The following is a 71,393-nucleotide window of genomic DNA, read 5'->3' as shown; positions in this document are numbered from 1 at the left end:
TCCTACAGCTGTGACTGCTTTGAAGGATTCACTCTGAATCCAGATAAGAAGACTTGCTCAGGTAGGACCTGGTCAAGGAAATACAGTGTTCAGCTAACATCAAATAACTCTTCGAAGTCGGGTCTATTTATGTTACTTTTCTAATAAGTTATGCAAGAGTTTGTAAGACTCCTGAAAGCACAGTGCAACTTCAGGTTTTCTTCACGTTTCCAGTAATAATTTGAGACTTGTGACTCTTCAACAGCTGTGTGAAGCGTGTAATTGCTGTAATTAAAATGCCACTTGGCATTTCCCTGGGGACTTCGCAATATTTTCACTCTCAAGGGGCACGAATTGCCTTATCCACCTGAGAGAGGAGAAGGATAATATATTTGGTGGGGATATGTCACATGCACTACCTGTCTCAGGAAGCTCTTCAGCAAATAAGCATAACGAAGATGTGGGAATGAGAGGAAGAAGAGCAGGGGCTGTACTGGAGGACAGACTACAACCTGTGTAATCACACCATGAGTGTAATCACTCTTCCTGATGGATGTGTTTGGAACTTAAAAAATACTCCGGCTTTACAGCTCTAGAGGCTGGAGAGAAATGTTCTTTCCCAGTGCTGGTCTCTTGTGGAGAAACAGAAGCATTGACATGGTTGGTACATAAGGATGTATATATAAATATATGGTACATATGGCTTAATATGTATTCTGTATCATTTTCACTTGATTAGCATTTGAAGTTCACCCTTCATTTCCTTGTATGTCTCACTGATGATTTATTTATATAAAACCCTTTTTTCCACTTTCATCATAATCCCTTTCCTTACTATATTTTGCGTGACAAACCCAGGCTTCCAATTCCAGGAAATTCCTACGCAAATCCCTCCAATTAATTCACAGTTCTTGCATCTCAAAGAGGCAAAAACGTTTTCTTGATATTTCTTCCTGCCTAGTTTTGGAGCTGATTTTGTAAATCAGTTCCTAAGATTAACTCTCAGTTGGTATTACATAGAGACTGTAAACATCTGTGAAGGAATGTGAATTCAGTGAGGCATCCCTTTTGTGAGTCCAGTCCTCAATCTCCTTTCATAGCAATGATCATCCCCCTGCATACTCAAATTTCAGATTATGTCTCCAATATGCTTTTTTTTTTTTTTTTCTGTCGACTCTCATTTTGCACTAGGCTGCTTGTGATTTCTCAACTACCTCCAGGTCTCTGTGATATAACAAAAATAGCATAAATCCAAGAGGGGCTCTTTTCTTTCTTGTTTACTTGCTTCTTTCTTCCTTTTTCTATTTCTTTATTTCTCTCCTTTCTTTCTTCAGTTGTTTTTGCCTTACAGGACCTCCTTACTGCATAAATATCCTAATATAGGAACTCCTCAACTTGCTTTTTTGGAGTTGATGTGTTAAATTTGGCAGAAAACCTCTGCCTCACACATAAAGTGCCCACTTTGTAACTGGCAGTGGGTGCCACCTCTTTCTTTTTTTTTTTTAGCAGCTATGTATACTCTTCTGTTTATGGTCTTTTCACTCCATAAAACAGTGTCTTATCCAACTCCATCAGAGCTGAAAAAATGCCAAATGCTCTCTTAAAACCCAGATATTTGTTCTCTGAAATTCCTTTGGATAATTATTTTGTAACTGGGTCACTGCTAGTTCAGTTCCTTCTGCAATCTGTTACAACACAAAAAAAGCGTTGCTGCAGTTCCAAAAAATCATACGAACTTCGTGATGTTGACAGACAGATAAGAACACACTCTGTATACCTTACTGCAGCTAATAGCGTGCTGATGTGCAATGAGAACGTCCTGGTTTGAATCCAGATGGGAACTACTGATGCCAAATAAACAGTCTGAAGTGTGGGTATTGGTTAATATTCTTCTCCAATGCCTTTCTTAGCTGCCGACATGTGTGCACCTGGCAGGCATGACTGTGAGCAGGTCTGTGTTAGAGATGATCTCTTCTATACCTGTGACTGCTACCAGGGCTACACCCTGAACCCAGACAAGAAGACATGCTCAAGTAAGTCCAGATTGCTGCCCCCTGTTCCCCCATGCCCCCCCCCACCCTCCCCAACCAAGCAGATGTATTGAAATCACTCTCATTATCAGGTTAATGTACTTGTATCTATTTAAGAAACTTATATGTGCATTTAAGCATTATAAGACAGTTTTGTGTCACTCTGCCTTTTCCTCTTCGAGCATCATTGTAGAGCTTACAGATATGGTTTAGTGAGGACTGTTAGTGTTAGGTCAGAGGTTGGACTCGATGATCTTGAGGTCTCTTCCAACCTAGAAATTCTGTGATTCTGTGATCATGTAGGTACATCAGGTACTTCATGTGCACCAGTGCCATTAACTATCTAGCATTTGCTCCTTCCTAATCACCCTGTCGTGAAGGCCTTCACTGTATTTCACTAAGTGCAATTATGCAACACTCAGCAAACCCAGAACCGAGAAATAATTGAAGAGACAAGAGCTGGGGTTAGTCACACAGTCACACACTTTGCAGTGCTGTGGAAACTGCATGCCATCATGCAGGAGACAGCCTGAGGCAATGTCCTCCCTCCAGGCTGAATTTCGTTTCGCTGTTTGTTTCTTTAGCTTCTCAGTTGCCTTACCTTATGCTAAAAATGCTATTATTTTAAAAGCCTTCCTTTCCTGCCCAGCATCCTCAATGTAAAGCTACCGTGTACTGGAAGCCTTTCCTAGCATATCTTTGGAGGTGAGCTGGTGCTTCACAACTGGTTAGGTTAGAGAGCTGTGGTCAGCATCACAGGCTGTAAAAGTAAGGACCGAGAGAGACCCCAGTAAAACAACTGGTTTTAGGTCACTGCCCCAAGGCAACATCAGTTACACATCTCAGCAGCAGCTGGTGAGAGTTCCTGCAGTATAAGTTCCCAGCATGGAAAAGTACTGCCATTGGGAAACATTTTAAAAGGTTTTAATGTTTTTGGATAACTGCTTCGCCAAAATGCATTTTGTAGGAATCGATGTGTGCGCACCAGGAACCCATGACTGTGAGCAGGTCTGTGTGAGTAACGAGGGATCGTACACCTGTGACTGCTACGAAGGCTTTACCTTAAACCCAGACGAGAAAACATGCTCAAGTAATGGTTTAATATTTTTATTCTGAACATGTTTATTGAAGTACTTCTCTTTAATGTGTTAAATCCTTTCAATCTCCATGAGAAACTTTTTGTCAACTCACTAACTCCCTAAAAGTATAATCCCTTTTCATTCTTTTCTATTTCCAATAATGTTTTGAGCTAGTTTGATCCTTCTTTAGTTATAGCACTTACTGTATTTAAAACTGCACTTGACTCTTACCTATCACCACACATTTAAGGACTTCATTGTATTTTTTTTTTTAATCTGTTATAATCTGCATTTCCTTATGACACATGAGTAACTAGGAGTACTGGCAAGGTTGGGTTTTGGGGCATCTGTCTCTGAGGCATAGGACTCAATTGTGTACCAACATAAAGAGGAGAGTGGGGGCTGGAAGGGAACACAACTGGTGTCAGAAGAACTGCAATGCTAGAGCCCATGCTCTTTTCCACTCCTCCAATTGCATGGGCTATAATGGTATTGTCGTGGTTCTGCTTGAGTGGGCAGCCGAGCTCCACCACAGCCGCTCTCTCACTCCCCCTCCTCAAAGAGGAATGGGGAGAAAATATGTGAAAAGAGCTCAAGGGTTGAGATAAGGACGAGAAAATCACGCAATAATTATTGTAACGGGCAAAACAGACTCAGCATAAGAAGATAGTAAGATTTATTGCTCATTACTAACAAGCTAGAGAAGTGAGAAACAAAGGAAAGAAACCAAAAGCACCTTCCCCCCCATCCACCCTCTTCCACCTCCTCCCCCCGAGCGGCGCAGGGGAACGGGGGAATGGGGGTTATGGTCAGTCTACAGCACTTCTCTGCCACTCCTTCTCAATCACTCTTGTCTCCTGTGCTGTGGGGTCCCACCCACAGGATGCAGTCCTTGATGAACTGATCCGGAGTGGGCTTCCCACAGGCAGCAGCTCTTCCAGAACTGCTCCAGATATGGGTCCGTACCACGGGGTCCATCCCTCGGGAGAAAACTGCTCCAACCTGGCTCCCCTACAGGCAGCAGCTCCTGCCAGGTCACCTGCTCCTGCGTGGGCTCCTCTCCACGGGCTACAGGTCCGGCCCGGAACCTGCTCCGGCAGGGGTCTTCCACAGGCGGCAGCCTCTGTCGGTGCAGGGCCACCTGCTCCACCGTGGTCTCCTCCACGGGCTGCATCGTGGAACCCTGCTCCACCGTGGTACTCCATGGGCTGCAGGGGGACATCCTGCTTCACCATGGTCCTCACCACAGGCCGCAGGGGACTTCTGCTCCGGCGCCTGGAGCACCTCTCCCCCTCGTTCTACACTGACCTTGGCACCTGCAAGGCCGTTTCTCACTCCCTTCACTCTCCCGGCTGCTGTGTGGCGCAGCGTTTTTTTCCCTGTCTTAAATATGCTCTCAGAGAGGTGCAAAACAACATCGCTTATTGGCTCAGCTCTGGAAAACAATGGAGTCCTTCCCAAACATGGGGCAGCTTCTAGATCTTTCTCACAGAAACCACCCCTACAGCCCCCTGCTACCAAAACGTTGCCACGTAAACCCACTACAGGTATAAACTATTTGCAGAGCCTCTGCAGCACTTGATACTTAAGGTAGGTTGGAAAGGACATAAGAGGTATCTTGTCTGATCTACTACTGCTTGGAGCAGGAATGATCTGACATTACATGAAGTTGCCCTGTGTAAAAACAATGTGTAAAAAGAGACATTTTATATAATGTCTATTATATAGCTAATAAGGATGTAGCTAAACACCATCTACCAAAACAGTAATTTGTGTAGGTCTGGACTTAAACATAAATACAGTGTAAAAAAACAACTAGCATGTTTTGTGTGACTCGTTGGGCATCCCAGTAGCAGTGGAATTGCCCAAGATTTTGCATATCAAATACTGGAAGACTCTAAATTTCACAGAAGCTCTGCAGAAGACTTCAGGATACCCTTGGACAGTTGCCGTATGTAAAAGTAATTCGGTTAACGCAGACATAATTCAAGGAGGATCAGTATCTGTCACTGGAGAATTTAAATGCAAACATGCAAACTTCACTGGCAGTCAGTTGGAAACCAACCACGTTGGTGTGATATTTTGAACTGGCCTTCCTCCAGCTGAATCTTGAACAGCTCTTCTTTGTACATCGGCCATAAAGCCGGCAGGATGTTTCAAAATAGGGAGCTGAACAAATACAGGTTCAGTGGAATCAAGAAGACACCAGTTTCTGTGGTGAAATTTGCAAATGAATTTTTGCACTGCTTGAAATGAATCTGTTCATAGATTATTTTTTTTTCAGTGAAACACTGAATGGACAAACTTTCAGTCATTTTCTGAAGCAGTCATCAGTTTCCATGCAAAATGGAAATATCAGTGGCATGATAAATAAAGAGAGAAACAAAAATAATTAAGAAAAAAAATATAAACTATCTCCAGGTATAGTATTTCTATTGTTTTACTGTTAAAATGGTCTCATAATTTGTTTAGTGATTGAAAAAAAAAAATGAAAAAATTACAATTCAATAATCTTCTGCCAGTGCCCTTGCAAGCAATGTTAAAAACGTGTATAAGGAAACAGCAATTACATGCAAATTATCTCTTTTTGAAAGGGTATTTCATAATTGTAGATCTTTTAAAGAGGTGCTGCCTTTGGAAGCTTAGTATTCTGGCCTCAGATGTACATGGTAATCTCACTATTAGCAGTGCTTCAGTAGTTGTTGGTATTATTTGTTCTTAACCTGAAGCAACTGGTGCAGCTTATATATTTCCTTTATGGAGTAGGTGAAGTTAACTTGCCTTTCACAGAGATAAGAATTCACAGTCATTAGCTGATGCTTGACGTGTCATTATGCCACTATCAAATTTTCACATCTCTGAGCCCTTTGTTTATGAACATCCCTGTTTTTGTGGTGGATTATGGAGAAAAAAGAATTCTTGAGGACAGCTGAGGCCCTGGTCCTTGGTAAACCTGCAAGTCTGAGGGCAAGAAGCAGAAACAGATTAATTGGAATCACTGCAAAGGATAGCAATGTTTGCTTCCTCTTCCCTAAGAGGCTGATTACTTCTCTTCCATACTGACTCCTCCATTAATATCGCTGTGCTTTCCTACTAGATTTTAAATTCATTTGAACCCCTTTGACCATTGTTGTTCCCTCCATATATATTGATGTGACATTGGATGGACTCATGTCCACACCTCCTGATGAATGAGGAACGATACTCCCTGTGCATGTATATTGCCACTGTTATAAACCAAGAGTACTTGGGAGGTGAAACACATTGATGACACAGCTGAAACTCTACTGTTTACTATTTAAAATGAATGTTTGTTTTAAAATGAATGTACGTGTTCCTGTTATTTTGCATTATTTACAAAGTGGTAAAAGTGCTTGTCCTCCTCCTGGAGATAGGACACATATGCCTCCAGCTACATGCTGGTCCCCATCTCTGCCACCTTTCCCTCCCAACTGCCCTGGGCTGCAGTCCCACAGCCTGGTTTCAGCTCCCCTTGCAGAATCTTGCATTTTCTTGGCTTTTAAATATTTTCCTAAGTATTCTAAATGCTGTTTTCTCTCTTAGGAGCCTCAACAAGCAGTCTTGTAACAACTGAGGAGGCCTGTAAGTGTGAAGCCATAGCGGCACTGCAGGACTCGGTCACTTCACGCCTCCAAGCTCTGTCCACAAAACATATCCTTTTTCTTATGTGTTCAGCTCTTCACTGGAGGTAGCTGCTTTGATACAAGCTGGGGGGGGGGGGGGAACACGCTTCTCAACAGAAAGTATTTTCTTGGTGATTTTATTAACATCAGGGAGTGAAATTTTGCATGTTGCCAATACTGTTACGTTTTCATATTTCCTTTTCATATCAAGGTACAGATAAGATGCACATCCTCACGTCACCAGGATAATATGTGTTACATCGAAAATCAAACATTGCTCTATTTGTAATTCTTTCAGAGGACGTTTACAGCACATGCTCACTTCTGAGCTCTGCTATTAGTAGTCTGTGTATGTCCCCAAATTTTCGGACACCTTCACAAGCAGCAATGACAGTCATCTGACCAGCTGTGGTCGGGGTTCCAACTCCACAGGCAGGCAGGGTCCCAAATAGTTTTCATGCAAGTTCTCTTGTGCGAAAAACTGCTAGCCTATTACTACCCAGCTGCTGGGATATATCAGGCAGATATCAGGCAGAGTGGGAGGGCTGCGGGGCAGGGTGCTGAATGTGGGGTACTGGGCGAGCATCCAGGCTGGAGCGCATCCCAGGCGTGGGCTGCAGGGTTCACTGGCTTCATTCATTGCACAGCGGCAGCACGGAGAAATGTAGCTGGCCCCCGGATTAGACATTTCACAAACATGTGGGAGGAAAAATAAAAGTGGTGAATTCTGTGGTGTGGTAGCAAACCTGAATGCTGCAATAAATGTCCTCAGCTGGAATGAGAAGAACTAATAACTGGATGTTGGACAAGCTGTGATTCAGCATCAGGCACAATTTTTAAAAGTGATAGTGGTTGATCACGGTGACCGTTTACCAAGGGTTGGGGTAGGTTTTCGGTGCTGGAAATTTTTGAGACTACATGCTTTTCTTCTGTGAAAGGTGCTCTTGTTCAAATAGGAATTAATGTAGGGGAGTATTAGGTCTGTGGTTGTCATCCTGATCCCTGGGGCTACAAAATCAAGGAAGGGGGCTATTTCAGATTAATCAAAGCGGGAGACTACTAAGTTTTGTATATTAACTCATCATTTATACAGATAAACGGCTTCTTCAGTTCACCAAGTTTTCTGAAAGCCATATGAAGTCTTCTACCAAATACACAACTTTCCCAGTTCTTGAACAAATTCAAAGTTATTTTTATATGTCTAAGTGTAAATCCCTCTCTTTGTAGGGTCCCTTGAATTCACTTTATCTGCCTGGGAAGGGTGAAGGCGAGAATCTAATTTTCCTTGGATCATACATCATTCCAGGGAGTCTAAGTAATTAAAACTGAGTGCCAAGTTAATTAACCCTGTAATGTCATCTTGGTAATAGCACAATATCTATCTCAAAAGAACAGACTATCTCTCTGCCCCAAAGCACTAATGTTAAATGAGATGGTGGTAGTTTCAAGTTAGCAATACAATCATTACAAAAAATTGATGCTTTCTTTCAAAGTCCTTCTTTGCTGAGCAATTTGTATCCCTAGCTTCCTTTTGAACCAAACTGGAAAAAGCAGCATCACTCGCTACTCCTTAGCTCTGAATGTCACTCGCTCTAACTTCTTATAAGAAATTGGGGTTGTAGAGAAAATTTGGGAAGTTAACAAACCCTAACCTCTCTCTAAAATGTTTTGAAAGTTCTAGTTCAAGCATGCATTGATCTCATTTAGAATCTGATTTTCTGTGTAAAATGCAGTAATGAGAAACATAAATAAACCAAACCTCATAGCCACCTATTGTGTTGCCCTTAACTAGATGACCACTAGACGAAGTGTCTGAGAAGCTGCAAGCATATCAAGAGAGACAGCAGGTTGTCTGAGCTACCATTCTACTTAGATAGATCCCCAAATGATCTTCCAGAAGCAATTATTTTTTATTGTGTTCAGCAAGCTTTAATTTGTTGCACAGCTTACAGAACAGCATTTGGTTTGTTATTATTGACAAGTGTCAAGAAGACTTCGGGAAGACAACCGTCTTGAAAATATGCCCTGAGGATCTTCATGTACGGTCACTTTGTAACCATAAAGCTACCTATACCTGCTGTGCTTCAGTCTGTACTGCCAGTAGTACAGCAGGTACCGTCATTCTGCAGTAACTGCATTTTTATTCTCTGATTTAAAAGTAAATACAGGAAAGAAAGGAATGGAAAAGTATTCACATCATATAAAACTGTGAAATGGCTAGGCAGAGTAAAAATTGTGCCTCTGGCATTTGTCCATTAAAATGGAAAGTACTTCGTGGTCTTGTAACTTATTTTAATAAAATAAAGTATGATCAGCAGACTGATGTTCTTTTTTTAAAAAAATATATACAACTTAAAGTATGTGTGTTATGAAATAAACAGTTTAACAAAGGCAAGGAAACAAAACCTCAAAGATAGAAGAGGCACAAATGGAAGAAATCTGCATAATTAAACAGGACACTGTTCTTGAGTCACACAGTTGGAAAAAGAACAGTTTGATTTTGAAACCTACAACTCCTTGTTATTGTTGATAAGAGGGTTAATAGTTATTTCAAAGTTGTTCTACACTTGGAAGGATGAAATACACGCTGCAGTTTAAGGTTTTTATCCTGCAAGATTTACTTACGTTAGCAATCAGTCATTCCTCTTGTCATTCCACAGACTTTCCTGGTGCCAGCTGGGCTTGCAGAAGCTGACAATTTACAAGTTTCACTGTTAAATGAAATCCATTTATTTAGCACACTTGCATGTGTAATCATGCAACTAAATCACAATCACAATTTTGTACGTAATCATACAAAATAAATTACATGAAATATTAAATCAGTAGATGGTATGCCAAGGACATATTGTAACAACATTTGCGCTTGTGTCATACCCTGCAGGTTGTACATACAAACTATTTCAAGGAAAATCAGGCAGGAATTCACTTAGAGAGCACATACAATTATGAATGAATTATGCTGACATGGAGGTTCTCCTAGTTAATGCCTATTTTGTGGTATGTCTCCACTGATACTCATTTGTTGCCGTTCAATTACAGTCAGCATGGGACAACCTAGCTGTGCTATAGATGCTTCCTCAAAGAGCTGTACATGCATATTTTTTTCTGTAACTTGTGGAGTTTTATATCCAGCACTTTACTTTGCTTATTTTCATGTCCTCGGCTGGAACACGGGTATTATATAAGGATTTATAAGACCAGAAGTATGCCTTGGCCTCCGTAATTGGTAAGTATAAACAAGTTATAAATCTAATGCAAGACTTTTCCACTTCTTGGCAACTGGGATTGTATTACATTAGTCCCATTTACACTAGGGCTGGTTGTCAAATGAGATGTATAATTTTACATGATTGTGGAAAATTGTCCTGGGGGCCAGATCTGCCTTAAAAGAGCTGGACAGGCTTTGTTTCACGTGCTAGTATTCATAATGTCATTCTACCTTGCAGATGATAGTATTTAACATTCAATTCCTCTGAGCAAGTATCTTGTCTTACTTTGTGAGCACCAGACAAAATTCCAAGGTGATACAAGCATATTTTTTTAAGAACATAAGAGCACGTCCTATTAAGTGAATTTGTAATACTATTTTATTTTAAATATAGATGTATTCATTTTATGGATGAGTATTTATACTGTTTCACTTACTGAGGCAATAGAACTTGACTAATGCAAAGAACTGTTATAAACAAGGACTAAACATCTTTTGGATGATATTTTAAAATTATTTTTATTCTGCTTAAAACATTTTTGAACTTAACTCTAGCCATCATATTCAGCTTTAAGATACTTTTAGGAGCTCAGCCTGATTTGTTTCATAGTTCTCTTACTTATATGCCTCTAAATTGGCAGTAGTTAAAAAATTGGACGGTCAGTGCCTGAAGGTATATAAACATGTAAAAATGTACCTTCAATAAAATTATTTGATGATACCCAATGGATGGTTCTATTTCTTTACATTTTCAGATAGCCTCTCAGATGATGGGTATGGCAGCAAACTTGACAATATGCACGTGTGTGAACCTGGCTTCATCAAGATCCTCCTTTATGGATGGCATTGAACATTGCTTATATTTCAGTGTTTGCATTGTGGATAATTGCAATGTGAAGTACTTAGCCACTGTGAAACAGGGTGATACCCTGGAGATGTGGCATTTGTACTGCATGAAGCTGGTGAGTGTTTAGAGCGGGATGCCGAAGAGGTTGCCTGGGCTCACCTTTTCTGTCCATCACAAGACAGCTTCAGCATGAAAATGTTTCATTTCACAGACAGGTCCCATCTAACTTGCCTTCTGGCCGCACTGCTGAGGAGCCTGGAACCCTGGAGCAGCATGGGCCTGGGCCTGATCCCACACCCTCTGCACTGCTCCGTGTTGTGTATGGGCCCAGCACAACAAAGGGTCTCCTTTACCCCCTCTAACCCACTGAGTACATGTACTAGCCCATGGAACTGCCCATTACAATAAATTAAGTGGTAAATTCAGTTGTGGGTGCATGGCAGTGACTGCGAGGGAGCAAAATGTCATGCAACATGCACTGCCAGCCATCGTTTACTTCAACCAGTGGTGAAGCTTGGGCTAATTCTGGGGTTGGGGTAATCCTCAGCATGTACTGCTGTAAATTATGGCTTTAAACTTTTAAAATAAAATCATGGCTTTAAAAATAATGGTTTTAAACTAGAAGAGGGTAGGTTTAGATTAGATATAAGGAATAGAAATGAGGGTGGTGAGGCATTGGAACAGGTTGCCCAGAGAGGCTGTGGATGACCCATCCCTGGAGGTGTTCAAGGCCAGGCTGGATGGGGCTTTTAGCAACCTTTGGTGGGAGGTGTCCCTGCCCATGGCAGGGGCTGGAGTTTGATGGGCTCTAAGGTCCCGCACAACCCAAACCATTCTGTGATTTTAGGGCCCCTTGCTACAAGAAGAACATTGAGGTGCTCGAGCGAGCCCATAGAAGGGCAACAAAGCTGGTGAGGGGCCTGGAGAACAAGTCCTACGAGGAGCGGCTGGGGGAGCTGGGCTTGTTCAGCCTGGAGAAGAGGAGGCTCAGGGGCAACCTTATCACACTCTACAGGTACCTTTAAAGGAGGCTGTAGCGAGGTGGGGGTTGGTCTGTTCTCCCATGTGCCTGGTGACAGAACAAGGGGGAATGGGCTAAAGTTGCGCCAGGGGAGTTTCAGGTTGGATATTAGGAAGAACTTCTTTACTGAAATGGTTGTTAGACATTGGAATGGGCTGCCCAGGGAAGCGGTGGAGTCACCATCCCTGGAGGTCTTTAAAAGACGTTTAGATGTAGAGCTTAGTGATATGGTTTAGTGGAGGACTGTTAGCATTAGGTCAGAGGTTGGGCTCGGTTATCTTTGGGGTCTATTCCAACCCAGATGATTCTGTGATTCTGTCAAACAATACCAAAACACGACACACAAGTAATTCACAAACACTTTTATTTTCCTTTATTTAAAAGCAGCACGCCCTTTACCAACTGCTTACCGCCAACTCCTCCCCGAAGCAGACCACCCCAACTCCTCCCCCTTCTTCCCACCCCCTTCGCCCCCCCGCCATGCCAGGGGCGGGCCGCCCTCCCGGAAGTAGGGCAGCATCTCTCCCGCGGCGCGCTTCCGGCGGCGGTTGCCAGGGCGACGGCGGCGCCGAGTGCGGGCAGGCCCCGGGAACGCCGCCGGTCGGGGCGGGGCGCTCGGAGCCCCTCGGCCGCCGCTCCCCCCTCACGATGTTCATCTACCTGTGCAAGAAGGTGCTGCCGGGGCTGGGTTATAAGCCTGACTGACTGCTATTGTCGTTCCGGGTGTGCTAATGTGTCCGTAGTTCGCTGCTGCGTTCTCATAGGTGCCTCTGTTGAGGTGCTCTCGGGGGAGTTTAAACTAAAAGTTGGTTCTTAACAAGGTGCAGACGCAAAATATTTCTTTTTCAGATTGCGGTTCCTGGTAATGTTCAGTTAAGATGTATTTCCTGGAATAAGAATGAAGGGTTCATAGCCTGTGGCGGAGAGGATGGATTACTGAAAGTTTTAAAGTTAGAAACACAGACAGGTAACTGAGTTTTTTTTTTTTCTTTTTTTCTTAAGAATAAAATCCACCACACTTCAGTATTCTGAAAACACAACTCCTTCCAATTCTCTAACTTAACAGCATGGCATACATCTGAAGCCTGTACGCAGATGTTTATAGATTTGTATAAGTGTCAAAGGTGTTGCTGCTTTCTTCTGAACATTGTTTTCCTTTAGCTTGTTTCACATGATATGCCTGTCATTTATCTAGCTTTTATAGGTACTACTTATCTAGCTGATAAGTAGTTTTATATCTACTGAACTCTTCAGTGCTTCTTCTTTCAGGGCATACGCTTCATTTTTGTTATTGCTATGTGGACTTCCTGTTTATTTTCATAATCATTTCACTATTTTTTTTTTAATGTTCTCTACCATTAATCTAAGGAAAAAGTTGTATATTCCCTTGAAATAGGATGAGTATGCTCTGAGAAAAGTGAACTTCAATTAATTTTCTAGTTCTTTTAAAACTCTTTCTAAAAGTAAATAAGTTGTGATAGCCATATGTTTTCTTTGCTGTTTTTGGTTTGTTTCTGAAAAGTTGCTCAGGCTTAGTGAGCATCCGAATTTGGATGACAGATATGGGTAGCAAATACCTTGAACTGAGGAATGGAAAAATCCATCCTATAGATACACTTTCTGTCTATTTTTAGGGGAATTATTTTAACAATTAAAACCAGTAATTAGAGCTGAAGCGTTATTACAGTAATAGGTATGCTTTATTAGGTTTATTTTATAATTGTTTTTGTTATTTTTAGATGAAGCAAAAATAAAGGGACTTGCAGCTCCTAGTAATCTTTCTATGAATCAAACTCTTGAAGGTCATAGTGGTAAGTCTCCTTGAGCATTTAATGTATTTTGATTAGAATGAAAAATACAGGATTTGGGGAAGTTGATAGAGTAATTTTTCTCCAATTTTTAATTAAAAGACTAAAATAAAGGATATCAGCGTGAAGATCGCGTATGTAACAGGTTGAATATCTACTTTTACTAAGTTAGCTGATGAAAGACCTGTAGTTAATCTTTCATGATTTGTGAATGAATTACGGGTTTGACTGATGTAACCTCACCTCAATTCTTCTGGCTGGTGTGGTATGCATGATGCACAAGGCATGCTGTGCAAATCAAGCCAGGTTCTGCCTACAACAACTTACGTTTTGCTGATGTGTTTTCCATGGTTAGGCTTATAAACTTTGACCTTTCAGCTTAATCTATGTGACTTTCTAAATTACTTGGGCCCCATTCATTTTCCTGAAAAAGAAGAATTGATTGATACTAAAGTGGATGATACTATTGTATGCGTTCTATCACAGAGGAACTTATTTTTTTTAATTATTTTTTGATAATATCTAAGATTTGCTTATGTTATGGCAGCTTTACATTTTCTTCTGAAGAAGTCACAATTCAGTAAATCTCATCTCTGTTTTCAAAATGTCTTTATTTTCTCTTCTTATTGACAAATTACATATGTATGTAGACTGCAGCATGGTATACAAAGTTTACAGAGGTTAGAAAACAGGCTGAAGTATTTCTGAAAGTAAACATTGAATACAGGGAAGTCAGGGAGGAATCAAACTCTTACATGTTAAATGGTCATCATCCACAGAAAGGGAGATACAAAGAGAATGCTGAAATCTTTAGAAAATTAGAAGGAATGGTCTCTTATGATTATTTGTAGTTGAAACTTGGCAACAGATTACTTTAGGGGCCTGGTTAAACATGATGGAAGAAATTAATTTTGAAGAATTGGTTTAGTGGATATTTTGAATGGATGTCTTTGATTGTGAAATAGTTTACGGTTCCCCTCAAAAATCTCTGATATTCAGGATATCTTTGACTGTGTCTGTTGGTAAAGCTTGTGACTGAAATCTGGAGAAATGAAAAGGATACAGAGGAAATGCATAACCACTGGTGAAGAAGTGGAAGTGTGTGATGCTGGAAGAGGCCAAGTTCATACCCAGTATTGAACTGATGAAATAAGATGGTTGTTAAAAAACTGTTTGAAGATGTTTCAAGTCAAGTTAAATGTTCGTGAGGAGGATCCCACATGAAACTTGATCTGAAGGAGCTGTGTGCAGAGTGCTCTTTTTGGTAATCAGGAGGGAGATTATGTTTTCAAACTGCAGCTCTACTGAGGATCGAGTTATTTTTTGAAGAGGAGGACAAAAAGTCTCTTAAGTCAAACTGTAAAACTATCGTTTGGGTTTTGGTTACTGAAACAATATTCTGGGTAGAATTTAGAGAGGATGTTGCTCAAGTGGGTGAATAAAGGACCAGGAGGATCCAATTAGAGCAGAATTTTGGAAGAGGAAAGGAGTGGTGTAATAAGAATGCCTAAAACTAAATCAATCTCGGCAGTGCAAATTCCTGTAAACTCCGGAGTGATAAAGTTGTGTGTGGTGGTTTTCCTTAATGTATTTAAATGGCATAAACACAAGATTTGTATAATCCTCTAGGTTCTGTGCAAGTGGTGACATGGAATGAGCAGTATCACAAACTAACAACCAGTGATCAAAATGGGCTCATCATCGTGTGGATGATGTATAAAGGTACGCTACAGGACAACTTTGAGACTGAATAATATTCCACTTGTGGGAAATCATTTAGCAGTTTTAATGGTTCTTTTTCAGAGTTCTTATTTTGCAGATTTTAAAACCTGAAATAGATACAAAACATTTTCCAAGTTCTTATTGTAATTGTCATCTAAATTTTTCGTAGTGTTGCTTATGAAAAGGAATCTGTCTTCCAGAGGTATCTTAGGAAAAGATACTGGTGCTTAGCCATGTGCTTGGTTAAACTGCTACAGATCTCTTATTTTAAATCTGTTACTTTATTTCTTTGGAGAAAAATAATGTGTTGAACAATAAAAAGAAGGACATAAATAATCTCTTCTAGTTTTTGAGAAGAACCTGTAAATTACTTCGTACTCTCAAACTTTGGCTCTCCTCTCTTATTTATTGTTTGTCGATATTTTTGGGGGGAATAAGTAACTCACACCTGAACACTGGATTTCACACTGGTATAGTCTTGCTGGAGTTTTTACAGAATGGGTGGAACAACGTTTTTTTAATTCCTTTCCAGAACAGTTTGTTCCTATAGCTTTTTGTTACATATTATATTGCAATCATATATAACTTGTTATCCGGTCTTTGTCCTGTCTTTGTTTTTATAAGCAGACACTTGACGTTTTTCCATTTTATTGAATACCTAGTTTAATTTGTTGGTAATTCTTATAAACTTTTTGTGTTTTTGTACTATTTTGTTTTTAACAACTCCTGGAATTTATATTAGTATCAAATGTTGTTATCATCCAATTTGCATTATCTTTTTAACTGAGAGTGTTTTTGCTCTTTGAATTCAATGATAGCGTGTTTCTTGAATCTGCTAGAGGGTTCTCAAATTAGAAGTATGACTCAGTTTTTCATTTGTTCCTAATAGGTGCTTGGTATGAAGAGATGATTAACAACAGAAATAAATCTGTTGTTCGAAGTATGAGCTGGAATGCTGACGGACAGAAGATTTGTATTGTGTATGAAGATGGAGCTGTGATTGTTGGATCTGTGGATGGTAAAACTTAAGCTCTGCTAATTGTTGTGGTGTTATATAGCTTCCATTTTTAAGTGTCATGTATGTAGCAGCTCTGTTTATGCATATAAGTACAATTAATATTTACTTTAATAGTTGTTGCTTTGAACTTCAGCGGTTTCAGTTTCTATACTGCTAACATGCATCTTATTTTTAGTTTTGTGGTATGATTATTAAGTACAATAAATGTTATGTTACAGGCAATCGCATCTGGGGGAAAGACTTGAAAGGTACACACCTGTGCCATGTGACCTGGTCCTCTGATAGCAAAGTTTTGCTCTTTGGAATGTCAAATGGAGAAATTCACATTTATGACAGTCAGGGAAATTTTATTGTAAGTTTATGGTTGGTATAATAAAGATATTAACTTTAACATGCATAAAAATTTACTTCCTCTTAATTTATTTCATGTGTGGTTCTTTGTACAGTATTTATATTCAAACTTGCTGCAGCAGCACTTCATTTTTAATGAAAATATTTCAAGAAAAGAAGTACATTATAAATATTTTATTCTTGGTAGCGAAATGATTATCATGGCAGCAAATGCCTTTTTGCTTTGCAATAGTTAGTGAAAATGTAAAAATATGTATGGTGATAGTATATGGTGATAGTATCTAAATTAAATTAAGTTCATGTTAAAAGTACTAGTGTACTTTTAGAATAAAGCTTTAGTTTATTTTCCTACTGATCCTGTCATTCTTCATTATGTAAGGAATGTTGCATGCTTCAGAGGAAACCTGGTAATAAGCGGTAAAAATGGTGGAAATAACTACAATATTGCTACATTCCTGCAGTGGTTGTTTACTTATTTTTTTAATCTACTTATTTAGAATATTAGAATAACTATGATAAAACACTAAGCAGAAGTAAAACGTTCACTTTGGGAAGAGCAATGTATCTGAAACCATATTGTTTGTTTTTCAGATGCTATTATGGTGAATTTTCTTTTTTCTTTCCTTCCATGAGAAGCTGTTACCCTTCCCATGCTCTTTTCTTTAATCCGCTCTTGTTTCTTCCTGCTGTGTGTATTATGATGTTTCTAACATGTGCTATAAATTACTGAGATTCCTTAAATAAGTTGTCCTACCAGTCCTTCCTTTTCTCAACAATATTTACACTTGTCCTTTTTTCCTTAATTCTTCCCTTAAGTTACCTGGCAGCCCCCTTCAAAGTGATCTACATGCATTCTTATCTGTTCAGGGCATTCTTTGAAGGATGCACACTAATTATAATTGTTACAAGAGTAAGCTTACCTTAAATAATATTTGAAAATAATTGAAACAATAATACCCAAATTAGAATATCAAGTAAGAGTCTTTTGCCTAGAAAAAAAGTAACAGGAGGGTTATTTAAAAAAATAGTCAAAAAAATAACAACAACAACAACAGAACTTGTGGCCAGGAGTGGTTTGAAATCTTTTTTATATTTTGTGGAGTTCCAGTGGGGTTCGTTGCGTGGTCATGTGCAGCTTTTGTGCAAGTGCATGTTTACTTTTTAAGTTACTTTTCAAAGTGTGAAAATGCCAGAAGTTCTTCTTTGTAATTAAATGTGTTCTTATGTCTTATCCAGCCTTGAATAAGGAACTCTTTCAAACTATTAAATTTTTGATAAAGTCAAAACTTTTCTTTGTGCAGGAGAACAGTTTTGCCCATATACTCTCTTTTGCAGTATATCAGTTAACCTATAAATTGTTCCTCTAAATAGCATGTTATGTATGACTTTAAATAATTAACCATTCTTGCCTAGGTGAAAATGAAACTGAGTTGTTTGGCAAACTTAACTGGAGCATTCCGTATTGCTGGAATACATTGGTACCATGGTACAGAAGGCTACGTCGAACCAGATTGTCCCTGTCTCGCTGTCTGTTATGATAATGGAAGATGCCAGATAATGAGAGATGAGAATGACCAGAGTAGGTGCAAAACGTGGGATGCTAATTACTGAGCTGTTCTTGACCCAACATGTCTACATGTGTTTAGATTTTTGATGTTTATTTCTTTAAAAACTAGATCCTATCTTGATCGACACTGGTATGAATGTAGTATGTATTCAGTGGAACCATTGTGGAAGTGTGTTGGCAGTGGCTGGCTCCCTAAAAGCAACTTCTCAAGATAACAATGTAAATATTGTGCAGTTCTACACTCCGTTTGGTGAGGTAAAAATATTTAATATGTTTATACAGTCTAATATGTTCTTTATTTTAGCTTGTTTTGCCTATGTGTTCATTACTGGTGGTACTTGGATGCCAAAATGTTTAGTGGTTTTAACTTGCTCTTAAGTATCTATGACATCCACTTGGATCTGGAAGCATGAAAGAGGATTGGGTCCCCCTTTAGAACAGCAAATTGCTGGCCAGATGGAAAATCCTAGAGCATCTCACATAACACTAAATTGTAGGATGTGTATAGTATTGGACTTTGGACACCTGACTTAGGTATCTGAATTCGCACTACAGTTAATAACTTGGAATGTTTAGGCAGCAATTATGAAGCTAACTTAATGTGTGTGTATCAAACCTGGAAGTGCTTGTCTTTCTCTGCCAGCTCTGTAAGAGACCCAGGCATCTCTAGATTAGGAGCTTACAATAGGGCAGTGAATGCTCCCTTCTGTGGAATCAGTAGAACTGAGAAAATGGCATCTGGTATCACTAAGAGCTCAGAAATCTTACAAAAAGTAAGCTGTTTCTGATCTTTGTCATGTTGGGGATCTTGTTCTCTGAAAGCTTTTGTATTTCTATCTTTTTGTATAAGATGGTAAAGGTTCAACAATTGAGAAGCAATTTTGCTATAATGCTATTTTTGCTTTAGAATGTAATTTCATTACTTTCACTTGCCCTTCTAGTACTACATCTAGAAACCACTAAGTTAGTGTTAAGTGTAAGTGTGAAGAAGCTTTGTCCCTTGCACAGAGGAAATATCTGGTCAGCCATCAGGGTAACTATGTTAAGGATAGAGCAGGGAGCTATGTTGTGAAAGGAATTAAGAAGTAGCAACCAAAGAGCTTCCCACAAACAAGTCGACTGGGGACTATGGTTATAGTGTTTGAAAACATTAATTTCTTTCAATTCATTTGTTCAACTTCAGATACTCTAACAAAATAAAGATCTATTAAAAAAAGGGAAGTATATCTCTTTGCCATTAAATGCTAAATGGACATCTAACTACCCTTCTTAGCCTTTTTGAAGGGCAGGAGATACAGGGACAAAGAAAATGTCCATTGCCTTACTGCAAATTCCGTATGTATGCAGCTGATTCAATGTATGCTCTTGATATAGATCAGGTATATATCTCTATTTGTTTAAACTATCAGCTGTAGTTAAAGGTGTTGTATGTCAACTGACTTAATATAATTTATAGACTTACTGCCAGTGACAGTGAAACTTCTGAGGCATGTCAGGTATCAGTACTGTTGTGTTTATTTTAATAGTAATTGAAATAATAAAAGTGGTTTAGATTACCAACCAAAGGAAAAATGTTTATACTGTCATTCTGTATTGTTTATTTTTCTAAGTTTGAACTATGACTCAATTGGTATGCAAATTAAATGTTTTCTTTCTGGCAAAAAAAAAAAAAAGAATGATAAAGACAAATGAATGCTTATGCATATTAAATACCCTGCCCTTGTTTGCATGTGTATGGTAATTTGGGAGTCATTACGAGGTACTGCAAAGAAAATTTACAAGTTTGTATTTCATGAAACAGCAAAACTGTTGTGTTTTGGAGCAGTTTTCCTAGATATGTTCAATATCTTTTTATTTTTTTTTCAACAAGCATTTGCGCACACTGAAGGTTCCCGGCAAGCAGATGTCAGCCTTGTCTTGGGAGGGAAGTGGACTGAAAATTGCACTAGCTGTTGATTCTTACATATATTTTGCAAACATTCGGCCAGATTATAAGGTAAGTGGTTATGTTGCACCTAGCAGGAAACTGACTAGGAAATCTGACTAGGGAATTTGATTGAAAGCAAAAGAAGATGCTGCCTAACTAGAGGATAAAGGGATAGTTAGGTGATAAATAGATTTCTAAGCCAATCAGATACAATGCAGAAGCTACTTGTGGAAGGTAAGTGCAAAATACAAGTCTTTTTACTGGCAATTTTTTTTCTCATTGGGCAAGAAATAGTTTTCTTGTCCTGTAATAGCTGTAATGTGGAGACTCAGGTTATTGTATTATGGACTCTTTTTTGCTATGAAATGGGTTTCTGTGCGCATGTTTACAGTTATGTGAAAAGAGGTAAGCAGATAAACTGAAGCATTGGAACCTTATCATGTGTGCTGATCCCATTCCTGAGCTCTGTTGTGAATTGCTTTGGCTAACTTTCCAAAGACAGAGCCTGGGTAGAGGCCTAGGGCTAGTCAGTGATAAGGGGAGCACTCAGAGGACAATATGAAGTTTTATTCCCTCCACTTTCAGCCTTCCTTTGAGAAGACCAAGGTTCAAGGAACAGAAGTGTAGTGGCTGTGTCACAGTTCTTTCACTCTCTCCTATTGGAGTTGTTCCATGGTGTTAGCATGGTTGGGTAAATATTTACTGAAGCATATTGGAAACATTTCCTATGTACTGGGTAGGTGCTATAGTCACTGTGGAGTTGGTCTTTCTTTTTATTTTTAGTTATGTATGCAAAATAGAGTGACTTTTTTCAGATCTTTTATTTAAAAGCAAACTTTTTTTTTTTTTCTTTTTTTTAATCCAACAAGAAAAATAAAACTAATACTCTGGTATTTGGCTACTTGTTAGAGTTTTGGATTAAGACCACACCGTAAGTTAATGTAGGGACAATGTTTCTTACATGCTCTTTTCCCTGTCTGTGACCAGTAACTTCTTCCAGATTTTGGATTTATTCAGGTCAGCTTTTAATTAAAATTTCAGTGGAGTTTTTGACTAGGTCATATCATTACTACATTTTTTTTTTTGAAGCCTAGCATATAAATCAGTGCTTAATTTATGATTTCTATTTTATCAACGCTAGCGAAGCTTTAGTGAAATGTGTGTGACTTTATTGGTGATGCAATGACTTACCGATTGTTCTTATAATGAATTTGTGGTTCTATTTTCATAGTAAGGAAATGTGTGCTCTGTTAGTATTAACAGAATTGAGCATGATGCTGAATTTGGCAGTGGTTAAGGCTGTCCTGTAGGTAAGGCTACAGGAATGGCTCTAGTATTTTCATTGCTCTTTAGTCAAACTGATTGAATTAAGTGACACACTAGGAATTGTTTGCACATTTACTGTCATGTTGTGGCGGTGAATTGATAGTTTGAACCAGGAGGGATGTGTAGAACCTGGAACAGTGGAGATGAGTGCAACCTGATAGGTGTATTTTCTATTTATATTTAAATTCCCAATAAACTTGCAAGTCTGTATTCAGCCAAGCCTAAAGAATATTTTTATCTGTCTACCAAATCAGTGTTGGTGTTTTTCTAAACTGTAAGTAAAATAGTCCTAACTGTGTTGTTTTTTTTTTTTTTAAAGTGGTTACTGTCCCGTGTACAGTATTGTATATTTTTTTTTTGTCCCAGCACAGAGTATGTTCTTTAATCATCGGTGCATAACCACTGTGATTAAAGAGAGAGAGAGAATTATGTGAGGAACATAGTGCACCTGTATTTAAATATATTGTTCCACGTGGTAGTGGAACATCACTGGTCAGTGAGTTTTAAAAACAAAGCTGCCAGGAAGCAATGCAGGAAGCAAATAGTTTGTTACAAGTCTGCTGGAAGAAGCTTTGGAAATTTGAGGTGGAAGATAGTCTTGCAGGAAATGCTACTTGATGCTTGTGCTGGGACGTGTATAACACACGTCTGGAATACATATACTGCTTTTCCTAAACACTTCAGTATCTGCGAGACCATGTGTATTTCTGGATCAGGCATGGTTTTCAAATTAATAATAATTTGGAACCTCAGTTTTAGAAATAGCGTTTGTAAGCTGGTGGCTTTTTTCCTTTTTATTATTACATTAAAGTGAAAAAAAGATGTGTTCAAATGATTGCTGTAGCAAATAAACTCTAATCTGTTGGTAATATACCCAGCTTCAATGTTAAATACTTTTATGGTGAAAGATGCATGTCATCCTCCAATGAATAATACACTTTACTACTGTTATGTTCTTATCTGATTATATTGGTAACTGTTTTACGAACTGTTTCTTATATGTTGGAAATGTTTTTTATTATTAATTTCTATAATTTAGTTGAATGCAATCAAATACATCTTCATAGTTTTTTATAGTGTTTGAATGTTCTATTTTTCATTTTGCCTTTTTTTTTCCCTCCTTGCAATATAAATAGTTCTGTTCTTCTAGGGGGGAGGGGAGGATTTTTTCTCATGTTGTTAATATTAAAGAAATGATGTGAGTTATTTTAGTGCTCTAACATAATTGCTTATTTGGTCTGCTTCAGAAATTGCACTGTTTGAGGTGTTTGCTATCTTCCCCCAGGAAATTAATGTTGATTTTCCAAATCACTTGTCAGAGTAAACATTTTCATGACAAAGCCCTCATCACAGTGGGTATTTCTGTGTTCTGAACAAGGAGGAAACAAGGGAAGGTGAAGTCTTCTCAATTTGAGAATGATCTTCCAATTCTGATTGGGACAGGTTATTTTGTGTGATAGGAAGGCTTCTTTTCCCAAATTATGCAAATAAATTATTACCAGGACTGTATTCATATACTCTAAATATCAGGTCATCACGTGACAGGTAAAGAACATGAAATGCTGATCATGTATATTAAACAAACACTTTCTCTTAGCTGTGAAAAATGAATGATTGAACTAGTGGAATTTCTTGCAGGATTTATCAAAGTTGTCTCTCTTTGGCAGTGGGGTTACTGCTCCAATACGGTGGTTTATGCATACACCCGACCCGATCGTCCAGAGTACTGTGTAGTTTTCTGGGATACAAAAAACAATGAGAAATACGTGAAATATGTCAAGAGCCTGATTTCCATAACGACTTATGGAGACTTCTGTGTTTTAGCAACTAAAGCGGATGAAGATCAACCTCAGGTATAATCTTTCTTTTAAATTTCACTTGAAACACCCTGTTGCACATGGCAGTGTTTTACAGCTAGAATAAGGTGGTATGTAACATTCTGAATCTGTCTCAGTGTGTGTCACTAGTTGTCATTTGACGGAAAGGCAATTGAATAGGTTCCATGTCTAAAACAAAGAAAAGCAACAAAATAACAGCAAAAATGTGCAGAACCTGTTTACTACCTTTTTTTTTTTTTGCCTCCTTGTAGCCACTAGTAACTTAATGAAAAGTGCAGCCTTCGGAATGGCTGTTTCTTTAGACATATTTTAAAAATAATAAATTCACTAGAAGTAGGAAAACATTGGGATGTTAAGAAATATTTAATAGTTGGAACTGGAAAAATGAAATTAAGAAAGGGACAACTCTTAGGTGATATAAATGCTTGTTACAACAAATTGCCTTTTTTAAAAAAAAATCTAGTGACAGATTATAGGATAGAGATATCCTTTGGATAATGTATATTCAGTTAACATTAACTGTCACAGATTTTCTTACTGGGTTCATTTCTGAATTATTTTCTATATTGCTTACAAAGGAGGAGCATGAGATGGAGTCAATTGGCGCCACGGTAAAAAGTGTTTAAGTGCCGCTTTGCTTGATTGTGTAATAAATGGCATGCTATGATAAGGTCTGAAAATATGGTACACGTGGACAAGGCCTTTTGGTGAAATTGAGTGCAATGAAATGGGATTTTCTGGGTTGCATTTTTAAAACATGAAGCAAAGAGTGGTGGGATTTAGTGTAACTTTCTTGAAAATAAATAAGAGATTTAATTTTACTGTCTGAAAATTACATGGTAATTACCATGTTTAAATTCTTTTGAAATGGCTCCAGACTCATCTTTAATGCTATGGGGATCAGCTTTTAGGAACTGAAGTAAACGAACTTACCCTTTTGGTAGTAGTTCATTAGAGTTGCTTTCTGAAAAAACAGATGTGTTTTGCAATAAGTTTCAGTCATTAGGGTTGTGATTTCAAGAGGGTAAACTGTGCAATAGCTGATGGAGCAAAAAAGACTAATTTTGGCAGGAACTGTTTAAAAGCATTGCAGGAAGAAGTGAGTGTTGGTAAGTTACAGAGAACTCAGTTTTGATACCCACAGTGAGGCTTCAGCTTTGAGCAAATCAGACAGTGCAAACTGCTTGGTCCTAACGCCACCTGGTGTAGCTCATGCAGTCTCAGTCTCCATCATTCCTTGGTCGTCTCTGATCTGCTGACCTCGAGTCTCAGAAATAAGTAAAGTGGGAATAAAAGATTAATTCTTCTCCAGCATTCACTCTTTATTCAATTTATGTTAATGTAGTAGAAACAAGCAGTAAGCAGTTAAAAAGCCAGTTGTGGCCTCCTACAGAGGTGGAGCCTCAATGTATTTTTTTCAGAAAAGGGAAAACTGAGAATGCTGGCTGAAAATTTAACTTGACAAAGAAATAAAAAAAATATTTTTGAGGGATATTTCTGGTTTTGTTACCAGGAAAAAATAGAATTTAATGAAAATAATTCCCTGTTTAGATCTTTTTCTCTGAAAAAATATAGTTCATATAGTAGACAAAACCCTAAATTCTATAAAGTCTGCTATTCTCTTATTATTGATAGCTTTTAATCTGGCAGTTTAAAGCGTAAGATGTACAGCGATTACACAATTACATTAATTGGCCAGATAGCAAAGCAGCTAATGAACAGCTAATTATCTTCCTTTTCCTGGAGAGTCAGAATGCCAGCTCTTAGGTGATTCAAGTTCTGGCAGCACTGTTTTTTGAATTTAGAGTCTGCAGTAGAAATTGCTACTTAATTTCCATGTTTCTCTTTCAAAATGCTTGTATTTCCCTGTGTGATGGTAATAAAGCTATTTAACCCTTGATTCATATCTGGAAAAATGCATGCACAGGCACACTGAAGCAACCAACGAGTGTTGGTGTCTAAGCACTTTTTGTATTTTCATCCTCCTGAATTTAACAGGCCAGTCTGAGATATCTGTGCTGACTTAAAGCTTTCCAAAGCAGGATTACATGAGGGGCAAAACTAACAAAACCAGTCAGTTTTCAGCACCTATGTTACATTTTGGTGGAGGGATAGCCCTACTCACTGTTCTTATGATCCAGCCCTCTGGAGGTTCAACATCAAGTTCTACTAAGACTAAAACAAGAGCCCTTACTTCTGTGGGCTGGCGAGATGGCCTGTTGCAGTTTGTCAGATTATCCTTTGCATACACAGCTAGGCAAGAGCTGAGTTGCTGAATAACTGCTAGTGTATTGCTCATGCTAGTAAATAATGTCAGTGCAGTGTGTGCTCCACAGAGCAGGGGAGTGAGGCTGGCTGTGTCACTAGCACGTTGTCTGTGGACCCCACTAGTGGTACATCCTACCTAGTGTATGTTGTCTGATTGACTTGCTCCTGTGCTTAGAACAGCTGGTTGTTTTCCTGCTTCGTGCTTGGCTTTGTTTATAGTGTTAATTGGCAAATACCACGTTACTATCATGTAAGCATCTTTGTATTTACTGCAGCCATAGTCCTTCTGTTTTGTGTTGCTGATCAGTGTTAGGTTGTGTGAAATGTGGGCTATGAGATATGCCTTCGCAGACAGCCTTGTACAGCTTACTAATTTACAGATACATGTGCTGTTAATAATACTTATGTTTATTTCCCTACAGTATGTGCTGGTTCTCTGCAATTCTATTGGTACTCCCTTGGACCCAAAATATATTGATATTGGTAAGCAATTTGCAACACTCACGGTTCATTTTTTTGGTAATAGCAGGAGGAAATCAGCCTTGAGTCAAATACACATATTGCAAAATTCATGTCCTATATTGTAGATTGTAATTAAAATGTAAAGTATTCTGCTCTGATAAATGACTTCCTTGTCCTATGGAATGGGTATGAAATGCTGTGGTATTTTTTAGTCTCATAATTGAGATGACACTAAATGAGAAGATAATTTTAGTCACATCAATTTGATTCCCTCTTGCCACCTTTTACAAGCATGGTGTTACATCAGAATCTTCAGGAATAAAATGCTCAGGAAATTCAATACACAAATTTTACAGTGGATGGATTGGAAAAAAATAAACAATCGAGAACTGAAGTTAGTGGATATGGTGGTGATGTGCATGGGTTGTTGTGTGGTGTCTCCCCACCCTTGCCCCCCATAAGATGTCTGTATTGCTTACTAGTCTCCTGGACTTCCTTGACAGGTGGGATTGGGGTGAGGGGAGGAGGAATTAGGGACTCATAGGGCACGTTTTAACTCATTTTACAGCTGTCATCTAAAATAAGTTGCATGAATCATTCCTGAAAGGGGCCTGTTCCCTCTGCATTGGATACAAAGAAGCCCAGGGCAACCAGCTCATCTCTGTCAGAGATGTCTAAAATTAGATGGGATGATCCCACTCAAACAGTTAAAATTAGCTTTGTGTGTACATCTCTAACTCTGCTTTTAAACTTTCCATTTTCTTGTGTTCTGTTTATGTGAGCTTTCTAAATCAATCTGTGATTGTTTGTTTATAATGACAATAAATAAAAGGTAGCAGTTTCTTTGTTTTCCCCCATTACTACCTGTCTCCTACAACCATCTCTACAAAAGAATCTTCTCCGGTGGCTGAAAACAGTTAGAGAAATGACACTTAATTAAGAGTTACAGTTGTTGCAACAGTATTTGAATTTTCCTGAGGAGATGAAACAATCTGGAAAAAGCTTCTCTCTTTCCTTTAGCTTAACTAAGTTGTCCATAATCTGCTACTGTTCCCTCTGGTGTCAGACGATTTAGTACATAGGCTGACAACGCTCTCTGCTAATGTGAGTTCATGTGTGAAAATCCTTACAGTCTTCATCCTCACAGAAGGATAAATACTTGAGGTTAGGACTATTTGCATGCTTGAGGAATCTTGAAGAATTTTTATAGTTTCAGTAGTTCAGATGTAAAAAGCAAGTCTTTCATTTATGTATAGTAACCACAGCCAAAGATTCAACTTTATTTTTAATACATGCATCCTGTAAGACTTTAAAGTTAGCCCACCAAACTTAGAGAAGGGATTGAAGGTAAAGTGAAAAGCCAAAGTGTAAGTTCAAATGCTTTCAGAACACATTGCATTGGTTTTATCATAGTTGCTTTCCTTTGTTGTCGCGTTGTGGAACAACTTGAAATATTTTCCTTGTACAAATTGACCTTACATGATATAGGTATTAGTATGCAGTCAAGGTCTGCATATACAGTATACTGCACTGTGTGTCACAGTGCTTCTTGGTAGCAGAAGGTATAATTGTTCCAGTTGGACAGGGTGCTGAACTTAAGCAGCTGGATTGCCTTGTTGAGGACAGTATAGAGTGGAGACCTTGCACAACTTTGAAGGCTGTAACTTAACTCTCTGTTTTTTTCCACTTTGTTCATAACTTCTAAGAAAAGAATTGTCAATAAATGAAGAAAATCAGCTTTTATGTTAATTATAATTATTTTATCAGGTGGGAGTAATTATTTATAAGATATAAGCGCTATGAAAACAAAATTAGCATATCTCTTACCCATGATTATTGGAGAGCTGGTTTTGACTTGTGAAAAATATGCTGTCTGTCTGTGAAAATCTTGTTTCTTTTCTTTCCAAAACAATTTTTCATTTCTTAATGAAAGAATAAATCTCTGCATTTAGTTCAGAAAATAATTTTGTTAACTTGTTTTGAGCTCTTCGTTAAAAATTAAAAGTACCATCTTTCATATATGTTTAAAAATGCTGATATTGTCACTTTTATTTAATTTGATTTATTTGATTTTTCACAAATGTTTGTGAAAAATGCCTTCCTATGTGATAGGAAGTTCCTTAACAGACCACTTGGTATTTCTGTGCTCCTGCTTACTTACTGCTCCTCTTAAGTGAGTGCTCTTGACTCCTGTGAGTCTAAACTATATTTTATGATTGTGTTGATTATTGCATACTGAACAGAAAGTATCTTTGGCTTTTCCAGACTGCCTCTTGTTGAAATAGTGAACACCTGATGCTCTACTGAGCATAAAGATTTTACTTCTCCTTGAGTCTTCAGTATCCTGCAGGACTCTTGGGCTGCAACCTGGTAGGAAATTGATAGTGGAGGAAAAAAAAAGACCCCTAATCAAGGGATGTTAAGTAGCTGACAAAGCATTTGAATTATGCGTCTGAGAATGTGTGTTAAAACACAATTTGTATGCATTGTTAATTCTTATAATATCTTATTAAATTGTTTCAAAAAGTGATCTCCTAGTGATAAAGTAACTGACAGTGTGTAATGTTTGATTTGTCCTCAGGAGATGCAAATCTTACATTGTTTGGCTCAAAACCCAGTAGTTTAAGAAGGACTAACAAAAACTCGGATTATTCCCTTTATTCTGCTAAATTATTAATTATGTCATTACCTTCCTAATGTTTACTTTTGCTAATGGTGGCTAAAAGGAATTAATCGGTCATTATGTGGTGGAAGGTTATCACTTTGTCCTTATTCTTTCTGTAGACACTGATTGATGGTTACACCTTAAAACCCTACCTCATTTTCCTCTTTATTTTGTCCAAAGCATCTTTCTTCCTTTGTTTGCCGTGCTGTGTTAATAGTGTCCTCCAGAATAGCTAGTGTTTGCTAGCCTATAAATTAAACCTTTCTTAATTGTCTAGCATAATATCCCATCCTGCAAAGGTACAAAAATTAACCAACACTTCCTTCTGTGCTTGTTTCACAGGCTTACAGACCTGTTGTCAAAGTCCTTTCACGAGTAACTAAACATAAATTACAGGAGGTTAAATATCTTCTTATATAATATATTTTTAATGGAAACATAACAGATGGTATCTGCTAAGAAAATGTCACTCGGGCTGGATTATGTCATCTTACACATGCTTAGGAGCATTGACAGTTAAGTGTTATCTTTCACACGCGTATTAGTGCCCAGTGAAATGAATAAAACGGGCTGCTCAGCATATGGGCAGACTAGAGGCAGAGAGCTGAAGGAGTCATGGCCTTGCTGTGATAGAACAGAATAGTTCACTTGGAAGGGACCTTCAGAGATCCAGTCCAACTGCTGGGCCACTTCAGGGCTAACCAGAAGTTAAACAATCTTAATGAGGGCATCGTCCAAATGCCTTCTGAACGCTGGGTGTCAACCACCTCTGTCTTGCCTCCCTCCTAGCCACTTTAACAAGGTTGGCTGAGCTAGATGCGAAACAGCACTTGAATTGCTTTCATTTACAGTTGGTCATTTTAAAGTTATTCATTTTTACAAGTGATTTTTAGAATTTCTTAGCATTCTGTAAACTGTGGTAATTCAGGAGTTGTTCTGTGTGCAGTTCAGTTGTCCCTGCTGTTGCCCGCTATTTTCTTCTCTTCATATCTCTCCTCTAGAGACGTTTGAATCAAGCTCCAAAATTAGGTAGATGATACTGTTTGGACTGAATTAGTTCCAGTTTTCAGGATTTTGCAGCTGTAACAGAAGCTCGTGTGAAAACATAGTTTCCTCTTGTGTGTCTCTGTCAGGTTGCTTCCTTTCCATCAGATTTAGATGGGATTACTTGTCTCTCTCGTGTTTGTATATTCTATTCCATACACTAAAAAGTATCTTGGCTTTTTCATGCAGTAAAGTACTATAGTCATGGATAGTGCCTTTTCCATCTACTATTTTTTTAAGAAGATTAGACATGAAAGCAGGTGTTCTCTGTTTCTTGGTTATCTAAGAAAATAAAGCTGCTTTCTTTCGTGGAGGAGGTGTTGTGATGGAACAGCAAAGAGAAATGAGTGTCAAAGAGAATCATAGGGGCCCTAGAAAATGTAGAGGGCAGTTGTTTCACATGCTGCCATTGTTTTAGTGGTATAGTGTAGTTAATCCTTTTCAGTATTGGATCACTGAAAAATAAAACACCTGTTTAAATGTATTTCATACATATTTTGAAAATCTGAAAAATAAGACCTTAATACTGAAGTTAGCTATGCCCAGTATCAATAGAAAGAACTACAAAATTGAAGTCCATGCTTACCACGGAAGCTGCTATGCAGTAGAAATGCTGAGCAGAGAAGTTTCCAGATGTCTTGCAGCCTTCTGACTTAATGTGCTTGCTTTTCTGTCTGCTTGAGTAAAAGTACGAATTCTTTGAAGGGCGCTGATGCCTAACTTCCAAAGATTAACTGCTGTTAAAGTTGAGGTCACTGTAAGAGAAGATAATAATTTCCTACTCTTAGGAATAATACTTAGGAAACTAAGTAGTTACATCAGCTGCCTAGAAAGGGATTCTAGGTCTTCCTCAGTCCATGGAAGGACTGAAATGAGCATCTTTCCCTTTCCACAAAGGATGTGAGCCATTCCTTCCTTCCCTGCCCAGCAGCAACCCAAATGTGGGGTGACTGGGACATTCTTTCCTTCTGAAGCTAGGCTGTTCTGCAGCCAAGATGGAAAGCGTTTTAGGAGCAGTGTAGCCCAATGCTTAAGGCTCTGAGGTGGGAAGGGAGAAATTTGTGCTCTAGTTCCCTACTCCCAGATATTTCTACATGGGTTGTTGTCTCTTTTGGTTTGGTGTTTTGACTGTTCAGTGATTGTCCAGTATAAAGCATCTAATCAATTCTAGAAAAAAAATAACCTGCGTCCCACCATTGTGTAATTGCTTTTGTTATGTAGGCAATTTTGCAAAACGGTCACTTCCCACAGACAGATGCTTCTCTTCCAGATGTGTGTTTGAATGATCCTGATGGTTGTGTCTGTGCTGGGTGAAATGTTCATATTTGGCTTCAACCCAGCCATAATTTGGCCTGCTGTTGCAAAGAAGGGGAAGGTCCTTACCATTTTTCCTAGGTTCTTTTTCCTGCCCTCTCTTTTATGTTAGCTCCAGTATTTGTGGTTCTCTCTTTAATCTAATGTAAACTAATCTCATTTATTTAATTCTTGGTTTAGCTTTCAGTCAAATCAATTAACAAATGGATCCAATTTACTCTGTGGCTAAGTTACTGCTAAAGCTGATGTAAAAGAAGTGGTAGCGAAGTGGGAGGTGGGAAAGCAGCTGCATTTTGATAGCAACCATCAGTTTAAGTCTTAGGCACGTTCATAAAATGCTTCACTCATCTGACTCCTGGACACACATTTGTGTGTCTCCATCTTATTTCTGGATGACAGTATAGCTTATGTGAATATCCTTTTTTCCAAGGTGGGGGTACTCTGGGATATGCACAAATAAGTAAGTTAAGGCTCTGTGTAAGCTGTAGGTCTAGTGGGAAATCATCTGGTGTGTTTGAGGAATGCCCATAGCCTTCAGATGTGGGCTTGGTTTAACATTGTCATGGAGGAAGATGTTCAAGTCTTGACTAAGCTGAGCGCAAATATGAGGTTTAGTACTACAATTTTGTGATTTGAACAAAGGGAAAAGTTAGTCCTTCAAAGATCAGAAAACCTTCCTGTTCTGAAAGATAAAGGTTTTGTTTTTGTTATGACAGGTACAGCTGCAGGGTAATAGGAGAACAGAGCAAATATGTAAAACTTGTAAATTTAATAAATGAATCTGAGGGGACTGTATCCTTCAGGTGTTAAGTACAAGACTAATTATTGGAATGTATTATGTGCAACCAGTTAATTTACTTATAATGTAAACAACTGTTGTATCTATACTAGTGCACACGTGCTAAGCATCATCACTAAACCTCCTCATCCAGTATTTACATTTATACTAAAAAGTATTCTACAGCTGCTAGGTAGCTTATTATAATCCTCTTGGTTTCAGAAAAATGAAATCTGTTCAAGCAGTCATTCCCCATCTGCCTGTCACAGGACTGTTCTACCTTAGAGCAGGCTTATAGCTCCCTCCAGAGTTCTGTGTTGTGCTAAAATACAGAAAAATTGAGGAGATTCATTGTGAAAGAGTGAAATTTTGTGCTCACAGCAGGTTCTCTGTGACATGTTTAGCAGACAGGCTGCGTTACAAACTTGAATTTTCCTGTTCATCTGGTGGCATACTGATTTACTTGTGAAATTTGGAGGTGTTGAGGGATTTACTTAATAGGTTTCTGAGGTGGTTTCTTTTTTTTTTTTTTTTTTTTTTTTTCCTATGTGTTTTCTAAGCATTTTCTGGTATTGAGGAAGATAAAACAAAATTCTGAAAGAAAAAATGCCATAATACAGCCAAGACAGTATTATTATATATTATATATAAGTAATAACATAATGGTTTAAGTGCCTATATGGTTTTACGGATAAAATAAAAAACATGTCTTGCCTTCCTGTGCAGTGACATTTGAATACTATAAAGTAATTCATCCTTTTATAAAGTAAGTATTTAGTAAGTATTTAATATACTGCAATACAGGTGAAGAATTGCTCTTTGGCCCAGCTATTAACTAAGATACAAATAGCATTTTTGGGTCTTGACTAACTTGAAATTTGCTAACTGTTTTGAAGTCATGTTAATCAAAGAATATTTTCTCCATTGTCAACTTCGTAGTCTTTTTTATTTATTCGTATACGAGTAATTACAAATACTTAAAATAGTTCCGCGTTATACAGGTCTTGTTAGACAGTTGAGAGATCCTGAATTGAGCATTATCCTAAAAAAAAAATTACGTATTTTACACCCTCTTCTTTAAGAGAGGAAAAGTTGTTGAAATAATAGGGAGAAAAGTATTGATTTTAAAACTGAGCCTTGAAGTAATTTCTTCATTCCTCTGAACAAGGCAACAGTGAAATTTCTTTTCAATTAATGAGAACTTTTGTCCTTTAACTTATGGAGATATGGTTTCATCCACCTGGGAGAAATTTTACAAATTAGCATATAGTCCAATACTTGCTACTCTAATTTCACAACCATTTGGGTTTCGTAACAGGGCCGTTATTTGTCACAATGACCAAAACACATGTGATAGCAGCTTCAAAAGAAGCGTTCTACGTCTGGCAATATCGTGTGGCCAAGAAGCTCACAGCAATGGAAATTAATCAGGTAGCACGGACCAGAAAAGAAGGCAGGGAAAGGTTTGTCTTCAAGCTTTTTCATTTTCCTTCTTTTACGTAAATACCGTTTTTGATAAAGGTGGACTATCCCACACCTAAAATATGAACTCCTCATTATTTTTTCTACTCAGACTTGCAAGCCTATAGTGACAAGTGTGTGGTTGTTATCCAAGTCTCTTGGATAACATTCTAGCTGCATGTCTAATGCTTTTTTTAAATTCTATTTTCTTACTCTGTATCCTTAGTTTCTAGGCAGCTATATTCACTCTGATAACTTTAACTGCTGCTTGTGTTTCAGTGGCTGTTAAGGCATATTTTATCCAGCTAGGTCTCCTTTAAATACGGTCTTGTCTGACTGCATCTTTGACCTGTAATCCTGTATGGGCTGTTGTTCTCTCAGACTAAACAAGCCAAAGTTGTCATAATCTGTTCTCCAGAATATTTCCTTCCCATATGCTCATTAGTGGCATTAACATTTGTCACCTCCGCAGGCTTGCAACTTTGATTTATTTATTTTTTTTTTTAAGTATTTTCTTTCATAGAGATGCTATTGCATCCTTCTATAAATCTACTATCTCCTGTGACCATATTTTATAGAATCATTAAGGTTGGAAAAGACCTTCAAGACCATCTGGTCCAACCATCACCCTACTGCCAATGTCACCCACTAAACCATTTTTGTTTTTTGTTTCTACAGGATTTATCATATTGATGACACACCTTCAGGATCTGCAGATAGACAACTTGATTACAGCAAAGCTGTTGAAGTGAGCATTGTTTTTTTAACTAGCTTATTATGGTATCCCTCATAGCTTGAAAGACTAGTAGGTAGTGTTTCTTTATGCATTTGCATAGGTTTTCATTATTAGCAGCAGTCACTTTACGTCAACTTTCTTTTACTTCTACCTTTTGTATGTAAGTGTTAGTTTTCTACCTTCTGGTTAGTATGTTGTTGTTTTATCATTATGTACTGTTGGAAATGTACGCTAAACTTTATGGAACTTAGGAACAAGTTTATACTGTACTGTGGAGAGTTAATGGACCCCTGCTGTTTTCTTGGTGAGAAGCTGAGAAGCAGCTTGCTTCAACAAAATGTAAGCTTGTTGAAACTCCAATGCTTGTAATCTATTCTAGTATTTTTGGCCTTTTTCACTTTCTGAAAGCATACACACGCACATCATTATATTTCTGAAATTAAGTACAGGTCTCAAGTCAGGGATTGTTGCCTTCTTGTGTTTTATGTTAAATATCTCTTCTATTGTGTGTGTTTTTTTTTTCTGGTGGAGGGGCAGGAGAAGAAAGGAAGCTATTACTACTACTGTTGTTATGTTTCCTATACCAAAGGTTACTAATATCATAAGCAATCCATTTACTGTACAATGATTAAGTTTGATAGCCCCTTTTCGTGTGAGTATTTGGCAACATTCTTGTATACTTAAATATGACTTTTCTTTAGAGGTACATTCTTATTGTGGTATTAAAACTGCTGTTGTTATGGCTTGTATACTTTCAGGGAACAAGAGATCCAATTTGCGCAATAACAGCATCTGATAAGATACTACTTGTGGTAAGTTACAGGATTAAAATAGCTTCTGACCGCAACCCTGGCTCCCCTGTGCTGCTTCTGGGGAGAAGATGGAAGAGGGTGGATGGGGGAGGGTGTTTTTGGTTTTTCTTTGTTTCTTAATTTTCTAGCTTGTTAGTAATAGGCAATGAATTTGTCTAATCTTCCTACACTGAGTCTGTTTTGCCTATCACGATGATAATTGTTGAGTGATCTCCCTGTCCTTACCTCAACCCTTGAGCCCTCTTCATTGTATTTTCTCCCCCTTTTCCTTTAAGGAGGGAGAGTGAGAGAGTTGTTCTGGAGCTTGGCTGCACAGCTGAGTAAAACCATCACATAATTGTCACATGCTCTTGTAGGCAGGACACTCTACTGCAATTGACACATAAGCAGTCATAATTTCAAATGTTTTTTCGAATTCAGAGTGGGTTAGTCTGCATGATTTAGGTAACAGAGTTGTACTTGGGTTTTAGATGGAGTGGTCCTCCTTACTAAGTGCTTAAACTTCTGTTTAGGCTGGACATGCTGCTTTTATTGGCTTTCAGAATGCGTTTAGGTACCTAAACTTATCTAGATGAAATCTCTTTCTAGATGTCTTCAAAGGTAACTCTACAGGTTTTTCCATTAACCTGGACTCTTTCTTTAGGAGACCTAATTTACTAACTGCTTCTAATTTAAGTATAGACTAGTTGCCTAATTTAGTACTTAAAGGTAGGGTTTAATTTACCATTATTTCAATAAAATCCAGGTCAGGATTTAATTCTATGACTGGAGTTCTGGGAAGTCTCTTCTAGGCTGCATGTAATGCCCAAAGATTTACGAAGTTTTCCTATTTACAAATTAATGATATTGTGTATGATGATGTGAATTTTTGTTACCTATCATGGTGATAAGACTGTCATGGGCCATCAAATTAATTTCCAGGCAGCTGCTGGCCTCTTCTGTGAACAGGTGATGCAGTTAATGGCATTATTGTGTTCTGTTTCTTCATGTGGGCTTGTAGGTAGGAGATACAAGAAACCTCCCAGACTTTGATTGCAAAAAAAGCTCACAATCTAATGTAAAAATGGGCAGTCTGTGCTAGGTGTCAAATGACCTGCAGAGGTCCCTTCCAACCTCAACCATTCTGTGTGATTCTGTAAATATTTCATTTTAATATTTTGCCATATATATTAATGCATTTATGTATTATATGTTTGTAATTTGTGAGGTATTGCATCGTGCCATACAGCTGATGTGTGTTTTTTTTCTGATCTGAGAGGAGTGATTTCATTAGATGAACAGACATACTGGGTGGGCTGTAAAGCAAACTAACCTAGGAAAACAAAAATATGAAGAGAACATTGAGTCTTCATCTTATTCATCCCCCAAAGAAAAATCTCAATGTTTTCCTATGCTCCTCCTCCAGTGATTTTTATGACATCTTTTGAATGGCTTCAACAAAATCAGTGAGTGATTGGAAAGAAAACAAATGAAGAAAGTATAAGGGTCAGTAGTTGACTGTAGGATTCTGTTTGTGCTTTAAGAGTAAGAGTGAGAAAGACAAATGAAAACAGTAGTTAATCAGTGACTTTGGTTAAAAAGAAGGGAATGAGAGGAAATACATATGAGACCAGATCTGGATAGCATGTTAAAGTTGATGAGTATTACAGTGGTCAAAATTTTCTGACTCTCCTGGCCAAATCTGCTTTTCGGTTTATCGAGTATATGTCAAACGTGAAGGGCAATTTACATGAGGATCTTAGGAGATCCTTTTGGATGCAAGGAAAAAAAGAAAAGGAACGAAGTTTGGACTACCTTAAAGTAGTCCTAGACTCAACTCTTTAGTCTAGGACAGCATATAAAGAAAATCTTGTTAAGCTATGTATTTGTAGAAAAATAAGCAAGCATTGCTTTTCTCTAGGGCAGAGAATCTGGCACTATTCAGAGGTACAGTCTTCCTACTGTTGGCATAGTTCAGAAGTATACCCTGAACTGCTGGCCTTATCAGCTGTCTTTGAACTGCAACTCCAGGTAAGTCACAGGCAACATCACATCTATCATCACAGCTAACAGATTTTGGTGAAAATGCTAGTAATTAGGCAACAGCTTTTCTTCAGTATAAATTACTTATTTTGTTAGGCATTAATGATTGCTTAACGATGTACTAGTAATCAGTCTGGCCAGTCATCATGTTGCTGTGAGAGACTGAGCAACTAGAGCTTCCTTGTGTATGAAACTCTTTAAGGTGTATTTGGGAGGTTTAAGGAAACATACAGGAAAATATCTTTGTATTATTAGATGAACCAAACATAACCATTCTGTGATCATGAATTGATGAAGATTTTTTTTTTATCTCTAAGGCTTCTTCCTATTTCTCTTTCCTTCTAATACCTGGAAAGTTTGTTCATCCCATGTTAATTTTTTCACTGCTACAAGCTGTAGCTGATGGTAAAGGTTCTACCAAGACTAGTTTCCTTAAGCTTCAGCTGTGCCAATACTGAAGATGCTTTCTACATGGTAGATAACCAGTAAGATTTAACTTTTTTTTTTTTTTTTTTTTTGTATGAGAGTATCAGTCTTGGCAGAAAAGGAAAAAGTACACTGAACAAAGAGCACTCATAAGACAATTTTAATCACTTCAGAAAAAAAATACAATTTCAAGCAAAATTTGTAATGAGCATGTAGATTGTTCGCCTCTTCAGGTATAGACCAAAAATAGATTACTTGAAAGGCAACGCAGTCTAGTCATAGATGCATTAGTCTTGTTTTGAACCCAAGCTGTCACCTTCCTCAATGGTTTTGTGTTAGTAGAAAAGGTTCAGATCCACAAGTGTTTTGAAGCTAATTGTCTGAGTTGCTTTTGAGATTTTAATAAGGATTTAGGGTGTCTTAAATACCTTCCACTATTTAAAAATGCTTTTAAAATGGCAGTCGTAAATTACTAACAGTAAATCCAGGCTGCTATAAGACAATGTATGTAATTAGAAATTTTCAATTGTAACACATCAAAATATGTGGAAAATTCAATTTCTAAATGCCTTAAAAGATTAATTGGATTATACTTCTTATTGTCTAGAAAAAAAGAAATCAAGAACACTGTTTGTAGAAATATCAGAAATCCTGTTTTAGAGATGCACACACTATATTTTAATTTAAGAATCTTCTTCCTAGTAAATAATGAAAAGCACATAGGTTCAATTTTTAAGTTTAGTCTCTTTAAGGAAAGCACTTTGAGGGGCTGAACCTGTAGTTTACTCAACTTTTTGTCTGCAGTACTAAACATCTTCAAAATGATGGATAAAAAACAAGCACTTTTCAGAACCTTCCAGGGCCAGATCCTTAGAGCAGATGAAAAGCTTGGTTTTGAGAATAGCTTTCTTCTGTGTCTGTTCTCTCTCTGCTGTATGAAAGCCACATGCATCTGAATGCATCAAATGAGATTAGAGGGGAAACTTTATTCAAGTGTGCCAGCTCAGGAAACTATTTCAGATTTATAGCTTTGAACAGTATTATTTAGCAGTCTTTTTTTTTTTTTTTTTTTTATTTCCTTCCCCTGTTCCCCCAGTCGTGTTGCTATCATCGACCTTTCAGGTGTTTTGACTTTCTTTGACTTGGATGCACGGGTAGTAGACAGTACAGGGCAGCAAGTCATAGGTGAACAGCTAAAACTGGAACGCAAAGATGTCTGGGATATGAAATGGGCCAAAGATAATCCAGATTTGTTTGCAATGATGGAGAAAACAAGAATGTATGTCTTCAGAAACTTGGATCCGGAGGTAAATATGAACATAACTACTCATATTATAAATTCACTTAAAAGTTAATGGCTCTATGTTGAATAGTGTTGTTCCTGTGTTTACAATTTAATTAGGTAAATGTTCATGTATATGAACTTCATATAAATAGATCACTTGAAATCTCAGAATCTAATCAACTCTAATGTGAGGGTGTTGTTTAGGATGAAACATCTATAAAAATGAACTATCGCACCTACAAAGATTAAAAAAATGCTGTGACTTTTCTTGTACTTATGACATTTTCAGTAGCATATTTCTTACATGCTTTGGAAAATATAAACTGATTTTAGTAAAGTTACTTGTAGATCAATGTTCTGTTGAATCTGTATATTGGCAGGCATTCCTTTATCTTTTTCTCATAATCTAGTTACAGAAAACAAGGATTTTTAATTAGCTCACATGGAATTACCAATTTCGCTAAGAATTTTAGTATTCATGTCCTGTTGGAAATGCAATTAAATCCTACTTTGGACAAGAAGGAAGTCTTTTTACATATACCTACCAGGTTTGCTTAGAATTTAATTGGAATATAGGTTAATTCCCTTTTAACTTATTTACTTTAAGGAACCTATACAAACTTCTGGATATATTTGCAACTTTGAAGACTTAGAAATCAAATCTGTTCTTCTGGACGAAATACTAAAGGTAAGTATAATTTTATTTTTGCAGGAACGGTGTTTGTCTTAATGATTTGAACAGTAGATATTAACAGGTGAAAATAAATGTAACATAAAATAAAATTGTGTTTCTTTATTAATTGTGTTAGAATCCTGAACGTCCTAACAAAGATTACATCATCAATTTTGAGATTCGGTCATTGCGAGACAGTCGAGCACTGATTGAAGAAGTTGGGATTGAGGAATCTTCCCAATTCATAGAAGATAATCCACATCCCAGGCTTTGGTAAAAATCTCTTAATAAACCACCTTTCTTTGTTTAAACTTATTTTCTTTTATATTTTTTTCCTATTCAGACAGAACTAGCTATTCAAGTAAAAAACAAAACAAAACAACCAACCAACCAAAAAAAACACAAAAAAAACTTCAGACTAAGAACAGCCAACCACTATACACTTCAAGGCGAATCGTTTTTTTTTTTTTTTTTTTTATAACAGTGCTCAGCTGCAATCTGAAGGGCTGTTATTCTAAATGAGAATATGTCTTCATGTTGAGGCTGAATCACCTAGAAAGAGTATTTTAGTGTTTATGTAAGGCCTAAAGAGAATCTTGCAGTCCCCTGCTAGCCTGGCTCCCTACATCTTTAGGAACTGGTGTGTTTGGACAGTTTCTGCTATGTGGTGTGTTTTTCCAGAAAGTGAGTTTTTCTTCCTAGTCATGTATAATTAACCATGCATCATTTTGGACAGGTCATGAAGGGGAGGGTACATCAATCATGATTTGATACAGGCTTTCAGAAGGAAATAATCTGTGGAAAGGAGCTGTGGGACTCAACTCTTAAGCTAAACTTAATTTCTGTACAGCAAATTTGAAAGAGTAAATGTGAAAAACAGAGTTCTGTAAGTCTACTTAATGTCCCATATTGTAGGTGCTAGAAGAATAAATGCCACGGTATCTAATTAAAAGGTAAGTCAATAATTTAAAGAAAAACGAGTAATAGAAGCTAAAACTCACTGCGAAGTTAACTGTGGCATGATGCCAGTTCTCTTTAACTCTCTGGAGATTGTTTTTGTATCTGCGCCTTTCTGTAGTAATTTTGGTTTTTCTTTGAAGTTAACAATTGTATTTAAATCCTGGACATTTGGCTTGAGTTGGGGGAGTTTGAGAGCTTGATTAATTATAACAGTTTGGAATGGAATTAGGCCAGTGTTTCAGTAATTTTAGGACAACTTGCTTTAAGGGTCTGTCCACAAAAGCATTCCTTAGCTATCTACTTGTGTTTTGCCTTCAGAATGTACTTTCTGAAAATCAGGATTTGATTGCTACGTATTTGATAACTTCTGTAATGCTATTGTAATTCTGTTAGCTTGAGGATGTATGATCAAGTGTTATTTTTGTTAGTCCTCATTTTTGCTAATATTTTGAACTAGCTGAAAAGTTTTGGAATTTTTAAGTTGTTCATGCTTTTTGCTAGTACCATCCACTTACTAAATATAAAACAAAACGCCTTGCTCCAAAATTGCCATTAGCTTGACCTTCAGTATGCAAGGAAACATAGGATGTCACATGTATACAGAGCTGATTACAGAATCATAAAATGGTGTGGGTTGGAAAGGACCTTAAAGATTCATCCAGTTCCAACTCCCCTGCCCTGGGCAGGGACACCTGCCACCAGAGCAGTTTGCCCAAAGCCCCATCCAGCCTGGCCTTGGTGCAGCCCAGGATGCGGTTGGCTTTCTGGGCTGCAAGCACACATTGCTGGCTCATGTTGAGCTTCTCATCAACCACCACCCCCAGGGTCTTCTCAGGGCTGCTCACAATCCATTCTCTGCCCAGCCTGTGTTTGTATTGGGATTGTCCCAGCCCAGATCCAGTGCCTCGCACTTGGCCTTATTGAAATCTTGTTCTAGAAATGCTGACTATATGGAAGATATATTCCACATGAAAACAGGATGGTACCCTTATTGCTGAAGCTCAATAAAAAGGCTGAATTGTATTGCACATCATTGATTAAATTTCTGTATAATTTTTTCACTGATGTCAGTGATGAGCATTTGAGTTGCAGTGATATTAACCTTCTCAAATTGATGCAAAACTACTTAGCTAATACCGCCAAAGCATGGCTTACATCGCTGAGTACAGCAATAATAATATTGGATTTATTAGTTTTCTGCTGCATTAACTTCATTTTAAGATGTCAAGCAGATAATCTAAATTTACCTAGTCATATTTTTGCAGAAAATTCTAGGAACTTGCAAACCACCTGATGAGTATAGGTTAGTCTGAAGGTAGGAATTTTCTATTTGCAGAACTCAACCAGTTAGGCAGTACTAGTACATTTCCTGAACTGTTCTGCTCTCCCAAACTGCTGTGCTAACTGGACAAAGAACATCCAGATGGATTAGAAATATAATTTATTCTTCATAGCCAATTTAGTTAGAGCCTGTGTACTGAAGTTGCCATCAAGGTTTAAAGTTATGATATGCACAGGCAGAAAATTCTAAACTGCTGCATTGAGACTACCCACAATTTCACACAAATTGTAACACTCAAATACTGTCCTTTCTTACCAATCCAGTGTCATTCTGTCTGCTGAACAAAAGAATATTAGCAATTTGAATATCTTTCCTTGAATCAGTACAGGGTAAGTACAGATTGCATGTTAGATCACAGAACATACTGGGGAAAAAAATTAAAGTTAGCTAGCAATACAACTGAGTATTACTGGAACACTAGCTTCAATGTTTTCTTTAAATAATGACTGGTTAAATGGATTGTCATTTAACTTACTTTATAGTTGATTTTGTATGTCTTATGTTTGTTTTTCACACAGGCGCCTTCTGGCTGAAGCTGCTCTTCAGAAGCTAGATCTGCAGACCGCAGAACAAGCTTTTGTGCGCTGCAAAGATTATCAAGGTATTAAATTTGTAAAGCGTCTAGGCAACCTGCAGAGCGAGTCAATGAAGCAAGCAGAAGTGGCGGCCTATTTTAGCAGATTTGAAGAAGCTGAAAGAATGTATTTGAATATGGACAGAAGGTAATTGCATGTAGTCATCTCAGCAGCATGTAAAATAAAAATGTCTGGAAAAAAAAAAAAAGGCTGCACTAATAAGGAATGGCTGATCTAGCACTGAGGATTCTTCACCAGTTTCTGGAAAGAAAGAACAAGATCAAACAGAGAACTTTGTTGTATCCATAGATAAGCAATTTGGTATGTAAATCAGTGTATTACAAACTGCAAAATCTCAGCTGCTCTAGGTTTTGCTGCGTTTCATAGATGTTTCTAGCAAATACTTTATAGGTATTTCATCTGGGAGTCCAAAAATACAAACTAATGTTTAATTTAAGTACTGTTTGCTCTTAGTTACCTAGTTGCCAAGTACACATTCTTTTCAATTACATATCCAAACAATGGAGCTTTTAATTAACTGTAATCTCTGGAGAAACAGAAAGGACTGAGGATGAAATTGTGGACTAGTGGAGGTTTTTGCTCACGAATGAAAGCAAAGCAAAACAATAGTAATACTGAAAATTATAAGCTAGCTAGCTAGCTAGAGCACTGTGTATTTCTCATTGTCCTTTTTCAGTAATAAGCAGCAATTGTTGGATGCAGCCTGTAGGAGGTGGTCAAACATGAAGAGGAGCATGAATCACTTCTACATACATGAAATGTTTAGGCTTTGTTTAATGTGGTCTTGCAAAAAAATAGGGAATGTAGGAGAAAAAAAAATCTTTCTTTCATGCTGTAAAAATGAGGAGTGTCCCCCTTCCCCAGTGTGGAGCAGAGGGGTAAGAAGGCAGGAGCTGGGGGAAGATTCATACTAGATCCTGGTAAGGGGAAGAATTTGCACATAATTAGCCCGTGGGAGTATGCTGTTTTGAAGAGGTGGAATGTCTCATAAACACTTGAGTTGCACAGAAACTGATTTTTTTTTTTTTTTTAGATATGACACATTCCTCACCACATAGCTGAAGAGAAGTTTGGCCATTATAGGACTGTAGAATGCAAAGATTGATTTTTTTTTTTTTTTTACTAGTTTCTTCAACAGTAGAACATCTTATTCTCCAGCTACAAAAATAGGATTCTGTAATTGACCGTGTGTGCTTTTTCACCACTAGAAAACACTTGAGAAGGACCTACCATAAATAGGGCTGAAACATGTTTTTCAAATACATTTAAAATTTTTTTTGTAGATGTCTTTATTTGGCTGACTGCACTGACTTGCTATTGCATTCCTCAGCTCACTTTAAGTTTAGAGCATTTTAAAATGAGGTTTGTATATTTCTCCCACTTATTTCCTATCCACGTGTGGAATTGCAGCCTTTTCACACACAAAATTCCAGTATTACATGGTAGGAAATGTGTGAATAATAAAAAGGAAGGATTACTCCCAAGTCTTTCTCCTTCATCCATAGTCAACTTGAATCTGAAAGAGAAGTCTCTGAAATTAATTTTATTATGTATCATCTTTATCTTTCATTATTCATATTCCTTGCCTCTTGGCCTTTCCCCTTACTTATAAGTATTTACTTACATGAAATATTGTTTAAGTTGTACAAGTTATCACTGTGATACCTGTTTGTACTTTATTCGCTTTATGAATGTGAAAATGTTTTTGTATACTTTTCTCAATATTTTTGTTCGATATTTTATTGTCTTGGGCTTTCTCCTGCTATCTTCTGTTTATATTAGAGATCTTGCAATTGGACTACGGATAAAACTAGGAGACTGGTTTCGAGTACTGCAGCTATTGAAAACTGGCTCGGGTGATTCAGATGATGCCCTTCTTGAACAAGCACACAATGCTATCGGAGATTATTTTGCAGACCGTCAGAAATGGTATGTTCTGTAAAGGAGGCAGTAAGCAGGAAAATTTGAAGGAACCAATAAAACTGGTTACAAGACTTGTTATGAGGAGGCAGAGATGTCAGGAAAGACAGGATAATATATAATTTTAGAATTCTGAGATTTAGCACAGCCATTTATGGTTCCATCATGGCCTGTACCTTTGAACAGGCAGTTGTCGATCAACCGTCTAAAGAATTAAGGAAATAAAAAGAAATAAATCAATCTGTCTTGTCAGAAGTCTGGCCCCTTCAAAGAAGGGGGGGGGCAAGAAATACCTATACAAACAGTTATACTCTCTATATCTAGGCTAGTATTAAAAAAAATAATAATAATTTTAAAAAGAAAAAAGTAGAAGAAAAGTATTTAAATATCAGTTTCAGAACTAACCATAGATTTTCTAGAATGCTAAAACTACTTACTAGACTTACTGAACTAGAAGTGGTGTCTTAGTGGTTAATGACCTGCAAGGAGATTTTCTTTCATACACTTTTCTCGTTGCTTTTTAAGCCCGTGCAAATTTTTAGCATCCAGAACTTTCTGCCTGGTAAGTGTTTCACAGCTCCATACCACAATTACCCGAATTGTACTATCACAGAGTTTGGGTCCCAAAGTAGGTGAAAACTTTTGAGTAGATCCTGTAAACAGATTTTTTAGATGCTTTAGGGAACTTAAGTGGATGAACTTGGAGATCTTAGTACTCATGTTTTACAGTGCAGAGGCACAAACAAAGCTTTCAGTTTTGCTACAAGTTGCTGTTGACTCTCAGCCATGATCTGTGCAGGCGTGGGAATATGGTTTTGATTCCTTGACGTATGCTAGTCAGAAGATCAATCTTGCTACTACTTCAGTATAATGATCTCTGAAAGTAAAACTTTCAGTGCATTTTAGGAAAGCTGTGAATTTCTAGCTACAAAACTTTACCTATTTAAAATGTCACTTTTAAATTTACAAATGAAGATGGCTTACCCAGTTGGAAGTTTTACTTGTGTCTATATGTCAGATAGCACCACACTTAATGTTTTTTTCTTTACTAGGTTAAATGCTGTACAATATTATGTACAAGGACGAAACCAGGAACGTTTGGCTGAGTGTTACTACATGCTGGAGGACTACCAGGGACTAGAGAATCTTGCTAACTCGCTTCCGGAGAATAATAAATTACTCCCTGTAAGCAAGAAGAACCTTTATTTTTCATTGACTTGTGCAGAACTATTTATTTAAAGTATCCCATCTTGGTAGGGTTAAGAGAAAAACAAAGGAAGAACGCAGCATATGACCTACTTACTTAAGCATAATGGTGCTACTTTGGTGTTGATCCTAAAATAATACTGTTGTTTTCGTTCTCCATCATTCTTCCTTTCCCTTATTGGCCAGTTCCCCAGATGTGGTTATTCGTCATGTTCTGTGGTCAAGTTGGTTAAGTTGTAACTCACTGCTTCCCTCTCCACCTATGGCTTTGTCTTTAAAATAACTGTGCTTCACTGAGTCACTCCTCATGGCTGGATACTTACTTTAGCTTTCATTTTGTTGTCTAATTTACACGATTTTTTTTTTCCTCCAAAAATTCTTCCTGGTTTCTATCACTGGTTTAATGTCTTACATAATAGCTCTGGTGGGAATGTTAATGGGCAGTGAAAATTAGAGATCCTCTGCTGAAAGGAGGGAAGGCTGGTAAGCTGGTGGTATGGCCTGAAATGACCTATTGTCATGACTAATTTAAGCCTGTGATATGATTGATTACTCCAAAATGCTTGAAGAATGCAAAGCATGCTAACTTGGTTTGTTTTTAGTTCTTTGAACAAAGAAAGATGTAGCACTTTTTTTTTTTTTTTTTTAATCTCTGTAATTGCAAAGTTTCATGAGATGGATAGTAAATAATAACACAGTACTTCTGGTATGATTTGATTTGAAAGAAAACTTTTAAGGTAGCATTTCCTTTAAATTCAGAAGCAGTATACCTTCCAGAAGTTAGTGTGAGAAGTAGCATACCATTCAGAAGATTGGCAACAGTGCACATTATCTTCAGAGTCCACAAAACAAACAGCCCCTTTCTCCATTTTTTTGGAATTAAAAATACAATGGTGTTGTGGTTACTATTCAATGTAGTAAAAATTTGAAAGTGAATTTAACGCGGTGCTGATGCTTTTTTCAGGATATAGCTTATATGTTTGTAAGAGTGGGAATGTGTGAACAAGCTGTTTCAGCCTTTCTGAAATGCAATCGACCAAAGGATGCAGTGGATACCTGTGTACACCTCAACCAGGTAGGACAACAAGAGATGATCTTCTTTAGCCGTAAGTTAGCAGTTAAGGCTTTTATTCTACCACCCAGTTAAATACAATTCCTTGTTTTTGTAATTGTCTGATTCTTCAGGACTTGTAGAAAACTCGTACTTCCGTTCTTAAGACAGTTATCTGAAATCAGTGCTAGATCAGTGCAAGGACAAATCCATATGAATTTACAGCAATGCTGCTTCTGTGTGTGTGTGTGGTAAGCATGCTCAGCATACAGAAATATGTGGCCACGTGGCCTCTGTCGGGCTAGGCTATAGTTAGCTCCGTGTCAGCAGAAGGCAGCCATGCCTCTTGATGGACTGAGGGGAAGATCAGAGAGCTTCTGGCTGCTTGGTTTCTGTATTCCCCCTCCTTCCTTATACAGATGCAAACGTACTTGTGGCTGCACTGGCCTGTAGCTGGAAGAGAACTACTCTGAGAAACGATCAGCATGTTACAGCTAGTGCTGTTCCCAAGTATGATCCACCTGCACAGACGTTTGCATCAACACAAATAGGAGAGAAAGTGAGAATGGCAATGAGGAGCTTGATGTACAAGGCTGGTTAATGCTGGCGTTGTGTACAGTTTCCTAGCTGATGGATCTGAAAGGCTGTTGGGTATGAGATTCAGTCAAGAGTCTCGAACTTCTCAGCGTAAAAACAGTAGCTAAACTGTTGAAGATAAGAAAATTCATGGACCAAAAATGAGGTGTGTAGAAGGATAGGTGAAGTTTAATTGTTTATGCTGCAAGCTCATGGTTTGATGTCCTCTTCTGGATGTGCTTTTCAGAGTCTGAGTTTCAGTTATACAAGTGTTGAAATCCACATGTCCCACAGAGCAGCAATAAAGTGATTTTGCTTTTACCAAAAGCTTTTACCAAAGCAGAAGCAACTTCTTTCTCTGTGGTTTTGGACCAAGGTCCAGCATTTGTTTCACAGGCATGCTGTATCAAATGATTGGCAATGATGTTAGCATTGGTATTCTCTTGTTTTTTTACTTTTTGTATAGTAGCCTCATTCTAAATAGTGATGAAATACTGCATGCAAATGTTGCAGATTATGCATGGCAAAGCTTGTTCTGAGAATGTAATTGGAAAATTGAGGTTGATTTCTGTTTTATTTCTAGTGGAATAAAGCTGTGGAGCTGGCTAAAAATCACAATATGAAAGAGATTGGATCCTTGTTAGCCCGATATGCAAGTCATTTACTGGAAAAGAATAAAATCCTTGATGCTATAGAACTGTATCGTAAAGCCAATTATTTCTTTGAAGCTGCTAATCTCATGTTCAAGGTATTGTAGGTTTTATTTTTATATCAAATAATAAGCTAGTCCAAAATCCCAGTTATTTCCATGCTGTCTTTATTTTCTTGGTGTTATCTTGGTGCTAACCATGTGCAGGTGGTAAGCATGTGCCATTATACAGGATACTGCCAAGATTAATCCAGTTCTAAGTTCAAGGAATATCTATCTGAAATAGTTATCATGGATGTTCTCTTTAGCCAGTGGTGAGGAGACTTTCAGGATATGAGCCATATCATTAATCCTTCATAGTTGTGTTTGCAGTCCAAATTACTGCGTTTAAATACAACATCCATCAATTTTGGCATAATTTCCTAGGTTTGTACAATTGTGTAACTGTCTGAGAGAATTAAGTGACTTTTATCCATATCTGTATCTATCTACAGTAAATTGCTTGGTGTTGTTTTTTCAGATTGCGGATGAAGAGGCAAAGAAAAGAACAAAGCCTTTGCGAGTTAAAAAGCTTTATGTATTATCAGCTTTACTTATAGAGCAAGGCCACAAACAAATGCAAAATAAACAAAGGGGAAAAGTTAAAGGAAAAAGCTCAGAGGTAGAGTCTTTTTTTTTTTTTCCCTGACTTCTACAAGCTTACTGTTATGTTCTACCTAGTGAGAATAAATAAAACTGAGGCTTTTCTTTTCAAATAAGGCCTTTCCTTTCAAGATAAAAGCTTTTATTTCTTTACTTAAAGCTAGTCTTCCATGAAGGCATATTGTTTAAAATAATATTTTAAACACTTACATCATTTGTATTAGTAGATGGTTCGCTGCCTATGTTTAATGTGTTCTTGTAATGGAAGAATCTTTCTCTCACTGTAACAACAAAAAATATACTAAGAAACACAGATATTTTTTTTTCCTGTGAGACTCCCACTTTACTAACATTTAGGAGTAAGTATCAGTCCCAAAGTGAGATTTTGTGATTAGATTAAGCTAAATTGGCTATAATTTAGGAGAGGTACTGCTCCAGGTATAGGGGAAGCAATTGGATGATTTTTTTTCTGCTTGCACTTACATCTTCATATGCATAAATGAAAGAGGTTAAACAAAGTTTTAAGAGATTTGGTGTTGAAATAGAATATTAATCCAAACTATGAACTAGTCTGCGGATGTGCACAGAATATATTTGTACAAGTTTATGATATTTTTGAAAATCTGCACCGTATGTTCCTTTTAGGCACTGTGTAAAATGCCTATCAACATGCATTTTAGGTCCATGTATTTATATTTTTCCCTAGCTAACACAAACAGTTGGTATGATCACCAAGATCCCCGTTTCCTTCTGTATCTGTTTCATATAAAAAATTACTTGGTATACTGCTTGTTTTCAGGCTGCTTCAGCGTTGGCTGGTTTGCTAGAAGAAGATGTTCTTTCTTCAACTAATCGCTTTGCAGACAATGCTTGGCGAGGAGCTGAGGCTTACCACTTTTTCATACTTGCACAAAGACAGCTTTACAAAGGTTCTGTAGATGCAGCCCTTAAAACAGGTAGGATATTGTTTTTAAGCATGTAAAGAAACTGTTCTAATTTTACAGGCTTGTGCAGCATGTAATTTCATTTATAGCTGACATTTTCCTATTGTTGCTAGATCCTTTGAATTTAAAACAAAGCCATGTAATGAACTGAGAATAGCTGTAGGCAAGATACCTGGAAAGTACATTATTGGTTACAATGGAAATTCAACTTGCCAAATATTACCTGTTAAATTGGGCAGCTTTTTTTATCTGTTCTGTTAACTGTTTTTATTTCTGACTTTAAGTTTCTTCTTTAACTCACATCAGACCTCACTGTAGAGCTTCTTAAAGAATCTGTGGGAGTTAGAGAAGCAAATAGTGCCCTCTACTTTCTTCAAGTAAAATGGAGGTCCATTTCAAATACTTCTAGCATGTTTAAAAAAAAAAAAAAAGGACAGGGAGGGACAGGGAGAGAAGTGTCGCAGCATCAATAAAACTCCTTCAGTTGTCATTCAAGTCCCCTTGGTTTTCATTTTTTTTTTTTTAATTGATTTTGGAAATGTGTTGAGCCATGCATGCTTCATAACCATGTCAATGAAGAGACTTTGGTTTGTATTGTCCAATGGAATTACTGGCAAGACTAATGCTATATACTCATAGCAACTATTTATTGTAGAAGCTTGCATTTCTCAGAAGGCATGTAATGATATCCTTTTTTTTTTTTTCTTTTCTATTTCTTAGCTCTTCATTTGCGAGATTATGAAGACATTATCCCTGCAGTTGAGATCTATTCTCTTTTGGCTCTCTGTGCATGTGCAAATAGAGCTTTTGATACGTGTTCAAAAGCCTTTGTTAAACTAGAATCCTTGGAAACTCTTAGCTCAGACCAGAGGCAACAATATGAAGATCTTGCTCTAGAGATATTCACAAGACATTGTCCTAAGAATAACAAAAAATCTGATCTGGATGATGTTCTTGAGAGGTGGGTTATATTTATATGATACCATAACAAATCACCTTTTTGTTGTTGTTGTTTTGTTTGCTTTGCTGCTGTGATCTATATTTTGTTTGAGCAGTTTTTGTGTGACCAAGTTAGATGCTTTGCTGCTTGAACCAAATACTGAGCAAGAATGAGGCCAGTGTTAGCCCTTTCACAGAAAGGATAACGCAACATTACCTAATCTGGGAGAATAGAGATTGTCTGTATTCAAGGACCTAGTCAGGTTATAACTTAATTTAAAGTACATGTGAAGCACAAGAGTTTTAGGACCTTCACTTTAGCGGCATGTGATACCTTAGCAATCATGTTACTGTGTTTGCATTACTATTGTGGTGTGATGCAAATAGGAATGAGTGAATGTTTAACTAATCCCTACAGTGTCTTGTGAATTACTTAAATCTATACAGTGTGAGAAGATGAATATATCAAGTGAAAGAATCAAAGTGAGGGTCAGGTGTAACGGGTAGTTCTTTGGTGTGGTTGTACCCAAAATGGTGTCTTTGACATCTTTTTCTGCTAAAAGCATTAAACATATGAGTATGGAAACTGTGAATCAGATTTATTTTTAATGAACAGGAATTTAACTTGTTTGATTTTTACTTCACAAAAACTCATTAATAACTTCTGTTGACCCTTCAGAAGAATAAATGCAGTAGAAGTGCAGGTGCCAATTGAGCCTTACCTTTGTATATCCTTCACTGTTTTTCACTTGATCTTTGGATCTGCTTGTCCTAATTTGTTGACTATATGGTTCTCTGGATGTGTATTCTGTTGTGTGAAGATTTACATACTTGTCTCTTTTAACTGTGCAATTATTATAATGTAATAACTTATAAGGAATTAGCACACATCTGATTAGAGAAACAATATTTTACAGACAAACATCACCAGTTTTGTAAGTAGTTGTAAGCACACAATTAGGATATAGTTAAATGTATTATGTGGTTTGCAGATGTCTACAAAATAAGTTTTTGTTGCTACTTAAAAACTGTGTTTTTATACTTTTATTTACTCTCTAAACAGTGGAGATGAGAAACTTCCTATATGTGTTGCAACAGGAGACCCTATCTTGGAGTATCGATTCTGGATGTGCAGTGTGTGTAAGCACTGTATGAAAGCCAAAGAAAGAAACAATTATGACTTCTGCCCTCTGTGCCACAGTTCAGCATAGCAGAGGAGAGAGGTCTCTGTATCCTCGTATCTCTTACATCTCCAAACATACTGTCTAAAATGTTATTCACATATGTTTTTTTATACTGTGTTGTCACAGATAATGCTACTATTACAGAACTGTTTCCAAAAAAAAGAACTTTAATGGTTCCATTTATGTGAAAAAATTTTAACTTTTTTTTTTTACAAAGGTTTAAGCCAGCAGCATTCTTCTTGAATTGTAAATTGAGCCTAATTTCTAAACCATGCAAACTGAATGTAGGCTTGTTTTAACACATCTTACTTTGAGTGAACTCCACTTTTTTCATTTTTATAATTACATAAAAATAATTGGCTTTTCCTAAAACTCACAAATCACAGCTGTTTTATTAGAGCGACACTACTAGTTTAGTTACACGCCTGTGCTATGTTCTTTTGCCAAGTGAAATTAAATCCAGAGCTGTAATAAAGGACTTGCTTACTTTTAGAAATCAGTGCTTTCAGTTTGCATTTGGGTTCACGAGCTTTCTCTGGTGCTGTGTTTAATCAGTGCAGGAAACCGATGTGAACCTTGAAACTGGAATCTGGTAATGAGCTGCGTTGTACCTGCAGGTACCTTGAAGGGAGCAGCTGCCATCTGTTAAACCTTCATCTCCAAGGAGGGTGACAGTTCAGCTCTTGAAATCTGTTCAAGGAACATAGCTTTACATAGACCTGAGCTGTTCTCTTTTATTGCTAGCTTTGAGCCACGGCTTTGGTAGTGTCGTATGGAAATGTTGCAGGCCCTTTCTCCACTTGACGAGCTTTCTCCACGAGTCAGCACTTTGCAGGGTGCAAGCATTAAAATTCACCTCTGCTCACTGTGTTTTTGATAAAAGGGGACGAGGGCTCACTAAAAGACACCTGGGGAAAAAATGTCTTTCAGTTAACACTATGCTATGTAAGAATAAATCCCATTTTGTATTTAGAATATGCTTTATTAAATATTTTTTTATACATCTTGCTATGTGAGGTTCTTTTTTTTTGCTCGGCCTGAGGTAAAACGTCTTCTGTTACCATCACGCTACGTCAGGGTAAACTCCATTTTGTATTTAAAATACGCTTTATTAAACATTTTCATATTCTGATCTGTGGGGTTGTATCTCTCGCTGTCCCTGAGGGCTGCCCTCAGGGCAGCTGACGCGGGCGCGGCGCCTTCCGCCGGCTGCCGGCCGGGCTCCTCCTCCCCTCAGCGCCGCCATCCCCGGCCCTCCCCTCCATTCCCTTCCCTCCCTCCCTTCCCCCTCAGCCCCGCTCGGCTCCCGGCCGGCCCCGGCAGCCTCTGAGGCGGCCTCGGGCCCCGGTGGCCCCTCAGCCATGCAGCGGGAGGCGGCGGCGCTGCTGGCGGCGGCGCACGCGGAGCTGGCGGCGCAGCAGCTGGCGGCGGCCGAGGAGCTGTACGGCCGCTACATCGCCTGCTGCGCCCGGGCTGCCCCCCAGGGGTAACGGGGGTGGGTTTCATGAGGGGGACACACACGGCACACGCCGCGCTTCACGGCTTCTTCGCCTCTTCTCTCTCTCCCCTTCAGCAGCGCCAGCCGAGACCTCGCCACCGCCTTCAACAACCGCGGGCACATCAAGTACCTGCGGGTGGAGTTCGCCGCCGCCATGGAGGACTACGCGGCCGCCATCGAGAGCCAGCCCGGCTTCGAGGTGCCCTACTACAACAGGGGCCTGGTGCTCTACCGCATGGGTACGGCAGCACCCGGCCGGGCTGACCCGGGGCAGGGCGACACGGCCCCGAGGGCACGGCTCGGCCCTGCGGGAGGGGACAGGGTGCTGGCACCGCTGCCTTGTGGCTGGCCAGGTGCTCCCAACGCTGTGCAAAGTGCAGCCCTCGGTTCTACAGGCAGCTCCTGGCACCGTCTGGAGATGGGTGTCGCACCAGGAGGGGGGCAGAGGCACCTGCTTTATCCCCAGGCAGCGCAGGGTGTGTTAGCTGGAAGTCCCCTCTGTACGCTCACACATAGTGTCTACATCATTTAAAGTTACACTATTCAGGGAACCATCAGGTAAAAATGCAGTTTTAGTGTATTTTTTTTTTTTTAAATTTGCATTAGTGGTCATTAGCCAGTCAGTTCCAAAAATTTCTGTTAAACCTAAAACATACCTTGAGTTGGTACAATCATAGTGAGTGCACCCATCAATTTGCAGCGGGCTGTCGTTCAGCTATCATTGGGGGAATTGATGCCCATCAATTTTAAATATGCTGTATGAAAATTTACACCCCATCATTTTTGTTGGAGCCTGGCTATTGCATTATCAGGATCTAGAAAGTTCAGGACCTAAGGGAGGATGGAGCCTGGCCTCAGCTGGGAAGCAGTGCGCCTGTGTTCCAGCATTAACATAGCCTGGCTATTAGTTAGCTGCCTGAGCGTGGGCCTTGTGGCTCATTCTCTTGGAATAAACTGCCTAAATTAATCCTTAAGCACATTTTAGATTGAGAAATAGGCACTTGGGCTTTTGTTCTGAAGACCTTTGGCTCCTCATTGGATCTCTGGACCATCCAAATGTAGTGCATCCATTAGGTACAGTTAGTTGATACATTGTGTTAGTGAAAGCACTAAGAGCCCTTCTGTTTTATTTCATGAGTGAGTAGTTAACAGAAAGGTAATTCTTTTTTCTTTTCTTTGGGACAGGATGCTTTGATGAGGCCATAAAAGATTTCAGGAAAGTTTTAGAGTTAAACCCTCAGTTTGAAGATGCTGCACTAAGTCTAAAACAGGCTATTCTTGACAAAGAAGAAAAACAAAAGCGGGGTTATTGAAAATGCAGCTAATGGTGTGAAAATGTTTTACTGCACACTGATGTGATTTTTTGTCATTGATGGATGAAACAAGAACACTTATATCTGTTCTACCCTACTGAAGAAAACTCATTCTTGGGTAAATAAGTTAAAAATGTATTATAATTGCAAAAAATATATATTTTTTTATATTGTCATTGTTGAAGAAAGGCCTGATTTTAGATCCATGTGAGATACTTGTCATTTTGTACAGAAGCAGTTCATAAAAAGCTGTTGGAAGGTCAGTAACAGCTAATGAAATCTGTAGTTCTCTCATTAAAGCTGTGTTTCAGTACTCTTTCACAGATTAATTTAAATGTCCTTCACGGAGAAAAATCAAACTAAAACATTTAAGTACTTAAGACTGGCATTTGTGAAAGACACTGTGATTTAATAATGATGATCTTAGTGTTTGTCTGGATTTAAATGTAAGTTTGATTTAAGCTAAAAATGTGCAATTGTTAATTACAAGGTGTTATCCTTGAAATGTGATAGTAAATTATTTTCTTTTCACTTCAGAGTGTTCCTGCATACAGAAAAAAAAAATTAAAAAAGAAGACCTTTTTAGGTGACAGCAGCTGTCCTTATATGAGGAATGTGATACAAGAATTCCGTCCTTTTTAAATTCATTCTAGAGGTAGTTTAAGGAGTACCTAAACAGGTGTGAACAGGATGTACCTGTTTTTTGTAATCCCATTGTAAAGGTATTGAACAGTCAGAAATTAATAACTGAATGAATAAAACAATTATGTACTTTTTATCTCAATATCTTTAAAGACCTTATTGGTAAAGAATGTAGTTGGGCTATTCATAACAGGAATTACGGCTTTCTCCTTTTTATTAAAAAAGGTCAATGGCACAAAGTACACAATGTGAAAGTTGTCTGATTCAGCTGGCTATGAATACCCAGGTAGATTCATTTGTTATGTGGATGGTTGCTGAAATCAAAAAAGGTTTTATGAGGAACATAGAAATAAAAGTTTTAATAAAAGAAATAGTCCTGGATTGCCTCAATTAGCATTAGGCTATATATATATATTTTTGACAAATGATGCTGATGATGATTCTGCTGCTTATGGTGGCTTTTTCCACGTATGATCCAGGAGCTCACATAGTTGATGGTGTAAACATTTGGAAAGTAGGTTCTGAGACATTTATGACCAGGTTCTACAAAGATGAATTCTGGATTTCTCCGGATATACAAAATACGTGCTCATCTTTCATTGTTATATCTTGATGCTCTGTCTCCAAAATAACATTGAAGGATTTGCATTTTTCATGCCACCTCAGTCTCAAATCCAACGTGATATCAGCTCTTGTTTGATGGTGAGAAAGGTGAGCTTGAGGTTTAAGACTAAACCTGTTCTTGATATACCAGGACATGAAAATTATTAAAACACAATATAGACAGTTGAATATGATCTGAACTGCTTATCTGAGAGAGGTCATGTGTGGTCCTGCACAGAACAGTTTGAGGATACAGATAAAAATCAGAAGATTAATAGTAAATACATATTTTGGAAAACAAATCAAGGACAGTAGTAATAATATCCCCTTATGTTTCCCACCTCCTGTTGCTTTGTGAATGTTGTTCAGTTACTTCTAATTTATCCACTGTTGGCACAGAAATACTTCACTGAACTGGAAGCAATTGTGTAGCAGATTCTCCACGTTTTTTCTCATTTTCTGGTTAAAGGATGAACTGTTGTGGTACATTTTGGCATAACTTGGAATCCTTTCAAGGTAGTTTCAGCCACAAAGATTCTCACACATTTTCCCCTTCACAGGCATGCACTTGGCTCTCTGTCTTTCCTTCACATTTAAGGTTAATCAGGGTGTTCATTCCAACATTATTAAATAGTCCTGTGTGGTGGTCTGTTGCTCAGGACTGTTGAAATGGTATCTTAAAACATTAATACCAGAAAACTTGATGTGATTTTCCTTGACCTGTGAAGTTTCTTGTTCATAATCTTTTAAGAATTAAAAGTCTAATTGAGAGCAGTATTTTTTTTTTTTTATATAATGTTCCATATGAAATTCAGAGAAAGCTTGTAAAAGAAGCATAGGCTGTGTGCTTTGGATGCTTCACAATACAGAGGTACTGTAGCTTTACACCTTCACCAGGCTTTAGGGGCTGTCTCTGCTTGAAAATTGCAAACCTCTGCAGTGTCTGGGTCACTCCTGGCTGCCCACTCCATCACCCTTGTGAAGTGATCGCAAGTCATGGCCAAGGTGCAGTACTGGTAAGTCCAACGGGATGCTGCTGCTTATTTATGTTGACTGGCTCTTCACTCTGGCCAGAGATGTTTCAGACATGAATAATTCACAGCCACTTGCACAAGGTTTCCTACCTATAAACCCACTCTCACTTCTCACCCAGTGATTTGCTATCTCTAAGCTTAAAAAAATGACTTGGTTTCCTTGATGTGTTACAGGCTGTTTTTTTCCTTTAGCACCTGGAACAGCCTCTAAGATCTTACTTGCTTGGAGAACGTGGGAAAGAATAGCATCATCATCCTGAGCTTTTTCCTAGTACCCTATTTTTCCTTCTCGTGGTACACTGGAGGAGACAAAAATCTCGCCTATTTTGTAGTGGTGCAAGGCCTTTCCCTTGCATTTGCAGACAAGTAGGAAAAGATGACCACAGCCCAGGCTAACAGGCCAAAAGCAGGGCACAGAACAATCTGGGAAGTGTTTTGGATACAGTTAGCATGTGAGGTGCAGCATGGAGAAAAGGAGAGTCGTTCTGAAAGGGAAGTGGTGGCCCATTGAGGGGAAAAGGGCTAGGTTGTCAAGGGGCAAGAAATACATTTCATTTTTCACAGGCTTCTGTGTGGACAGCAGAGGTAAGTCAGCATTAAAAAGCTGAGAATCTTTGGCTGTTACAGTGAGGACTGCACCATGCGCTGTCCCATTTAGTAGGTTAAAAATTAGCAGTGAAAGGTGTATTATATGGGGGAATGAATGCCTTCGTGTCAGTCCAGCTCAGCTGCACAGCTCTGCTGGCCCCTTTCAGAAAGGCCGAGGTTCAGGAGGAGGCAAAAACAGCATCCAAAACGTAAAACTACTAATAGAAAAATAACATTTTGTGAGTGTGTGTCTGTGTTAGTAGATTATTGTAGGTCTGAGGCAGAAGATGGGTCTGCAGAAAAGGTTCAACCTCAGCCTGTGGCTTCCGTGCGTGATGGAAGGGCTGGTTGCTTTTGATGAAAAAGTTTGCTGTGGGATTGGGTCGAGGTGGAGGCCCACCTAGGAGCACATTGTAGTCATTTTGGCTGAAATCCAATCCGTTTCTGAAGATTTTCATGGAGGAACCGTTTTGTCCATGAGCAGGGATTGGATGCAGTCCATGGCATCACTCCCTACGGCCCATGGTCAACAGCTTTTTCATCATTCCTGTCTTTGTGTTGTACGTGAAAAGCACCTGAAGGATATCTTCATATCCCAGTGAGGAAAAGCTGTTCCATCCTTGCCATGGACACCACAACAGTAGATTTCAAGTAAGGTTCCCCTTTTTTTCTATGAAAAAAGCTGATCAGTGCTTTCCAGGCTTGTACTGTTGCTCCCGTGTATGTGTTACTGCACATTTAACATATTTCGCACCTCCCTAATGCCTTTTCTCTGCACTGGTTGAATAATGAAAGCTTGCTCAACCAGAATAGTGTGAACAAAATAATTTTTGAGGGCTTAGCCTAAAAAAGAGTTTAAGTCCATAGGCCTGAAAACCAAAACCTGGAAGTTAGCTGTTGAAGTTCCATCTTCAGTGCCTGAGGAGAGGGAGTGAGCTCAGGATAACCTAGATGTAAAACAATGCGCCATGCAACTGTGTGACCAAGTCCTAGTGTGGGCAAGATGCACTCCGACCATGAAAGAGTTTGTATGTCAAGAAGAGCAACCAAGCTATGCGGAGGCAACCAAGCACATGGACTTTCTCTGGCTGATCTGTGAGCATGTGGGAGCCTGAAATGCTTGTGGAAATGGCAGTGCAGGTGTGTCTCACCTCCTCCCTTCACCTCCCAACCTGCCAGGAGGGAATTGTCTCCCCATCTGTCAGGTGGTGGGTGGGTAGGGAACCCTGCTGGACCCCTTCCTGGCTTCTCAGGGCGACAGGGAAAGATTTGGGATATTCTACTTGCTGCAGAGGTGTTTTCGGGAAATCTCTGCAAGATGTAAAGTGAGTGAACTTCAGCAATGCAATAGGGACTGGATATGCACCTGTGTCGAATAAGAGAGCCTCCCGTGAGGACTGGGAAAAGGAGAGCCTGGATTTAGTCATCAGTATTTAACCTTCATCCTAGTTTACAGATTGCAAAACGCTTTTTAGGTTAACAGAAAGCAGTGAGTGTGTTAGCATCAGTACTGGGGAAAGCATTTCCTTGGAAAACAAGCGGGAGCGGTGCGGCTGCTGGGCTGTGCAGTGCTGGCTGCGGACAGCAGAGCGCACTGCTCATACAGCAGAGGGGAGGGGAGGGCATCGCCCCGCTGCTCTGTCGGGTCCTGGGAGCTCAGCACCGCCCGCATCCTTTCGACAACACTTAGTCCTTCATACATACAGCTTGAAGACTACATTTATTCAGCAATCGCAGGCAGGACTGCAGATTTTGGGAAGCTAATCAGTCTGTGCAATCTAAACTCAGGCTGCATGAGCTGTGCAAACCCACCAGACACAGCACACATTAGCCCCAATTAGCATGGGTGCAATTGCCCCATCTTTGCTGCTGTTGGATGCTGATTGACGCTGCAGTCACACCTTCAGCTGGCATAGGAAAATCCCAAGGGTGATTTACAGGTGGTCATGTATCTGGTTTGTCCTTCCCCTCTGGAAAGTAACCTTTCTAATTTTTAGTCTCTTAAACAAGATGTTTTCTGTGAACACACACAAAAATATACACCAGGTGAAATGTGTGAGAGCATCTGGCTTCTCCCATTTTGTAGAGTTAGGCTTTTTCCACACATGGGCAGGTGAGAAGAAAGCAGAGAGCTAACACTTCTCCAAGAAGCTCAGGTCAATGCAACGTTTTAACAAAAATTCTGCACTAATGGAAAAAAAATGTACGAGTATGACATTGTGTTGCATGTGGAAGAGGCCCTAAGTAGCAGATTGCTTGACATTTTGGAGCCAATGTTAGAACACCAGATGGTTGCTGTTGCAGGCTAGCAAGGAGATGTTCTGCGCTTACATTGCTTTGTATGTATTTTTATTTGACTTTTCAGATTTGCACTTGACATTCATATGGGGGGATTGGCAGTCACTTTATGAAGTATTACAAGAAGCAGCCATAATCAGGATTGGAATAATTTTAGTGATCTGCAAGTCCATATTTCAACAGCTGGAAGAAACAAGAAGTGTTATTTTGAAGCTTTGGGTTATTTTCTGGCAAGTTTTCTTGTGTAGCCACTTCAGAAAGGCAACAGGTTACAACATCGGCTAATCCTGTTGGCAGACCCTCGCACTTTCCAGTGTTGTAGAGCTGTCCTGAGTCCCACAGTCTGGACTTTTCACTTCAAGCAAGATAATCCTAGTGATCACTGTAAAAGGTAATTCCCATGTCTAGCTGCACATTTATAAAGCAGCCAGCACAGCAGAGCCTTCAGGTGCTGTTGGGGACACAGACGGTGAAGAGAGGAGTGAGGCTGGAGTACACAGCTGAATAGCTCTGGTCCTCCAAAGACTGATGAAGCTATAGGGTAAACCCTAACAGGCTGTGGGATTTGGACCCTTGGAAAGAATTTGGGATATGACAGCAATTTGTGCTTGTTTCTAAAGTTTTGGATCCATTTTCTTTCAGCTGAATCGTGATGACTGCTGGGGGCAGTCCAGTTGAAAATCTGATGAAATAACATCTTCCAAGTTTCCAAGACTGCCTTCTATAGCCCAACTCCAGCTTGCACTGCTCCACTGCTGGCACCTTCTCCAGAGCCATACCACCTGTGTTTGACTTGGCAGGTAGCTCTCCTCTTTCCCTCTCCTAGGGGTCAAGCTTAGACCAGGAGACTGCAAACCCTGCCTGTTCCCTAGTTTTTGCCTCTGCCCCTAAATGCTTTTGAAAAGAGAGGAGATCAAAATGGAGGCAGTGTCCCAGAACCTAGGGTCTCAAAGGACAGGCTATGTATTGCTTGTGTCACAAAACATAGCGACCTGTCTAGGCGAAATCACAGGGCCTGGTGTTCTTACCAAATTCAGTTTATGTGCCTCATCTTAGATCTGGATCGACAATCTGGACTGGTCCAGCAAGTACATAACCCTGGAGGCTGGCTGAACAGTGACCTGGAAAGGATGAGAATGACACACAGGGTATCTGTGGTTTTTCAAGAACACGTAAATGTTGCACTGTAAGTGTTAATGTGTTAAAGTATGAGCTAAAGGTAATGTTACCAGGTCTGTTTTCAAGGCATTTTAGATGCCAAAACGAGGGGTCCTAAATCCCTTAAAGACATCATGCCAGGAGTGCTTTGGAGTGGCTCCTCCTGAGCACTTACCCTTCCTCTCCTTGCTTGGGCTACACTGTCCTCTGCAGGGGCTGCCAGGAGAGCAGACGGCCACCAAACAGTGCACATACACCTGAGAAGAAGGAAAAGTACCACTTGGTCCATATCAAATCCCCCTTTGCAGAGCAAAGTTTTGTCTTTCATTCCCCTTTTGCAGAAGTTGCAGCTGATTAAACTCAGGCCTGGCTGAATGCTTGCATATGGCGCATTCTGCACACATTCTAGCTGAACCTGCCTTGAATTTCGACTTTGGTGTCAAAGAAGCCCTCAGGCAGTTTGGTAACTGAGAGGCTGAGACAGGAGAAACAAAAACCTCATGAGCTGCAGCGAGGCTATGTATCAAAGCTAGACAGAAACTCAATCTCGTGCTAGATGCAGCTGCCCATTTAGGAAGCTGCACATGCCAGAATTGCATCATATTCATTTCTAGCAAGTTCACAAGTTGAACTGCTCATGAAAGGCCAAGTCAAAAAATCGTGGTTACTTAAGCTGCCTGGGCAGGGGTACTGCCATGGCTTGTTTCAGTACGTGTGCTAGAATCGGCTCAACTGGGTGCACCAGGAGCACAGCACCCTCAGGTGACTGTCCGGTGCTTTCTTTGCTCTTCTTAGACCTGTTAAAGGAAGACAGAACCTCAAAAGTGTAAGGCCAGACCCACATGTCTCTGTTTCCCTGCCCTCTGGGCTGCTGTCTGAGGAGATGGCTGAGTGGCTGGGCAGATGGGAGACAAGAGAGCTGATCTTCATGTGGATGCTATGGTACATAAGTTGACTTTTCTGTTCTAGACATTTTGAGCTGAAGTGCTATGAATATGCCCCTATAAAAAGTCAGAAACACCATATAAAATCATGTTTATATACCAGAATTTCATTTTGTTTCCTCCAGCCAGTCCACTTTCAAGTCACTGAAATCATATTGCAGAGTAGATCTGAGAAGAGAACTAAATTAAAGCTGCACACCAGTCAGGCTACTTGGGCTGGATGCTGGCTAGGTCTTAAGCCTGTGAGGTGTTTACATTGGCTGTTTTTTTAAGTGATCTTCAGAAGTACATAGAGTAGGGTCCATAAATGGTGGGTGAACCTTTCACTAAATCTTACCTGTTCCAGCTGATGTGTCAGGGTCCTCACTGCTAGCCTTTTAAAATGAGAAGGGTGTCTCACTCTGGGGCTAGCAGCCACTGAGAGGAACTCTGCAACATACTCACTGCTTTTAATCTCACACCTATTTGAGAGAACAGACCAAAAGCTTTGTAGAAGATCAGGGTTTCTCTGATAAAAACATTGTTTTTTCAATAACTACTTGCCCATCCATGGTGATGTTCCATCTTGGGGCGCTGTTGAAGTCCAGAGACCCCATCACCCAGCAGTTGTCCAGGTATAACTCAGCATCAGGGCTCTCATCTTTCAGCTCCATCTCGAGAAACACAGACTCCATGGGTCGCTTGAGTATCGCCTCATCAGGCTCATAGAAATCCATGAAAGACTCATCTCAAGAAAACATCAGGGGATTTTGTTATTGGTTAAAATTTGATTTAAATCACAGCATGTTTGGAAATGTTACAATTTTCTTTGAAGGACACCTACTTTTGGACACTCTTGAAACTACATTCAGGGCTTTTCTTATCCTTCTGTATACTGCAGAAAAGGAAATGTTGGTGAGGTTCTTTAGCAGGAGGCAGCTTACAACTGAAAAAGTCACAGGAGTCTTGGAATGAAGGAAGAGAATTGCCTACCTGCAATATTTGATCTTGGCACCATTGTACCGGAGCCAAAAGGACGTGATGTGGATGGCTCACTAACAAAGGCACCTAGCATCACGGTCTCTTTTGCTCGGTAGTAGCATGAGACTGTTAATCTATAATAGGAAAAAGGGCAATTTTTGTTTTCACTTTCCAGCACCAAAGTGAGTGTCATCAGTGAGCAGAAGCTGCTCCTACCTGTAGTCTGGATCTCTTGTGATTTTCGGCTGGCCCCGGCCTGGAAGAGTCTCTCTCTCGTAAGAGATTTCATTTTCATAAACAATGTGATCACCTTCAAACTGTGCATATGGGAAGCTCATTAAAAACTGAATCTTCTCAGGAGCTGGGGCAGGGCAACAAATGAGAAAATGCAGGAGAGACAGAGACTTCCGGCAGGTGTATTTGCTCTGGCCATGAGCTTACCCTTACTGAAGTGCCACAGGTGGTGACATGGAACATGAAGAAGGCATGTCCTTTGTTATACTCTTTAGGCTTGCATGAGCTATCCCTTAGTTTGGTTTTACTCATATCAATGGCAGGAACTGTCTTCATCTGAGCAGATATCATTATAGTACCATCTGGGTGGCATACTGAGGAAATCAGAGAGTTGGTTATAAACTCAATGGAAGACTTACAGATCTTTTTGTTGATTGATCGTCTGTATAACTTACTTATAAATGCTGAGGAATTAAAATTGCAGCTAACGGAGAATATCTGTAAGGTCTCCATAGTTCTCACTTTCCTTAGGGCAACATCGAACCTTGCTTTAATTTTCTGAAAGGACACTTCCTGTGAAGGAGGGGTTGGAAGAGATCTCCTGTTAAGGCACATGATCAATATGTACAAGATTCTGCTCTTCAGCTTGTGCCACTTGAACACCAACAAGTCATGAGAGTTAAGTCAATGTAACAACTCAAACCTCATGCAGCACGGGAACACGAGTTTTCTGGTATGAATTAATTGGTTACTGTCACAGAGAGATAAATTCTGGCTGATTATTGTAGAATGCTTCAGATATTTATTACTACATCAATTTTCCCTGCCATAATTTAACATTTCTACAAAACGTTCCTTTAAAAGAGTTTCTTTCATAAAAGCTGTATTGAAATACTGTTTCTGGCTCGGTTTGGGACATTTTGCCTCATCTTACTAAAAATACAGAGGAATTTGTTGTTGAAGACTTGGTGCGTATCTTTTAGACAACTCAGCGCTGCAGATTACATAATATATGACATTACCAGAAGGGTCTGTGTCTGTTATGTCTTGTCCTTCTTGCACTGGCTTAGAGTCATTCCCCCTAGAGGTTTTCCAGCACACGTAATACTGCAGCACTACAATCTGACTGCAAGGCTGTGCCTTTATGAGCAGAGTCCTACGTGCTTTAAAGAAGGCTGTTACGCAGTTCACGTACCTCATAGATAACTCCCACAGCAAAGAGAGGTATTTGCAGGACCAGGTGGGTCGAGTTGCTAGCTGCAAGGTACCCATTTGTGAGCGCTGTGTGCCGGTTCAGAAGCTTGGCACCAAGATACAGGTTCCAGTACTGGTGCAGGCCAAAAACGGGAATGGCTAGGTACAGGTTTTCTTCATCGCAGTAACCAGTTGCTTCTGGTATTACTGTGGCAAGAAGGTGGGGTGAGGAGTTAGCGATGAATGAGGGTTTGGTATGGGTTTCCATCATGGGTAAATGTGGCACTGGCACCGCAGCAGTGCCGCTACGCGCGTACTGGCATCGCCTGTGCTCCGTTGGCCATGATGTGGGTGGAACAGCCCGCACTCGGCAGGATCGGGAATCCTCATGCTTTAGCAGTGGCCTGCCAGCTTGCTTCCAGGATTGCTCCCTGTTTCTGTAATGCAAGCTGAACCATGCATGTAATTTTTATTTTTATTTTTTTGTCAGCCTCCTCTGGGTTGAACCCAGAGCTACTTCCAAGATAAAAACAGGACAGTGAGCAGTCTCTGTCACCTTTGTGGCATCCAAAATCTAAGATGTTTGATGAAATAGCAACTGGACCTCACGGCAGTTTCAATAACCTGTTAAGTGCAGCTCTTAGCAGATAATTTTCTCTTTATGGAAATGCTGCCTTTGGAGTTCACAGCGATTTGAGTCAGTTGAGTTTTGCCCTGGACGCAGAGGCAGAATTGCATTTGAGGACAAACTGAAACTCATAGCAATGTCTGAAAGTTTTGCCAGTAGATATATGTTCAAGTTATGAGGCATCTTGTTCACTGAGTTTGCTAGCCAACTTCTTTTACACGCTGGTTTTTATTGCTCTCAGTGTCTCGAGGGCAGACTGTCTTGCCAGTATGCAGAAGAGCTGCCATCAGAAAAGCAGCAAGTTGGCTATGGTACCAATAATGAGCTATCGAAGGGTGGGGTTTTCCCAAAAGCTCTCATCCTCTGCCTAACTCCATTCTCACTGAATTCAATGAAATCCATGCTGTTGATGCAAAACAGTTAATACTGGGGCAAAGCTTACCGATATCAGCAATCACACATTCCACCTCTGCAGAATGGTAATAGAGCACCATCTCCGGACCCACGCTTAGGGTGTAGTTAACAAGGAGGGTATATTTTGTTTCATTTCTATTCACGTACTGAAAGAGAGAGAAAATGTAAGGCTGCAGTAGCAATGGATTCCAGCACAGACAGGAATGTATATCCCGAGCAGCACTAAATAATTATTCCAGCACCCTCTGCTCCCTAGCAAATAACTCTGTCTCCAAAAACATCGCTTCAGTTGGCCTAAAACTACTCAGAAAACTGGACTGGATTCAACAGCTCTTTTGGCTAAACATAAATGTGGAGAATGTAGTGCCTGTTCAGAAAATGGAGGCAGAAGTGAGCACGGTGCTGTTTCCTCTGTAGTCCACTGGTGAAAGAGCCCGAAGAGGGAGGTCTGGATCCAAATCCTTACTCTTATTTACTCAGAGTGGGGTCTGAACCCGGGACAAGGAGTAATCAGTAGGATGGAAGGTATGAGGAGCCGCTACAAGAGATCTCTCAGTATACTTATTTACTTCAGTAAAAGTGCTCTCAAAGCAAAACTTGGTATCCAACCTGAAAGGAATACTTAGCTTTGCTGAACATTTTTGGCTTGCTTTGATCCTTAATGCAATTTAATTGTGGTTTGACTGCTGTCTGAAAATTATTTGTGCAAGTCCTGATTCTGTGTGTTCACAGTGTTGTTCCTTGTAACAGAAAATAGCATTGAAGCTCTGTGTGATTTAGCTGAAACAGGGGTAGAGGACTTGCAGTTAAGTGCCCTCCTGCTAAAATGAGAGGCTGAATTTCCTCAGTGAGTTTATACTTTTCACAAATATTTAGATTGAAAAGGGTCTGTAGCTTAACAAAATATGTTCAGAATAACCTAAGTCAGCCTGTACCTGCTTGTGAGGTGCATGGCCTGTGCCAGTGATCAAATGGCTCTGCATAAACAGTAGGTTCTGGAACTACTGGATGGTGGAAACTGCTGTTTGCAGGATTGCAGTAATTGATTTATTTTTCGAAGACTCTTCTGCTTCAAGGGACAAATTTAACAGAGATTTCTTCCTGCTGGGCGTTGCTCTTGAAAATTAGCCATGCTGACAGAGACTAAAGGAAGTCATACTTCATACTATCTTATCACACTGGATGCTGCATTTCTCCTAGAGGCCTAAGGAGAGCAAGGTGGGGACATACAAACCTCTTATCTTAACTCAGATGAGTTTAGGCTTATTGACACCTTTACGATCGAGGAACGGTTGTTGGTTAATAAAAGCCAGGCAGATGTTCTGAAAAGGAACTGCTCTACCTCCTCCACTCAGCTGCTGAAGTGGCCTGCTGTACCTTACCTCCTTTAGAACATATGGGTCATCAAAAGAGACTTCCAGGATAAATCCTTTTGTTCCATTTGAAAAGAAGTTTCATAAATCTTATATCCATGGTGCTGTGCTTCTCTGAGGGTAAATGGCACATTTCCTATTGTGATTGACACCAGGGAGACATCAGGAAGAAAGTGTCCAAATGCAATATTAAATATCCTTTCCTCTGGCAGAGTATCTGTAGGGAGAGAACATCAAATTACTGCTGATGTGGATCAAGTAACTAAGACTGTTGGGGTGGCCTCCCATTCATGTTCCAGGAAACTTCGCCAACAGCCATCTCCTTAATGGCTCTGATTAATGACTGTTTGTGTTCTAGTCAGATCTGAAATACTCTGAGTACATGAGAATTGCTTCAAGCTGCAGGAGATTAACAACAAATACATACAACATCACAGAAAGTGGGTTCAGTAACTTTCTAGAGGTGCACTACCACATGCTGTGCCTTCACTATAATGAAATCTAGGATATAGTTCAGCCATATAAAATATGGGAAAACTATAATGTATGCTAGGAGTTTTTTTTTTTTTTTTCTTTTTTTTTTTTTCCCCTATATCAGTTATCCAGTTAGCTCCAAAGATGACTAGTGTCTTAGTGCATTGGAAAATGTCATTAAAAGCAAACAATGCAGCATCTTTATTCTAGTGCCCAGTGTCTACTGGAAAAATATGTTGGCTAGAGTGACAGAAATGTTCATGTTTTTATCAGAAACTCATAATTTTCATTTTATCTCATAAAGACAGGTGATAGATGGTACATCAATTCAGGCTAAACATTTATTTTGTCTTATAATACCTTGAATCTTGATGTTGGCTAAAAAATTGGAAGCGGAAGTTGAGAACATTATGGTGAATAAAGGTATATGGCAGAGGTCAGATGGACCAGGGTATATTGCAGCACAAGAAAGAGACTGGGAAAAGTCAATGAGAAAAATGACTTACTGTTGATAACAGTTGGTATTTGTGGCATGAAAGGGGTAGTAATGGTTTTGATGACGGTATATTTAGTGGTTTGCCAGTCTGCATCTGTCCACGTGTGCTCCAAGAACAAGTCAACACTGTAAATGATTCCATATACACCACAAGATACAGAGCTCTAGGAGGTAAAATTTGTGTTAAGCTTTAAAACTCAGTGCCTTGATGGAGGAAAGAGTGAATAAGGTTAAAATTCATACACTAGAAAGAGCAAATGGTATTTTAGGACAATTTGGGATGTATTTTGCTGGGTGGGGAGCTTGTTTGTTTCTCTGCCTGATCCATTTGTCTGGTCCATGTTTGACTAAGATACTGCTGTGATTCTCAGTAAGGAGGTATTGGGGTTGGGAGGTCCTCTGTAAGTTTAGTAAGTAACCATATTTGCATGTGTTTTTTTGCAGTCACTGGGCTACCAGTCACGTCTCAGTTCACTTGGACAGTTTGTCAGTGCTTCCAGCCGTTCTTCAGACTGTGTGTGTCTGGTATTTCTGTGCACACTGTGGTGTAAGTGCCCACTGGTGTACCAAAAAGTGAACTTCTGAAGGGGACAAGTCAAAGTCACATCAATATCACCTTCATAACTGTAACTGGTAAAAAGCCTTCTGTGAATCCTGCCAGCTCCCTTCTACTTGAACATTTCTTTGGACATTGTCTCTGTGCTCGTAAACTACAGATTGACATAGATTATACTGTGTTGAAAGCAGGTGGCTGCATCCAAACTACGTTCTGGAAGTAAACCCTGTCCCTTGCTAACTCATACTGTCTGCATGGAAATTGTCTGGGAAGTTGCTCATTAACCCTGGCCAGACGTGTGCCAGCACCAGTTTCATAATGTAAGAGCATGCATGACTGATCAGTGGTGCCCAGGAATCCCTTCCCTCCTAACTTAGTGTAGTTAGTATAGTTTATCAAGAAACAAAACAAAACAGTCTAGCATGTTTTGTGATTAGAGATACTTAATTTCTGCATAAGTGCTTTTGAGATACAGAGAAGGCAGCATGTAGGTCTTCTGATATTTCTTGCATGTAAGAATTTTAAGCACCAATTTTAAGCACTGTTTGGAACACTGTTTGGAAACGTCTTCCATGGTGCATCCCCTAAAATATGTTAGTCAGAGACAGGTTCATACTAACCTTTAGTTTGCCTCCTTCTGCTCCAATAGGGATCGTTATTCCAATGTGTGTCTTGTTGTGCTCCAGTAAGTAGTTGTTCTCCTCTGGGTTTACTATGACTTGGCCATCAACTCCCATTACAATGTTTTTTGACAAAAAGGTGGATTCTTGAAGCACTAACGTTGGGATAACACTTGGCACAGTCCATGTTAGCGTAGTGTCAGTGAAACTGGTACCATCTGTTGAGTTAGACAGACAGTCCCACAAGGCCCCCAGGCAGTTGGAGTTTCCCGTGAGTTCACCCTGCAATGGTTGTCTTTCCCTGACTCCTTTCCACCACAGAACCTCTACAGCTTTCACTAATGAAACACTTTGTAGTCTATTAACCAACTGATGGCTGTTCTGTCACAGGAACCCTGACACTCAAAGTAGGCTTGAATCACCATTTTCAGATGAGTAATTAATATATTCAGAAGAAATGACAGTTGGGCTCCCCCTTACCTGTTGTATTGTCTTTCTGGTCATAGGAATTTTGTCTTGTTGGCAAAGGAATGAGACATGGAGCCACTTATTTGGAATTTTTTTTCCTTGAAATAACAGTTTCAAGATTGTGACAGCTTACGACCTCCTCCTCCCTCATCAGTTAATCAAATTAATTGATGAAATTAATTGTTCAAATTGATCTGAGAATTTTTTTCTGCAAAAAGCTGGGCTAGTTCCACATTTCCACAGAAGAAGACCATGTCAGTTCCAAGAATACAGAGCTGCACCCCTGTGCGAAGTTATGTGACAGCAGAGAAACAAAGCAGTGGGGTTAGACCAGGGAGGCTCCCTGGCCCTTCTGCATGTAACTTGGGGGTTTGAGAAAGCAGAGAAAGGCACAACTGCACCATGAACACAAGTAATGTAGTGTCACAGCAAGGAACCTATTTGTCTGGCACTAAAGCCATGGGCTGTTAGCTTGTGCTGCTTGGAGGGCAGCTTGTAAAACTCTTACAGAGTAAGTAATAGGGAAATAGGGAGACTGTCTTTCCTACTAGCTTCTTAAGTAGTTAATTTTGATGAACAAGGAAGAAGTCCTTACCAAGAGGACAGGAGACAGTTGTGTCAATCAGCATAAGCAGCCACCGCTGCCTGTACATGGAAGTGGAGGTGACCAAGTTCATATTTACACCATTTACCTTTTGGGATGCAGAAAAAAAAAAAAAGGTGAACTGATGTTCTAGGGAGGTAGTGGAAGCAGCAGAGTTTTGTGTCCAATTGAGAACAACAACTTACTGTGCTGATGTCAGACTCATTGCTGTGGTAGGGTGCACGGAGGTACACGCGGTACAGTGTGTTATTGAAGCTGTAGCCCAGTTTTGCTGCATCGCTTACCATTATTCTCTTTCTCCCTGATGGAGAAACAAACATCAGTTGCCATAGCTGGTATGCAACATTTTGAGTCTGCAAGAGAGAGATGACCTGCATCAGATCAAAGTCTACCAAAATCCCTTAAAAACTGTGATGTTGTATCATCTACTTCCTACTAGGATCTTTAGTAGGTGGTGTTGCACTGGACAGTACTATTCCACCCAGGCAAGAAACACTATCAATATATAAAAAACTAAGGAATTCTATAGCTTTTTAAAGTGTTTTTAGAGATAGCCTTATAACTGCCCTGGAAGAAACTTAGATTGGTGGTCTTGATCAAAACTCCTTGGACAAAATGCCTATATTGTTAATAAAATGATTGCCTTTGTGTCTGTCAATTTCTGGAACAGTCCAGTGTCCAAATGACAGACCACCTTTTATCATATAGAGCCATACTGTGTCAAAGATGAGGTGAGAGAAATGTATGTACAGGTCTAGAACAGTCTTCTTCTCAAATGATAACTGTATGAGTGGATAACCAAAAGGAAAAATGGGCATAAGAAGAAACATAACATGAGACTAAACATGGGCAAGACATGAGAAAAATAGGATAAGCATATGTATTTCCCCCAAGCGTATGTATTTTCCCTCTAGCCTCAAATAATCTTCAGCTCAGACTCCTAAGCGATCTGTAGCTTCTTTGTACTTTGCATGAATTATTTTGCAGTGGATTTCTCTTCTGTGAACTTTTCCAGACTAACCTTGGGACCAAGCAAGATTTTAGCAGCCACATCTTTTGACAAGGCATTTGACTGATTTGCTACACATTGTGAGAAGAACCACCTACCTTTGTTGGTTTTGTACTCAGCTTCCACCAACATAAGAAGCATATGGCTCTACTCTCCCACCTAAATGTCTTTCTGCAGTCTAGAGCTCTAAGAAAACTGGAGAGGTTTTTCAGTACTTGATGACTTTTCTGTATCCCATTTATGACAGAGGTGGAGCTATTCCCCAAGGTTAAGGACTCATGAAGTTAGCAAGCAGAGGCAGGCTGGGAGCTACTAGGAAAGACTCCCCTTCATACCTCTGGCAGGGCTGACATCCATGCGACGGTGTAGTCATTTGAAACTGCAGGGACATCAGTCTTCACGGACACCTGGAAACACACATGAGATTGTCTGGGAACAGACAAATCTTCAGCTTTACTACAGGCATGGGGAGCAGAGAGAGAGATTCAGAGAGAGGCAGAGAGAGGCTTTCAGATTTCTTCTCCAGTGTCTGTCAGGATTTAGCAAGTTGCATTCACTGGAAGTAATAAAGTGTTTCCAGACAGGTTCTTCACTGTGGTAAGTTCTGTGACCTTACACTGGAAGTTAAAGCCATGGCATCTGCAGCAATGTATGTACAGAAGAGGGAATGTCTTTGTGCATGACCAGGTCCTGTTTCTTATCTGGGAAGCTCTAGACTAGATCACACTCTGGAGACTTTCAGGGGCATCAGGATATCTCTGTAGAAGTTATAGGGAAGCAGGCTTTAACAGAACTGGTTCCCTCTTCACATGCAGACTAGATACCCTAAAATGTAGGACCTCCATATCTGCTGGCAGCAGGTTGAGCATTCAACTAGTACCACCCAGTGGGAGGCAGGTTCTGTCTCACTCCTCTGAGTTGTCTGATGCTGCAGGGGTGCAGCTCTGCCAACTCCAGGTTTT

General features: G+C 39.1%; 3 protein-coding genes across 4 annotated transcripts in view; all 3 read left to right on the top strand.

Moving 5' to 3' along the window:
- Positions 1-9,004, top strand: part of MATN3 (matrilin 3) — a 17,074-nt gene extending 8,070 nt beyond the window's left edge. The window contains exons 5-9 of the mRNA XM_032184499.1: positions 1-61; positions 1,890-2,012; positions 2,977-3,099; positions 6,653-6,760; positions 8,533-9,004. The exon at positions 1-61 is cut by the window's left edge and continues 62 nt beyond it. Of these exons, the coding sequence (XP_032040390.1) occupies positions 1-61; positions 1,890-2,012; positions 2,977-3,099; positions 6,653-6,760; positions 8,533-8,588 (471 nt within the window). The 3' untranslated portion in view covers positions 8,589-9,004. The remainder of the gene's footprint in view (positions 62-1,889; positions 2,013-2,976; positions 3,100-6,652; positions 6,761-8,532) is intronic.
- Positions 9,005-12,371: 3,367 nt separating this feature from the next.
- WDR35 (WD repeat domain 35) lies at positions 12,372-52,326 on the top strand. Of its 2 annotated transcripts, XM_032184965.1 has the most exons (28): positions 12,372-12,483; positions 12,661-12,778; positions 13,551-13,622; positions 15,249-15,341; positions 16,231-16,359; positions 16,578-16,711; positions 18,124-18,289; positions 18,387-18,532; positions 20,148-20,273; positions 23,198-23,383; positions 23,947-23,979; positions 26,059-26,119; positions 33,218-33,362; positions 34,039-34,108; positions 34,855-34,908; positions 36,809-36,918; positions 38,453-38,663; positions 39,249-39,329; positions 39,451-39,587; positions 42,135-42,338; positions 43,995-44,141; positions 45,185-45,317; positions 46,303-46,413; positions 47,549-47,713; positions 48,135-48,275; positions 49,056-49,212; positions 49,921-50,161; positions 51,203-52,326. In XM_032184965.1, exons 1-28 carry the CDS (start codon positions 12,460-12,462, stop codon positions 51,348-51,350), a joined length of 3,543 nt encoding a protein of 1,180 aa, XP_032040856.1. In that variant the 5' UTR covers positions 12,372-12,459; the 3' UTR covers positions 51,351-52,326. The 2 variants fall into 2 exon arrangements, with proteins under 2 accessions (XP_032040856.1, XP_032040857.1); XM_032184966.1 differs by lacking the exon at positions 23,947-23,979.
- Positions 52,327-52,669: 343 nt separating this feature from the next.
- On the top strand, positions 52,670-55,270 carry TTC32 (tetratricopeptide repeat domain 32). Its single transcript, XM_032184967.1, has 3 exons — positions 52,670-52,809; positions 52,897-53,060; positions 54,007-55,270. The coding sequence occupies exons 1-3, from the start codon at positions 52,685-52,687 to the stop codon at positions 54,132-54,134; spliced, it is 417 nt and encodes a 138-aa protein (XP_032040858.1). The 5' UTR covers positions 52,670-52,684; the 3' UTR covers positions 54,135-55,270.
- Positions 55,271-71,393: the final 16,123 nt, after the last annotated feature.

This window comes from Aythya fuligula, chromosome 3 (assembly GCF_009819795.1).
Source record: "Aythya fuligula isolate bAytFul2 chromosome 3, bAytFul2.pri, whole genome shotgun sequence".
NCBI lineage: Eukaryota > Metazoa > Chordata > Aves > Anseriformes > Anatidae > Aythya > Aythya fuligula.
Note: the sequence above shows the minus strand (reverse complement) of the source record. Positions and strands in the feature narration are given on the sequence as shown.

Excerpts from the sequence above, each read along its gene's own strand:
- WDR35 (XM_032184965.1), top strand. The coding sequence starts at position 12,460 with ATGTTCATCTACCTGTGCAAGAAG. Across the intron at positions 48,276-49,055 it reads TTAAAGGAAAAAGCTCAGAG|GCTGCTTCAGCGTTGGCTGG; the intron begins GTAGAGTCTTTT and ends GCTTGTTTTCAG. Across the intron at positions 49,213-49,920 it reads AGATGCAGCCCTTAAAACAG|CTCTTCATTTGCGAGATTAT; the intron begins GTAGGATATTGT and ends TCTATTTCTTAG.
- TTC32 (XM_032184967.1), top strand. The coding sequence starts at position 52,685 with ATGCAGCGGGAGGCGGCGGCGCTGCTGGCGGCGGCGCACGCGGAGCTG. Across the intron at positions 52,810-52,896 it reads GCCCGGGCTGCCCCCCAGGG|CAGCGCCAGCCGAGACCTCG; the intron begins GTAACGGGGGTG and ends TCTCCCCTTCAG. Across the intron at positions 53,061-54,006 it reads CCTGGTGCTCTACCGCATGG|GATGCTTTGATGAGGCCATA; the intron begins GTACGGCAGCAC and ends TCTTTGGGACAG.